Source organism: Stegodyphus dumicola, chromosome X1 (genome assembly GCF_044657685.1).
Source record: "Stegodyphus dumicola isolate Sdum_Otavi_A_Nest chromosome X1, ASM4465768v1".
In the NCBI taxonomy this organism is placed as follows: domain Eukaryota; kingdom Metazoa; phylum Arthropoda; class Arachnida; order Araneae; family Eresidae; genus Stegodyphus; species Stegodyphus dumicola.
The window spans coordinates 179352545-179413492 of record NC_140780.1 but is presented as its reverse complement, the minus strand read 5'-3'; the positions used below and the strand labels follow the sequence as shown (position 1 = coordinate 179413492).

General features: G+C 31.6%; 1 protein-coding gene across 6 annotated transcripts; it reads left to right on the top strand.

Annotated features, from left to right (window-relative positions):
* Window positions 1–234: 234 nt before the first annotated feature.
* LOC118183095 (protein spinster homolog 1-like) lies at window positions 235–58849 on the top strand. 6 transcript variants are annotated; one of them, XM_085807919.1, is made up of 11 exons: window positions 235–592; window positions 6046–6248; window positions 18283–18434; window positions 29225–29291; window positions 33206–33342; window positions 36704–36832; window positions 41934–42129; window positions 46076–46141; window positions 46606–46704; window positions 52359–52527; window positions 53059–53171. In XM_085807919.1, exons 1-11 carry the CDS (start codon window positions 316–318, stop codon window positions 53070–53072), a joined length of 1509 nt encoding a protein of 502 aa, XP_085664045.1. In that variant the 5' UTR covers window positions 235–315; the 3' UTR covers window positions 53073–53171. The 6 variants fall into 6 exon arrangements, with proteins under 6 accessions (XP_085664045.1, XP_035208410.1, XP_035208411.1 ...); XM_035352517.2 differs by lacking the exon at window positions 53059–53171 and adding an exon at window positions 56752–58849 and having other exon boundaries at window positions 237–592; XM_035352522.2 differs by lacking the exons at window positions 235–592; window positions 53059–53171 and adding exons at window positions 1273–3199; window positions 56752–58849.
* Window positions 58850–60948: the final 2099 nt, after the last annotated feature.

Sequence of the window (60948 nt, the reverse complement as noted above, 5' to 3'; positions counted from 1 at the left end):
GAATGAGTCCAGTCGTCTGAAACGCTTTCAGGACCTCCGAGGAAAGAAGAGAAGAAATGATTTCGTATGATATTAACTATCGGACCCTCAAACGCGTTTTCTGCATGAAATGTTGTTTTTCTTTCTATTGTACTGCATTTCAGTTTAATAGAAAAGATTGCAGAGAATGATGTAACTCTACGCTCAGTATTAATTAATTGAAGTTCTCTGTTTTAAACTGTAACCGTACTAGACGTTATTTGCATAATTTTATCTTGTTTACTTTGGTGTTGTCAAATTTGTTAGAATGTTTTCTCATTTAAAGAATTTTAGTTGATGTTAGAAATATTTGTCATGGAAGAAAGGAATTATTCTGATGAAAATGCTTTAGTTAATAATGATGTGACTGCCGAGATTAGGACCGCAGTCGTTAATGGAAACGATGGCAGTAGTCGTCAAGCAATAAATACAAGACAAAATGATTCTTCAAGTTCTCAACAAGTTGCTGCCATGGGTGTTCGGTACACGTATGGTCGTTCGCGGCCTTATATATCCGTGTCTATTTTATGCTTCATAAATCTGATTAACTATATGGACAGATATACACTAGCAGGTGCAGTAGAGATTTTATGTAAACTCAAACTGTGATATAATTTATCTCGATATGAAATCATATTAAATGAATTTTGAGGGTTCAAATCTTGATTTTTTTTCTCCCCTCTGATTTTTAAAATATAAAAATTATGTCCAAGCGTATGAAATGTGATATAGTGAACGTGAAATAAGGACCAAAAAAAAAAAAAAAAAATGATTGGATATATGCGTTTTCATGTTTTTAATGTGTGTGACTAAGCATGTTGCTGTTAAACGACATTTCTTCATCATTATGAGTGCTATACTTAAGTTTTGTCCATCGGAATTTTTTTTTTTTCTTATTTAAAAGGTTATTCAGAATTTAGGAGTATTTGGTCATATATACATGTTGAAATATGTAAAATGTAGATTCCATGGCTGCGATTTTTGAGCTTCAGGGTTTTCATGTTTTTGTGTGCATGTAATACTTATCAAAAACTATATACTGTTAAAAATATATTAATTAAAAACAGTTTTCATATACAGAAATGGTATTGCCTACAAAATGCAGAAGACTAACCTTAACTAACACTGGTGTTAAGAGAAGTATTTATTATTCTAGTATGGTAAATATTACTCTTGAGGTTCAAGTTGCAAAGATCTAGTATTATGTGACTAGATTTAAAAGAATTTGGGGAAAAAAGGCTATCATGCTGTTTCTAAAAATATCTGTAAAAGTGCTGGTTGATCTGTCTCAAAATTCTTAAATAGAACTTTTGGTGATTTTGATATTTATCTGTTGAGAGTAGTTACAGAGGAGTCATGTATTGTAATTGACTTGTTTTGGTTGTTAAAATATCATAATTTTAAGTAGCAAGAACAACTCCTCGGAAACAAGCTGTTTTAATTCATCTATGCAATGCAGGTTACTTGATTAACAAGTTGTGGCAGAATATGGGAGGTTAATTTTTTGTATAAAAAGTATATATTATAGTGGAATGACTATATTGATGCTAAAATAGAACTGTGGCCTGCATGTGGCCCATGGGTTATTTTCCTGCAGCTTGTGGCTAGGATGAGAAAATTTATTATTGATATAAATTTTTAATTATAACAATTTTAACCATCTTTATGCTTTATATAACAGCAATATCACTGAAGACACACTAGTGGCTAAGTTCTAAAGTTGCTGAGCACTGGTAGGTTGATCCGAGTTTGACTCCAGGTGAACAAGCTGGCTGCATGGACATTTTTATGATTTTTTCATGCGTAACATTCTTATGAGCCAGTGTCTCAAACGTGTATTCCAAGTATCTGATTTTTGATACTATCCCATGAATCGTGAAACAATTGGTATTTATTATTCTAGTATGGTAAATATTACTCTTGAGGTTCAAGTTGCAAAGATCACCAAATTATTGATATGTATTGAAAGCTGCCAAACATTATCTTAAAAACACACATTAGCAATTTAAAACTCAAATTTTAATAGTTAAATAAGGATTACATGGTACATTAAACATTACATACAGTTGAACCCTACTGTAAAAATCCCAACATATAACAAACCCCCCAGATATAAAGAACTTTTCGTTCTTGTCCAATTTCCTGCATTTAATGTCATTTTATACTGCCATAGCAAACCTCCAAAGGATTGAAAATAGTATATAATGAACTGTATGAATATTTTTGATTGAACATTTAAACAAACTTTTTTTCCAGAATTTCTAAAACTTTAAATTAAGAAATTATTATCCCTTAAAATGAACCACGTTTCGAATGTTATATACATTTCATCCATAAAAGGGGGATTTTCCTAATTCCTCTTTACTCCCACTTATCTCTATTCTAAATAAAGCTTTTGCAAGATAGGTGTGAACTTACTTGTAGGAGAATGAGGATACAGTCAAAAGTTGTTAATTCGGACACCCATAATCCGCAATGATCTATAATCTGGACCTCAAAGCTACAAACTTTCTGCGCATGCATCGCGTTTACACATGCGCGCAAGACCTTTACGGCTGCGCATAATATGTTTACACATGCACGTTTATTATATAACGGATGGTATAAGCTAAGATTATGTAATTATCTATTTCAGTTAATGTTGCAGATTGTGTTGTTCCTTAATCTTCAAATATTTTGGCTGATCTTTGGAATATGGTAACAGGTAGTTTGGCGACATTTTGGAGGCGATAAAGGTTACTACCTAGGACTTTGGGAATAATATGAGAAGTACTCAGTTCCGATTATGCATTATTTTGTGTGAGGGAAATGAGAGATCATGAGATGTCATGTGACATTAATGGACGAATCACTGTTCTTTAATCTGAAAAAGGGGTATATTTGTAAAAATATCTGCTGTACTTTATAGCAGTAGTTTCATTCTATGTTCTGTGAAACAGTGTTGTTTAATATTTGGATCCCATGGCCGTATAGAAAGTAAATCTGAAATTTTTATTACGTTTATGTGTAATTGAAAAGAATTGCTTAATTGTGGATAAGTATGAATGTCCAATATGTGGGAATGAAATGAGATTGTGTGAAAGGAAGGATATTACAGATAGTTTGAGTGGTGGTGCAAGAAACCTGGTGAAAATGGACATTTTGTGATCCGCCATGCACTCAAGATTCTGTAGAAGATTAGGTAAGTTAGTATTTTTAATTATTTGAGGATATTATTTTTATGCATTGTTCTAAATGTAAAGAGTAAATAAATTAATATGGTATTATTGGAAAATTGTTATTAGCAATGATTTAGTTTAAAGTAATTAGGATTGTAAGCTAATTTTTATTAATTTAATGTATGTGCTTATTTATATTTTAAGTAGTGTTTTTAATTTAATTATATTTTAATTTAATGATCGTGATTTTGAGAGTTATATGTTTGTAGTATTTTGGAATACGTTTGAATAGAAGTAATTGTGCATGGAAAGAATTTAAGTATTTGTAATCATTTTTAATGTTTTGTTATAAATTCGTTGGTGACGTTTATAATAGATAATTTAAAGGTAAAAGATTTTGGATATTTTATTTATTTTATACATGCAAATGTCCATCTTTGGAAAGGGTATATACTTTTTCGCGATTAGGTAATTTCATATACAGTCAAAAGTCGTTAATCCGGACTCGTCGGGACTTCGGCGATTCCGGATTATCGATTTTTCCGGATTATAGATCATCAGTTTAAATCTCGTAAGATGGCATGCAGAAATTCTAAAATTAAAAATATGAAACCGTAATTTATGAAATAAAGAACAATTATAATCTAAAGGATATCAAAATTTACAAAAAAAAAAAAAAAAAAAGCTTAATATTTATTTGTTTACTTTATTAAACATTTCTCTCGATGTAAGTTGTTTAAGTTGCTTCATTTTATGTGATAATACTTTCTCTTTAATTCTATAAAAAGACATAATTTCTTGTTCAGTTACAAAGTTTATTGTGTAAAATGATTAACATGAAAGAAAAAATGAACAACTGACAATTTTAATAATTGTGTGCAATAATAATTTTAATTAAATATTAATATATATTTTTTATAATTTGATTTTCTTCTTTTATTAGATGTAACAATGTTAAGCATTCTTTTATTAAGTATAGTGAACCAAACAACTGGTCCCTTGAAGTTTGTTATAGCGTGGTCAGCTGTGAATTATATAAAGTAATGCATTATTAATATTCTTCCCATGTATACAGTGATCTGTTTTCACTAAAAAATATCAGAACTTTATAAACTGGGCACTGTGTACAACTTCAGCATTGCCTGCATTAAACATTGTACATTACTGTTATTTCTTCCATTTATACAGTAGTGATTTTACTTAAAAGCACATCAGAGAATTGCAGAAAAGTTGGTATTTTCCCCACTCTTTTAGTAGTTTAATCGTGGGACATTTGTCTTACAACAAGTTTGAATTCTGCAGTTGTTATTGTATGAGGTTGCATTTATTATTTTTTCATCCAGAGTGTCTTTACCAGCTGCTATGAGAGGTATGACTAGATAGCTGTTTGTCCTAAAGCGTATCTGTGAACATAAAGTTGTGTAGAAAGATGAGAATTCTTTATTCAGATTGTGACTTTTCCTTATACCATTATTATATGAAGTTTGAAATGTAAAGTTCTGTATTCAAGTTTAGACTTTGCTTTTAATTTTCTTCTGAAGTTGATTGACATATTGATTTCAGAATCTCGTTATTTTTTACTTGGACATTTTTTAATAATGTACTCGTAAGCACAGGAAGCTTTAATTTTAACTAGGGACCTATAGCTTAGTTTGCTACTATAATTAGCTTTGTAGCAACCATAATATCTGCAACTTAGATCATTACCTTGCTATCCACTGAAGATCCATTTTTCAATAAGACACAATAAAATTATCTTTCACTTAGGAAGCTGTATGGTAGTATAAAATACAAAGAGAATTATATTAAAAGAAAAAAAAAATGCAGGACTTTTTTTTTTTTACAGTGTATGTATAATATCAAACTGGGCATAAGAACATAGTTTGTTGATTAAATGGGAGTTTTGGCAACTGACAAAGATTAAAGTGAAACAAATCACTAGCTCTCAAAAAGTGGATGGGATATATTTATATATAGCATGGTATATCCCTATTTTTGATTATTGAGAACATAGTGCTTGGAACCATTACGAACAGTGGCGTAGCTAGGGTGGGGCAAGGGGGGACATCCGTCCCCGGGCGCAGCATCCAAGGGGCGTCAAATTGATGCTACGAAATTTTTTAATGAAATGTTTTCCATTCTTGCCACACAGAAAGGGGCGCAAATTCTTCAGTTGTCACCGGGCGCTAGAAACTCTAGCTAGCCTCTGATTATGAAAGATAAAATATTAAAGGCATTTTTGTACATATGGTGATTTTGAAGCTAAAAATAATGTTAAAAATTTGTTTAGGAAGTATTTTTATATTCTGTTTTGAAGTATGTGTGATTGTTGTAGTGCAGGTGTGCTGGGTAAATTTTAATTATTAGAAGGTCCTTAAAAATGGATTACATGCAAATAATTGTTATGAAATTTATTATTATTCTGTAAAAAGTCATCGTTTTTTTGGCCTTTAAAATTTTGAAATATTGACTACCTATTATAACTGAAAGGTGAAGTAAAGTATCCAAAATTATAGTCCCAGATTTAAATTGCAGACTTACAAGTGAGCTGGCTGCTTAGTATTTTCTTAGTTTTCCCAGAATGTGGATACAAGGCAAAATTGTTTATAACAGCATTTATTATAACTGTCTGGGGCAGCTACGATATGTAATTGTAAGGAATGTAAATGTAAAATGTTTTGAGATATTATGGAATTGTAAGAAATTATGTAAACATCAAATGCTATGTCATAATAAATTGCATGTTATCTTATTTAAATGACCTGAAAACCTTGGGCTATCTCTGACATCTATTAGTAATGTTCTTATGACAGATGAAAAAATTTGTTGTTCTCATTATGTAAATTTTAAACTTTTTTTACTTTTTCAGGTGTCTTGAGAGATGTCAAAGATTATTATGGATTAGATGATTCTCAGGCTGGTCTTTTACAAACTTCCTTCATAATTAGTTACATGGTGATGGCACCTTTGTTTGGTTATCTTGGTGACAGGTATAGTAGACGTCTTATCATGGCCTGTGGTATAACATTTTGGAGTGCAACTACATTTTTAGGTTCTTGCATACCTTCAGAGGTGAGATTTTTGATAAAAGGTTCTTATTTTATGAAATTTTAAATTCATAAAGGAAAATGAAAAAACAATTTTTATCTTTTTGAAAAGAAATTTTATAAATGATTAAAAACCTGCAGTTTAGAAATACGAAGTTAATATTATTTTAATTAATGTGACAAACAAGTACATGCATTTTGTAAATCTATAATTACTGCATTATAGAATCGGAAGTATCATATAATTAATCGAATAATTTTCATTGCAAAAATTTTTGCTGAAAAAAAATGTTGGGTAAAAGTATATTTGCGGGTACCCCTTGACGATTTTTGGCAGTACATGGATACCGAGATGTGCAATTCTTTGACTTGTTATTTTGGCTTGTGTAGCAGCAATTTTTGCGCCAAAAATCAAACTGCCGCTACACAAAGCCAAAATGACAAGACAAAGAATTGCACAAACTTGGTATCCATGGACACATCAACCTATTTTCACTGAAATAAAAATCCCAGAATTGCACGAAAATGGCATTGTGCACTCCCTTGACTTTATCCATGTACATCAAAATATTTTCACTTTAAAAAACATCGGAGAATTGCACAGACTAGGCTTTGCACATTTCCTTTGTCCATGTACACATCGAACTATATTCACTTAAGAAGTCAAAGGAACAGCCAATGAAAAATATATATAATCTTAATAAACTATATTTTAAATCAAACAATGAAATAACATATAAAGAAAATTCATTTTTGCACTACACAAAGGAAATATCCACTTATTTACGACTTAACACGTCTTCAGTGAAACAAAATTCCTTAACAGCATTAAAAAACTTCCTAAAATTATTTGAACTAGAATCTGTATACTAGTGTCACCACATAAATTCACAAAATAAGAGTAAAAAATATCCTCCGAGACGACGTTCGACCGTACGTATTTTGGACGTTCAACCATACACATTTCCTTCCTACAAACAGGACACCCAATAATGGCTACTAAGTAAACCTTCATTTATACACCAGTCAAGTAATGCTCTTTTCCCCTCTCTTTCCAAGTCGTACAGAAACTTCAAATTAATCTTACCACATTCGGCCATTTTACTGTCTAAACCACAAAACAAGCAATATACTTCCTAACCAACATACACGCACACATCACAAGTCCTTATGAATCTACCGCTATCATGCAACCGATTATGTCATAATAGGGTTTTCATAACATTCAACTACTCAGGCTATCATAAATGAAATAACAACTTGGCGATAAATGAAACAACTTCATGATAATAGAAGGGATATCCTTCTCTCTGCTTTAACCAAATATTGACATTGCTCATTTTTATTTAACAATGTTTACCATATAATCAAAGTAACTGATTTGCATAGGATTTTTAAAACACAGCTGATAAAATTTATAATTTCAATTTCAGCTGCAAATTTTATAATATATTAATACTCGATATTGTAACAGATGACACTTCAATTAAGAGCCAGTACTTCTATTATATACAAAATCGGGAACTACTCTGATATGCGCCCTCAAGGTGGCAAATTTCTCGCCAAATACTTTTGGCGAGAAACTCCACGCTGCCATATTGCTATCTAAATTTTTTTGTTTACATTTCGAACTTTAAGCCTAAAATGTTTCCAAAAACACGGTTTTCGCATATGCAAAAACCACGTTTTGAACACACAATTTAAGCTAAAAATCAGAAACAAAAAATTTAGATAGCAAAACCGTGAAGTTTCTAACCAAAATTATTTGACAAGAGTCCATGTACACAGCGATATGTTTTAACTTAAAAAAAATCATTTACGAATGGCACCATCTAGGCAACGAACGAATTTACGAACTACGCACACCTTGCTTTAATAAATTAACATAACAACAATAAACTTCAAAGAATACCATGTACACAGCGTTCTGTTTCAACTTTAAAAAACATCTACGAAATGCACAATTTAGACGGTAAGCACTAATCAACAAAATAACTAAAATAAATTTCAAACAATTTCAAAAAACAACAATAACGACAGAAATTCATACTGAAAAACAATGAACATAACATTCTACAAAATAAGAACAAGAATAAAATAAAATGCACTTACCATTAATGCTTTTTCGAATAGCAGAAATACCAATTTCATACCGCCTATAACATGCCACCACGTAATCACTATCGTATTTATATGACAGCCAGACACACTATCCAAAAAATTCATACTATGGTTCACAAATAAATAAAATAACAAATAATCACAAATCCCTACTTCTATCACGCACAGCCACTAAAAATAATCTCCCATACCTTCTTTCCACACCTCCAAATACCCATTGCCCCTCAACAGGATGGCCACGACGATATTTCCTTATGCCGAACTTCAATTCAACAACTTTCACCATTAAATCTTTCCCTGCCTAGCTTCTCAGACACAAAGCATCACGGGAACCAACGAACTCCAGCGAAAGATTTTTCAACATCAACAGGTTTGCCATACAACATGAAATCATGCCAAAAACCAGTGCAGAACACATATCGCCACATTGGTGAAATTAGGGCGTATATCAGAGTTGTAACCAAAATCCAAACAGAGCTTTAAAAAAAAAGCTTAATTTTTTTAGTTTTTACTTTTTTAAATCTATGTATAATTTAACTGTGATTTGTGTTTATTGGTATGTCATACTTTGTGACTATAATACTTAAATTCAGTTTGGGTGTCTCTAATTTAACTGCAAGTAGTTTTAAATTTATTTTGAAGCATAAAATGATCTTCCGGTATTCCAGTTTGGTTTAAGCACTGAAATATTATGCACTTGTTTTTATAATTAGGAATGTATATTTGATATGTGATTTATATTTCTAATATCAGTTCAATGTTTTATGTTTCATTAGATAATAAAGGTACATGTTTAAAATTGGAATATTCTTCAGGTCTTTTTAAAACAGTGTAATATATATTATGTAGAAACATTTCTTCTGAACTGAATGCTTTTCATATTGCTTGCTGTACTTAGAAAATTGTTCATCACAGTCATCGTACTTTTGTAAGTACCAATATATAGGGTGTCCGAACAAATGTACCTAATTTGGAGAGGTTGCTCTACGTAACAGAGAGTTTAAAAGTATATATATATAAAAAAAAAAAAAAAAAAAAAAAGATGTAAAATTAGATACCAATACTCACAAAGTTTTTATTAAAGAATCAGTACAATTCCACATGAGCTCCCTTAGTAGCCCTGAGAATGTCTAGCCATGTCTGGTGTATCATTTCTGGAGTCATAGTAGCAATAGCCGCGGTTATAGAGGCTATCACGGATGTTTCCTGAGTAGACTTTGTCTTTCACGTAGTCCCAAAAGAAGGAATTGAGAGGAGTCATGTTGGGAGAGCTTGGTGGCCAGGCAATCAGGCCACTGCGTTCTATCCATTGGTTAGGGAAAGTTGTATCTAAAAATACGCAAACATACTTGCCATAGTGAGGAGGGCCCCCATCTTGTTGGAAGACAACAGTGGGTTGTAAATGCTTCATTTGGGGTATTGCATAAATTTGTAACATGTCCAGGTAATTGTTACACGTCTCAGCAAAGGAAAATGGGCCTATGACTGTATCATGTGATAGAGCGTACCACACATTGATTTTTGTGCTGCTCCGTTCCAAAACTGGGGATTTTCAAAGCCCCAAATTCTGCAGTTGAGCTTATTATTGCTAACATGAAATGTAGCTTCATCTTAAAAAAGATGTGGTTTAGAAAATTGTGTTTATTTTCGATGCGAGATAACATTTCCACAGCAAGTGCTGCATGCTGCGGCTCATCATTTGGTTACAGTATGTGCACAATCTGCATTTTATACGCATGTATCCTCAGTTTTTGATGCAGTTGGTCATGAAGAGTTGATTATGATATAGATAACTCGGAAGCTGCCAGCCTGATTAACTGAATGAAAGCTTGTCGAACATCTTCCACACTTGAATCAGAATGTGAACACCAGTCATCTCCGGATCTTTTCCATTCATCTCCTGTTTCGAGAAACGTTTTGTGCCACTTTTTCATGCTCTTAGCCTGGGGTGAATTTCTTTTATAAACTGTTTGGAACATTCTTTGCACTTTTACTACGGATTTGTGTTCTGCATACCAGAGAACAATTTGTGCCTTCTCTTGCGTTGACGCCATTTTTACGTTTGTCAGCTCAGCAAAAGCGAAGATGCGTCAGACATGAGAAAAAAATATTGTTGCCAAACTCTATGAATTCAGCACCCACATGTGGCTAATATTGCCCTCGCAGTGCTAAAACTTTATTTTCAATCGACTGTTCAAAATAGGTACGTTTGATTCAGACACTCTGTATTATAAAATGTCATTGGAGCTGAAACTGAAATTATAAATTTTATCAGCTGTGCTTTAAAATAAATGCTACTTTATTTAGAAGGTATTATCTATCTAGCAGGAGAACAGCTCTTGCTATGATGTCTGGTTAGTGGCAGTTGCTATAGCAACAGGGCATTTCAACTTGGGAGAGAGACAAGTGAATGCTTTCTTGTTATTTTGTTTTTGGCAAATGTTGGCTGCGAGAAACACAAAATTTACTACAGTACAAAGTCCGAGATCTGGACTGGTCGGGACTTTGGCGATTCCGGATTTGGGATTTTTCCGGATAATAGGTCATCAATTTAAATCTGGTAAGATGGCATGCAGAAATTATACAATTAAAAATAAGAAAGAATAATTTGTGAAATAAAGAACAATTACAATCTAAAGGGTATCAAAATTTACAAAAGAAAGCTTAACATTTATTTGTTTAGTTTATTAAACATTTCTTTCAATGTAAGTTGTTTAAGCTGCTTCCACAAAAAATTCAAAAAGTTCCCTTTTTCTTGTTTCTTGTGTCATATACAGTGGATTTTCCAATGCCATACTCCTCGCATAATTTTGAGACGGATATGCCTTTATCCATTTTTGCAGCAATTTCACTTTTTGTTTAATGAACATCGAAACGTGGTTTTGCTTTGTAGATCATTTGACAACTCCAGAATTGGGAACTCTTTTCAACATAATCGAAAGTTCAAGCTTAGTTTTTATAAAATTGCCGTAATAATAACAGTGTGAAAAAAAATAATAAGCTGAATCGAATTAGAAGATCAGGGAGCAGCGCAGTCTGTTAGCTTGCTTGAAATGCCTTAGAATCAGTAAAGATAATTTTAGCCTAACTTAATAGCATCTGTTATACATTATTGGCTGTGTGTCGCAAGATTGGCGACAAAAGCCAAGTTGTTTTGCTAAATTTTGTCTTGCTCATATTGTGTACTGAATTAAGGCTGGATTGTATTAGTTTAGTTATTTACTATACCTACGTTTATTTCTTGCACATGCTTCAAACTAATCCGAGTCCTAAATAAACAAACTCCCACATATACTTAAAGCTTTATCTAGGGCCTGTGCTCGATACTGCCTAGTGCAGTCTCTAAGGGTCCTAAATTCTGCTACAAAGCACTTTCCTAAGTTTTAAATTTTCACTGTGCCTAAACTGTGTATCCCAGTGCTTTCCCTAAATCATAAATACTTCTCATCTCTTAATTTTGCCACTCGGTGCTTCCCCAAATTCCAAAAATTTCGTCTTCCCTAAATTCTGCTGTTTGATGCCGACATGCTCTGCCACCGCTCCTGGGGTTTATGGTGAATAACATATCAGTCATTCTTAATTAAAATAGATCTAAATTTAGTCTTTTGGCCTATGAGTTTCATTAACAAAATCTATTTTTAGCATACGAAAAGAAATTTTTGTTGAATTTTTCCTCGTCAATAGTTCTTAGAGCATTTAAAAATCTATAATCATCGGCAAGCGTAATGTTAGCATAAAAGGTTGCCATACATTTACTAAGTTTATACATCACGGCATGAGTTATTACTGAAGCTGTCATGTATTGACAAACATGCGGTGATAAAAGCAAAATATAATAAATAATGACTAGCCAGGTTGGCGTCAGGGATATAAATAGGTGAATGTTTCGGTTTGAGATGTATGCCAAGTAGATAATTAGCTACGGAGCCAAATTATTAATCTCGCAAATTTATGCTTACATGATTGTTTTTCCATAATGAGGTATTTTATTTAGTGCCTAAGTGAAATTAAGAATCGGTATTTTTAAGTGAAACTCTCCACATGGTTTATTATCGAAGAAAAAATCAAATGTGCATGCATAAAGCATTAATTAAAAAAAAAAGTTTGTGGCTTTGAGGTCCGGATTTTTAATCATCCCGGATAAAGGACACCCAGATTTTGGACTTTGTACTGTGTTCGTCGTCTTGCTTTCATCTCAGTTGCATGCATCTTTTCTCTACAGTTTCATGTTACTTTTTTAATTTTTTTTGTCAGCGTTATTTCTTTTGTATTGATATATGTTAACATTTCTTTCTGCTTATCCTTGTTTTTGTAGTACTTTAATAACTGCCTCTTTAGTGGGCAGTAGTGAGCCTATAGCAGAGGTGAAAACTCCCTTTGTGGATAATAAGGAGCACTGTAATAGTTGTTTTATCCCCCCCCCCCATTATTGTGTTTTTGGGAATCCACAAGTCGTAACAGGCTTTGTGTAAAAATGAATTTTTAATCTTTAGTAAAAATTAAAAATCCTTCATTTTTTTTAATAATAATGCAAATTTTATGTTAATGCAACAATGCTAACTGTAGTTAGCTGTAGTTTCTTGTATAATTATATATCTCTAACACACACTTTAAATATAAAATAGGCAACTGATTAATTTTAAAACCTTAATTTTGTTCTGATTTAAATTTTTGTATATGTTACTTGCTATTACAGCTATAAAAACATACATAATACTTAGAATGAGAATCAAGCTTGGTAGTTCAGATAAAAGCAGTTTTGATTTTCCCTGCTCTTTTTCTGCTGCCCTTCCCCATTAAAATGACCAGCTTTTGAATTTGTCTGAAGGTATGGGAAAAGTATGAAAATAATATTCACACAAAGTATGGTCTTGAGCAAATAAACATTTTTACTTTCCATACCAATTATTAAGGAAATTTTTAGTCATTATTAAAGCATAAGCAATAAATTATAAGAAAATTATGAAATAAAGAAAACTGACCAAATGCTATTCAGAGAATGAAGAAATTTTTTTGAATATTCAGTTTTGGAAGTCTGGTGTAATGACAAAGGGTCAAAGAGCATTTTACTCAAAGCTAAAATTAAAAAAAAATTGCCATTTCGCCATTATCATCAAATTGCATGTAATTATTAAGTATGCTTGGGATAATAGTATCCATGTGTTCAGTGGGTCTGCTAACTTGGTTTTTCGAGAGCTATGATTTGCATTGAAGTGTTGAAAATTTAATGTTACTTGGTATGCATTAAATGTTCTTAAAATCTCTTGTTATAACATTGTAACAATAAACAATAATTAACAATGTCTAAATATGGATTATAAGAATTTTCATATTCATTATGGAGTAATATCAGGTATGATGCAAGTTCAGTAATACATCTAACACATCAAATTCTGTGCAAGATTTCTAAAGGGGATGATCCCTGTTTATTGATGAAGCTAGACAGGATATATAGTGCTAGGAACTTTTTTTTCACAGCTTCTGGAGCCACTGAAAGAAGTATTTCAAGGTAAATCATATACAGGAGGCTTGATAATATTTACTTTTGCACCAAAAGATATTTATTTGCATCTCAATAATATTTCTCTGGAGAGCTCAGTTTAATTTCTGTGGACAGAATATTTTGAGTCAGAATGGAATATATTCTCTTTGATGATGAACTTGAAATACAGTTTATATAGTGACTATCACTATTTGCATCTGGAGGAAGGAATGAATATGGTATTAATCTCATCAATTGGGTGAGAGTAAGTCTGCTGTGGAAGTAATGGTTTGTTAATATGGCGATTACATACTGATAAATGACCGCATACCTTTCCATATGTTAAGAGATATCTTTAAAATTTCTTAATATTATATTGTGAATATCCAATTACTCAGTCCTTGCTATGATAAAAGAAATCAAATAATATGCAATCTTATGTTTTCACTGCATATTTATATTTTGCTTGTACATAATTTTATTATTTTATCATTGGTTATTTAATGTTTGCAATTATCTTAGTTTCAATAGATTGCATAGTTAAACATAAGTTAGGATAAAAAGATTTTTTTAATGATTGTATTTGTACTTCAAACCGGTATTAAAACATGTATATAAAAGGGTCCATTTGCTCAAAATTGCATTCATGATTAAAAATGTTGCAAAAAGTTGGAGAGATATATTAATAAAATTGTTTATTATATTTATAATTGCAAAAAGATTTGGAACATTGATTTTAAATATAAAAAGTTAATATTTTTTATAAAAAGTAATTTAGTGTATACACCCTGCATATATAAAAAGATATAAATATTTATTTTATAATTAAAAATTTCATTTTGTAAATAATTGCCATACAAGTTGAACATATTAAGATTAAGTAAGATATTTACTTTTCATAGTAAGTAATAAAAAGATGATAAATACAGTACAAAGTCCAAAATCCGGACATCCATTATCCAGAATGATTTAAAATACGGACCTCAAAGCCACAAACATTTTTTTTAATTAATGCTTTACGTATGCACATTTGATTTATTCTTCGATAATAAAACATGTGGAGAGTTTCACTTAAAAATACCGATTCTTAATTTCACTTACGCACTAAATAAAATACCTCGTTGTGGAAAAACAATCATGTAAGCATAAATTTGCGAGATTAATAATTTAGCTCCGTAGCTAAGTATCTACTTGGCATACATCTCAAACCGAAACATTCACCTATTTTATATCCCTGACGCCGACCTGGCTAGTCATTATTTATTATATTTTGCTTTCAGCACCGCATGTTTATCACTACATGACAGCTTCAGTAATAACTCATGCAGTGATGTCTAAACTTTTTTTTATATTAGTAATTGAATAACAAGAGTAAGACAACCTTTTCTGCTAACATTATGCTTGATGATGATTATAGATTTTTTTGAATGCTCTAAGAAATGCTGTCGAGGAAAAATTCAACAAAAATTTCTTTTCATGTGCTAAAAATAGATTTTATTAAGGAAACTCATAGGCCAAAAAGATTATATTTTGTGCTATTTTAATTAAGAATAACTGATGTTATTCACCATAAACTCGGAAGTGGCAGCGGAATTTAGGGAAGACACAATTTTTGGAATTTGGGGAAGCACTGAGCGGCAAAATTAAGGGATGAAAAGTTTTTATATTTTAGGGAGGGGAAGCTCTGGGATACAAAGTTTAGGTTGCCGCAAAAATCTAGAACTTAGGAAGGTGCTTTGTAGTAGAATTTAGAGACTGTACCAGGCGGTATCTATCACCGGCCCTAGATAAAGCGTTAAGTATATGTGGGAGTTTGTTTATTTAGGACTCCGATTAGTTTGAAGCGCGTGAAAGAAGTAAACATAGGTATAGTAAATAACTAATACAATTCAGGCTTAATTCAGTACGCAATAGGAGCAAGACAAAATTTAGCGGAATAACTTGGCTTTTTTGGCCAGTAATGTATAACGGATGCTGTTAAGCTAGGCTAAAATTAACTTAACTGATTCTAAAGCATTTCAGTTAATGTAGCAGATAGATCTGCTCCTTAATCTTCTAATCTGATGCAGCTTATTATTTTTTGCAGACTGTTATTTTATAAAAAATTAAGCTTGAACTTTCGATTATATCGAAAAGAGTTTACAGTTCTGGAGCTGCAAAGGATTTACAAAGTGAAACCATGTTTCGATGTCCATTAAACAAAAAGTGGAATTGCTGCAAAAAATGGAGAAAGGCATATCGGTCTCAAAATTATGCGAGGAGTATGGCATTAGAAAGTCAACTGTATATAACATAAGAAAAAGGAACTTTTAGAATTTTTTATGGAAGCAACTTAAACAATTTACATTGAAAGAAATTTTTAATAAAGCAAACAAATAAATATTAAGCTTTTTTTTGTAAACTTTGATATCCTTTAGATCATTATTGTTCTTTATTTCATAAATTACGATTTCATATTTTTGATTGTATTATTTCTGCATGCCATCATACCGGATTTAAATTGATGATCTATTATCTGGAAAAATCCCAAATCTGGAATCGCCAAAGTCCCGACGATACATTATAATGTAGCCCTTTTTTTTAGTTTTGCTATTTTCTTTCATCTTTGTGCGTTCTGTCTACAGTTGTCTTTGTAATCTGCCATTAGAAATTAAAAAAAAAAAAAAAAGAGTTTTACTTAATGATAAATGCTTATCAATATATTAAGCACAGTTTTTTTTTTTAACCTGAAGTGGATTAAAGTAGAATTTTAATTTATAATGTCAGTGTCAGCTGGTTTGCTTTAGGAAGTTCTGTGTGAAAGCACTGTTTGCTGCCATAATTAAGTGAATTCCTAGTTATAACTGCATTATCAACTTGGTATGATATATATATATATATATATATATATATATATATATATGTATATGTAATAAAACTGCTCCATTATTGTGATAAGACTGCGTTATTATTGTAATAAGATGACTTGGTGAGTATTGTAAGGGATTGGCGTTGGAGAGGACTACATAGTTAGAGACTGTGTAGTTAGCAAGATGACACTTGGAAGAACACACACAACTGTAAATTCCACACATAATTTTATTTCTTGGATAATGCACATTATCACTGTGCACTCCCCATTTTTGTACAACTTGCATCTTAAACAATGGGTGAATTTATAAAAGTAAACTTTGCGTGGCTAGCAATGCAGTGGGAAACAGCAGAAGAAACGAGCAAAGAGAAGAAGAGGAATTTGCAACGTAATTTACCCTTTTATATTGAATTCCATTTCAGATCGCTTGATAGATTAATGTACAGGTGTTGGGTTCAGACTTCATCAATGAGTGCACAATACAGATTAGATAATGGATGAAGACAGGAGTTAAAGGGCTATTAATTTATTATTTGAAAGCTAGATTTTATATTTTACATATAGTATATATTAATAAGAAAAATAAAATTATCTTCAAGAAAGAAAAATTGTAATCTTAATTGTTAGTAAAGTAAAATCCTTTTAATTATTTTCTAAATTCATTAATAAAGGTAAAGAATATGTCAAAAATATAAAAATTGAATTAAACTGTAAAAGGCGATAAATTCAGTTATTATCATTGAACAGGAACTGATTGACTTTTCACGGGGAACAAACTTATTTCCATTCAAATAACAATAATTAGTTTAAGCGATTATTTTTCATCACCTCTATTTGCAAGAATCTTATATCAAAATGAGTGAAATTGTTTTTAAAGAAATCAGTTATTGAGCACTTGATCAATTACATACAAATAACAAAGTGACATTTAAAACTTTTAATCACATAATCAATTAGATCCATATTACAAGCCAAAAAATAATAAAGTTCAATAATTAAGCACATGTGCAATTAGATCCATAAACCAGTAAATATGGTCAGTTAGATCCATATTTACTTCAATAATACTTAAGATTGCAATTTTTCTTTCTCTTCCTTGGAGATAATTTTATTATTTTTCTTATTATAATTAATGTTTATTTTTAACTATACAGCTTCAGTCAAGTTTTAGGCTTTTTTAGTACATAATTCTTACCTTTTAATTCTTTGAATTAAAGTATTTAAATGGAAAAAAAGATGTTTATTACCTTTAAATCTTTCCTTTTTAACTTATAATTACATGCGGTATGTAATACATAAAACTACAATATATCAGGCTACTGTATTATTACAAAAATTAAAATAAGTAAAATCGTATAGAAGTTATTGTCTAAATCTGTTTTGGGAGTGTAATGAAGTATAAATTCTAATAATTAAATTTACAGTTGTTGCAGTTTTATGTGCAGTTTACATGGCTATGAATAAGATTTAGAATATTTTACTGTACTGTAACTGTTATATGTTGTACAGTAAAGCAAGCAGTTCTTTTTTGTGTTTACTTCTGTATAAATTGGAATTTAATTTTTTATTTAATTTTTTACATAGTACAGTAGCTGTGTGTAATAGTATTTCAGGTGGTTTATATTCAGTCGTGCATTGGTAGGAACAGGAGAAGCAAGTTATTCCACTATAGCTCCAACTGTTATTGCTGACTTGTTCACTGGTACTGCCAGGACGCGAATGTTGTCTTTGTTTTATTTTGCCATTCCTGTCGGAAGGTATGTTTTTATTATGTGTTTAATTTCAGTCTGTGTTTAATTTTAGATATACAGTACAAAGTTCGAAATCCGGACTCCATTATCCAGAATTATCTAAAATCCGGACCGGCCCACCAGCGGCCAAGCGGTAAAGTCGCTGATCGGCCAAGCAGTAAAGAAATAGATCCAGAAAATACCTCTCCTGATAGTGAAGAAAGTGACAGAGAAGTTACTGAAAACGAGAAAATTTTGATTGACTAGTTAGTCGGAATTCTCGAAATGGCAGTTACAGGATTTCAACAAGAGATTATGTCTGTCTACAGAATTAAAAAGAAAGTATTAGCACAAAAAATGAAGCAACTTAAACAACTTACATTGAAAGAACTATTTAATAAGGTAAACAAATAAATATTAAGCTTTTTTGGGTAATTTTGATACCCTTTAGATCATAAATACTTCATTATTTCATAAATTACGATTTCGTATTGTTAATTTTATAATTTCTACATGCCATCTTACTAGATTTAAACTGATGATCTAATATCTGGAAAAATCGCAAATCCGGAATCGCTGAAGTCCCGATGAGCCCAGATTTCGGACTTTGTACTGTATCTTCTTATTGAAAGTACTTCATTGCATGATGATATGTGATCTTTTTATTGTAATTAACCCACTAATCAAGAAAGCATTTTGAATCTGATCATAAAGAGCTACATTTAAATAGTATATATTAAGTGGATTTTCAGAATTACTGATCTTACTCTTAATTTTCTTAATCTTCCATTCATTAAAATGTTATTTCTATCATTACAGAAAATAAGGAAATGAAACATTGTATATTCAGAATTAATCATCCTTGTTAATATTGTGAACTTGAATTTATTTTATGTATTTGTTTTTATATCTTTTCCCTGAAATGTAATTTACCTTTTCTCTTACATCAATATTTGTTTGCATATGCTGTATCGAATTTTGTATAACTGATTTGGCAGCATCGTATTGTAGTAGAAATATAAGTCTAAAAATAAAATGCAGCATTATCTCTTGTTAGCACTTCACACATTGTAGATGGTAATAATTGCTTTTCTAATTACTTAATGTTAAATAAATTGATCTTAATATAGCTCACTGATTAGATACTTTAAGAATATTTTAATCAGCCAATCATGCTTGCATATTTTCAGTGTTCTCACTTACATATTTTTAGTAATATAATGAAATTTTACAACTTAAATCTCTGAAATTAGCCTTTAGGAAAATTTATGTATTATTCCAGGAGCAATATAAGGATTTAAAAACTTAATAGCTTAAGTCTTTCATTTCCATTTATTATGGTTGCTATTGAAACTTCTGTTATTTATATCAAAATTAGTATTGTATAGACAGTCTTGTGTTCTCCCATTTTATTTTTCTAACAGTTGATGCAGTAATTGTAAAATTTTCTTCAACTGCATTTCGGATTTCTCCACTGTTTTTGCCTAATCATCATTTAAACGCTAATAGCTAAACTGTAAAACAGTTCAAGTATACAGCTATTAATTGTCCGTTTGCCATTGATTCTTGTTGAAATAAGAGTTATATAAATAAAAACACTCTGTTTTGAGTGTGTTTTCATTTTGTGGAGCGGTAAAGTCACTGAACACTGGTAGTTCGGTCCGAGGTTCGAATCCTGCTAACGGGCTGGCTGCATGGGTGTTTTCGTGTTTTTCCCCATGTGTAACGTGTATACGAGCCAGTTTCCCTTAGAAAGTCCTCCACGAAGGCATCCCTCCCCTTAGGCAGATAGCACTAGTGTGCTCTGCCATAATTAAATACACACCATTTTGTGTGCTGAATTAATTTACAAAAACCAAATGAAATTGTTATTCCAATTAAACTGCTTAAAAGGTAAGTAAATTTTTGATAGTATTTTTCTGTTAATTATGGTATAATTTAATCCACTTTTCTGTTTTCTTTTTAACTGCTTTCCGATCAACCGTAGATTTTTAACCCTTTTGCCATCCTCTCCTGTCCGCGAAAAGTTCTCTTCAGTGGCCCTTTGTTTTCCGCAGGGTGTAATATTGTTTTCTCTCTACATGCATAACTTTTGTAGTGGATGAATTTAAATGAATATTAAGTAAAATTATAAGGAAATAAAGCATAATGGAAAAGTAGTAATATTTCTGCATATTTCTAACAGCAGGATTAATTTGATAATATCTCATCCAGGTGTCCACTCCTCCCAATTTGTTGTTGTATACTCATCAAACATATATCCTTCTTGTCTTTCCAATTCACTACCTCATTTTTTCTCTTTTTCTACTGAGAAGACGTTGAAGATCTCTCGCTGTCTCTTCTGTCTTATGTAAAATGGCACGAATATTCATAAAACCGAGGGGGGGGGAATTCAATTAGAAATAAAATGCCTGATTAGTACTGCCCTCTAGGAGGTATCAAAACAGACAAAAATAAAAACTCAAACAAGTAAACATTTAGAAAGCGTTTTGAACATTTAAATGTTTTAAGGTGTAGAAGAACGCTTGAAGCGCGTTACGGCCGCCCTGCAGAAGTTTCACTTGAACGCGCTAGACGCATTATGGACGACGAAGAGGTTAAGATTAATAATAGGGCTGATAACTAGGGTAATATTGGAGACAGTATTATTCTGGTTATGAGTATTCCAGTTAGGAGTTATCTGAAACTTGAGTATATTTATGCATGAAATGAAATATAGAGTTTTAGAACAAGAATACAAGTTAATTGTAATCTGATATTTAGGTTCCAGTTTAAACTAAAGAAAAGTTTTAAGCTAAGCTGTATGTAAGCTGATTTAAGCCTCAGAAATTCAAAATAACATCTTATCAAATCATATGTTTAAAATGAGCTGTTTAGAATGGCAGTGTCAACTTCTAAGAAAGATAAATATTAGATTGTCAGACTTCTTCCCTTCTTTAATAAAGAAGATATTAAATTATTCATTACAAAGCTGTGCATTTTTTCATTGGCCCATTCACACACAGGCCTGCAAATATTTCCTGCAACTAAAGTGGCAACAATTTCTGTTTTGCAAGGAGGAAAATGAAAACAATAACACTAGGTTTTATGTGTTGCAAATTGAATTTTTTCAAAGATCTCAAGTTTCATGGTAAATATTGAAATTATATATGATTTTTTTTTTTTTTTTCAGATGAGTGAATTGGCTACTTTATAAGTTTCACTTTAACATTCAGCTGCTTGTTGTGTATTTTCATTTATTTGATTAAAAAACATTACTTGGATGTTTTTTCATGCATTTAGCATTTAAAATTGTTGTTCTGAAGAAAATTGCGAAATTGAGAATTTTACTGTATTTTATCAACTTTTGCCTTTCACATGCAGCATTTTTTATTCAGTTGACTAACAATGAATTTAACTAATATATAGGCACGATTAAAGAAGTCTGGTTGTATATTCAGAGCACTTTCAGTTTCAAGCTACTTACTGTATTCTGAAATCAATTTATTACCGTTTTGGTTGCAAGTTATCACTTCAGACCAAAGCAACAGCTCTTTAATAAAAATAATAATTAAAATTTATTTAAATTAAGCTGTTATCTCTGCCATTTGCAGAATTCTTGAAATCCTAGTATATGTGTAAATCTCTTGTATCTAAAAAGGGTACTTTCAGACTAATGCAATTAAAATTTTGTTTAATTGAATTGAACTGATGCAGAGATCGACTTGTATCCATTAATGTTAACCTAAATGCACAGCAGTTGTTAAATTAAAATCCAAAACTAAACTGCAGGTATGATTTTGTTACATTTTTTAAACACATATTTAATTTCCAACCAAATATGATGAATTATCAAAGAAATTATTTCTATAATTGAGCAAATAACGTTAAGTGAAAATTCTACTTTTTCAATAATTTATCTGTTTGGTGGAACACTTCTACATCTGCGTTCATAGTTGCATTTTTTTCTGGTATCCCAAATTTAGTTACAAACACGTTTTTTGCAATTATTCAAAATAGTCTACATTAATATTTTAAAAAATTAGTGTCGTATGTAATTTGGGGACTGATAAATAAAGTGCAAGCAGCTAGTGTTTGTTAAAAAGTGTATTTAAAAATACATGAAAGCGAACGGTTTCTAACACTATGAAATTCAGCTACAGAATTTTATTTCTAGCGAGTCACAAGAATGACGGATTTCAGTTGTAATATGCTTTTACGATTGTTTAGAAGATGGATAGCAATACGAAGCCATCAGTAGGCATGCTATCATCTTAGCAATGTTTTCTTTAAAAAAAAAGATTAATTTGATAGAGGTGGAATCCTTGTATGAAAAGTTGTTGGACCACCACACACCAGTGTGTGCTTAGACACAAGTGCTGTGACTGAACTGCATTTTAGGGATGAGGTTCTTAAACTATATGTAAGACTTTTTCCAGTGAACTATTTTAGAGAAATTTATTTGTACGGCTATAAAATTAATGCCACATAGAGCTCAGTTAGTCAGATTTCTGGGGAAGAAAGATATTTCCCATTTGATACAGCAAGCCTTACTTGAATCCTTTTAGAGCATGTTTGGGATTCTCTAGGAACAGCCAGCGTACAATATCGACATTCTTCCAAGACTCTTGGTGTCAAAATCCTTACTTTTAAAAATGGGGTTTGTTGCCTGTGCTGTGATCAACAACCTTATTTAAAGTACGAGAGCATATTGTAATGTAAAGCTGTGGGAGCTTTATCAAGCAGACCAGTCTAGAAAAATAAGGTGACATGTTTTGGCAATTTTTAGTTTCATTTGCAAATTGTGAAGTATTTCTTCCCTAGTTTATTTTGTTGGTCTCCTATTGGATGCCTCATAGTATCGGGTATTTATGTACAAAATTTCATTACAATAAATAGTTTTCAGATGTTGTATGAACATTAATTTTAGACATGCTTTAATATATTTGGGCTGCCAGGATTTGTTTGGTGTTTAAAGAGTGCTGCCTTTCAAACCACATGAGCTTATGTTTTTAATCTTGGGCAAAGTATTCACTATAGTTGACTGTAAAATCTTTGCTGAACTTGAGCACATAATGTTGATATTGATAAATCTGGTACAGGAAAGATATGAGGTTTTAGATTTCATCCCTCCAGGTGTTCTGGATCAAAATAAGGATGATGCTTAGAGAGACAGTTCTAAGCCACTGTTAAATAATCTTATTAAATATTTTAATGTTGAAATGAATGCTAGATCATTATTTTTAAGGAAAATTTTATCTTTAAAGTGGAGATGTTATTTAGAAACAGTTTTCTGATATGTGTACAGAGCTGCCAACTCTCCCGATTTTTGACCGCTGTTCCGCCAACCCGATTTACAATATATTTCTCCCGACTTTTTCTTTTTCTTAAAATTTCTCACGATTTTTATGAGCTTTGCTTAATACTTCATTATATGAACAAAAAAAAGTGATTTTGGACATCTGAAAGCAATTGAATTTTCTCTAGATTATATCTAAAAAAAAACTTTGTAAATCAGATGAGAATTTCTGATTTGTGAGTGAGAACATACGTATCCAGAAACATCGTTATCCAGTTCTCCGATGGGCATGGAGCTCCACTGCATGTCATCTGGCATATATTAGCCAATGAGCACAAAGCAACCTCAAGGCTATTACTTGGATGTTCTTTAGTTATTTCATTCATCGTGTCCTGAGTTGTGCGAGTACACGTGCCTTTGGGAAATAGTTTTAGAAATTATCATCTTTTGTTATGTCTGCGAGATAGGTGAAATAATCGTGTACATTTCAAAAATCGTACATAGTTGACTTTCCTTCCATTATTTCCTCAAGGAAATGTAATAAATTTGCTCTGTGTACCATCTGTCCTTGCGATTTTTTGATTTCGTATGGTGGAAGGGCGGATGCTCTCAAACATGTGCGTACACAAAAACACAAGGACAACATGAGCTGTTTTGAAAAAAAAAAAAAAAAAAAAACGAAAAATTAAATTTTTCTTCGGAAACAAAGGACCAAAAAGTTATTAATTAAAGTTATTGATTATGTACTACATAAATGTCCAGTCAACGATAAAGTGATTTTGCATGTTAAAGTTGCTGATGTTTCTGCTTTAGCAAATGCATCTTTTCCTGATATAAGGTACTTTTTTAACAGATTTCCTGTGTTACTTCATTTAGTCATGAAAGATGATGATATTGATGTTGCCACTGATATATTGCAGTCGCAATTTTGCAGTTTATAATTAGAAAATTTGGATGAAGTTATAAAACCAGCTAGGATTGACACCTAGTGGAGTTTAATTGGAAAACTGAAAGGTGCTGATGGAATTTTAAAATATAGTGAACCGTCTAGAATTATGTTGGCCATCTTGACAGTTCCCCATAGTAATGCAAGAGTGCGAGAGGATTTTAAGTGTTGTTGCGAAAACGAGGACAAAATTTAGATCTAATATTAGTGATGACACATTAGAAAAACTTTCATTAGCAAAAGCAGGCCTACGTGGCAATTGCTATGAACAAAATTATGAAGTTTCTTTCTTAACAAAAGCAAAATATGCCACTGTTCATAACATTTGTACAAAAACTGATTAAAGTGGTTTTTTGTTTTTTGTTTTCTTAAACGATGCAAGTAATAAAATTTTTTTTTATGTGTAAAGTATTTTTGCGTTGCTTGCATTTAAGAATTAGTAACTATTTAAAGTTAATTCATTATTAAAAACTATATTTTTATCATTTAAAAAGTCTTTTTAACATTGTGAAAAATCTAATTTTTGAGTGTCATAGGTTGGCAAGTATGTGTGTAGTTAAGAGATTTTTAGCTTGATGAAATATTGTGGAGCAATTATGGAAAAGAGAAACAGTCACAAACATGTGACTGAATATTTATTACAGTCATTAAAGGAAGTAAAAATATGTCCTTTTTTTATAGACAGAAAGGAAGAGTAATTTATGCAGTGAATTTTCTTTGTGCATGCATAAAGATTGAAATGAAACGAAAATTAGCCTTCTCTTAGGACAAAATTATGTGCTTCTATTTAAAAAAATTGCTCTACAGAAATAAAGACCTTTTCTTATAGTGCATATACCTGGCAAATAATGACCATATAATAAATACCCTTGATGATTCTGGTAGAAAAAACACTTAAAAGTCTTTTTGTTTTTTCACTTGGACTTCATATTCCTGAAATACATGTTCAATTTGTTTGACACCGGTCATGGACACTTAGCTGACGGGACACTTAACCAACACCAGTTAGCCGACAAGGACACTTACCTGACAGGACGTTTAGCCGACAAGGACAGTTAGCCAACAGGACATTAAGCCGACAATGAGTCTTGCTCTTCCCAATGGTTTTAAATTTCTAATACTTTCACATTTCATTACTACTTTGCTCAACACATCACACTACATTCATTCCCGTATAAAGTCATTTCGCTCCTCCTACTAATGAAATTTCCTTTCCCTGTCAGGAAGTAGAGTGATTCGCCCTACTCCTCGCCACACTGGAACTACTTTTTTTTATCCAAAATGCTATTTACACCCTATACAATTACAGGTTATTCATTACATATTTATTACAAGTTACTACAATTACAGGTTAGGCATCTCATATTTATTAATATGGGATAGTATTCCGGCATGGGAATTCATACCTCGTGGTCTGCCGCCAGAAGTAGGTTTAGTTTATGTAATTACAGCAAAGCCAGAGGGCTATCTGCCTAATGGGAGGGATACCTTCGCGGAGGACTTTCTAAGGAAAACTGACTCGTATACATGTTACTCATGGGGAAAACACCCATGCAGCCTGTCTGTTCACGGGATTCGAAATTCGGACCGAACTGCCAGTGTTCAGTGACCTCACTGCTCGGCCACTACTGGGCCTAACTGAAATAGAGTGACCATTTTACTTAATATATAACCACTCTCTTCCAATAAAATTGCCTTTTTAGGCTAGAATTTTATAAATGCATTCAGGTAAATGGACACCAAAAATTTTCCTATTACCATGTACTTATAACAGAAACGAGAAAGAGAGGAAATGAAAGAGAAAAAAAAAGTTAGTTAATGAAAAGTGAAATGAAAATTTATGCATTTTTAACAGATATTGAGAAAGTTACATTTTATGAGAAAAACATGAAACAATATAACATATTATATTGAAAATTGCACATCGCGACTTTCAAAACAGAGTACGTAGTATTATCTAGCTACATGACTGATTAGTTAAATCTAGCTTTGATAGATGGCACCACATTACGGTGACTTTTCAGGATGTCTTGCTTTGCTCCGCCCTGCTTGGTGCTCTTTTTTCTGCAGATTCCTCAGAGTTCTCTTCGGAGATTTTCCAACGTCCGAAATTTCATATCAGCAACGTTTTCGATATATGAAGAGTGAAAAATGAAGTTTTTGAGAATAGAATTCAGTTATGACTGAAATAAAACCTTAAAGAATATTTTACTTCTAAGTTAAACATAATGCACCAATTTAGTGCTATAAACATTAACCTAAATATTTTAAGAGAGAGGCGAGGTCAATAAAATGTTACAGAATTTTTATCTCGAGTATGGTGGCATGAACAACTCATTATAGAGGTCAATAATTTATACCTTTGCTTGTCTTGATGCACTTTTTTTTAATTGTTTCTAATAACAAAATAATATATATTTCGAAACTAACCCTTCACCACCATATATTTCTATAAAAAGTGTAATTCAAGAATAACAATAATTTTTATTGCACAATTTAGATTTTTCACGACAGGGAAAGGAAATTTTATTTGTGGGAGGAGTGAAACGATTTTGTAAGAAAAAGAATGTGACATGGTGTATTGAGTAAAATAGTAATGAAACATAAAGGTATTAGAAATTTGAACGCATTTGGAAGAGCGAGATTGGAAAATTAATATCGCTAAGTAAACAAGAAAATAATTAATTAATAAAGTTATTAATGATATGAAAGTGTTCAAAAGAACTGAGTTGATTAAATGAAGGAGCTTTACAGATAATTTTTAAGATCCCAAATGTAATTAAGTGACCGCTGTACTTAGCTAAAAAAATTCGTTTTTCCTTTCGAAATTTAATTCATATTCCCTGACGAGAAATTTCAGTGCTTTTTCAGTTTAGCCAATATACACCAAACAGCACAATACATATCAATGCTAAATTAACACAACAATTAAAAGCACATATGAGATCTATAAGAATCGAAAAATGAATTTTACTGATAGGTGAAAAAATAACTTAAATATTGAACTTGTGGGGAAGTCGAGAAATTTTGTTTGACTAAATGTTTTGACAGTTAAGTGTCTCGTAGCTAAATGTCCTGACGGCTAATTCTCTGTGTCGGCCAAATGTCCGGTCGGATAAGTGTCCTTGTTGTCTAAATGTCCTGTTGGCTAACTGTTCGTGTCGGCTAAATGTCCTGTTGGCTAACTGTTCGTGTCGGCTAAATGTCCTGTCGGCTAACTGTCCGCGTCGGCTAAATGTCCTGTCAGCTAACTGTCTGTGTCAGCTATATGTCCTGTTCACTAAGTGTTCTTGTTGGCTAAGTGTCCTTGTCGGCTAAATGTCTGCGTCGGGTAAGTGTCCGTATAGGCTAAGTGTCCTGTCAGCTAACTGGTATCTGTTAAGTGTCCCATCGGCTAAGTGTCGGGGGACCTGTTGACACATTAAGTAATGCATATTCATAATTAAAAGTGCTGTAAATAGCTATATCACAAGCCCAAACCTCAGAATGATCAGTATCACTTTTAATATTAGCACATACTGCAACATAGCATGTTTTATGGTGGTTCGGTTATTAAGCTGCTAGATTATTTGTGGACTTAATGCTGTTAAATTGGACATTACTGTTTATATTCCCTTGCTTCTTTTGATGCTAAGACCTGGGATTTCTTTAATAGGAGATGTATGTGACAATACTCTTGAAATTGTATGGTATAATTTAAGTGCTTTACTGAAATATGAACTTATTTATTTATTACCGACATGAAGCTTGTAACTTATGTGATTGTATCCTTAGGATTTACTTGTCTGTGTATTTTGCATTATCTAACCTTGTTTTGATTTCATATGTCTGTTATTCACATTGATTTTCATCATAATCTGCATTGCTGCAAGTGATGCAATGAAACTTTTGGTGTATGCATGTTTGGAATATGATATCTTGTCATTGAGGAAATGTGCTGCATGAATGATATGGGCTGCCTGGAATAACTTAAGTATCATTGCTTTATGAATTTGAATGTTTGGAAAAGTCTGTTAGATGAGTGCATATAACGTTCTACAGAAATGTTCAGAGACCAAGTAAATTATGCTACTCAGGTAGACGAAACGGCTACAATGTTAATATAATACATTGCTTTCTCCCAAATGAAAAATCTGTATGGAGAAATACATAAAAGGCATCCTTAAATTGATAATATTTTTATGCTTACTTATTTAGATATGCTCTGTACATGGCCAGATAGCATTTTTGTCCAAGACCTTTTTGTTTCTGTACCTTGCACCATGAAGATTACTATCTCATAGCAAATTTCATTTTTTATGTAACATGGGCTGATCTTTAAAAATTTCTTTAAAATAATATAACACTAGGATACAAGTTTTATATCAGAATATTTTTTAGTAAGTATTTTATCTGATGTTTGTATCTGACGTTTTTAAGATTATTCTTTATATCAGGAAGATTGATATAATCTTTGGCAATTTAATTATAAATGTAGTTGTGCTATCATTTTTGAAATTTTTAATTCTTTATACTTGATTGTTATTTCCTTAGATGTAATTTTGAAACCTTTTATATAAGATTTCTAGAAAATGTATTTTTATTATTTTTTAGTGGCTTAGGCTACATTGTTGGACCAGAAGTAGCTAATTATATCGGTCATTGGTATTGGGCCCTAAGGGTAAATGTTTCTGTTTGAATCTTTCTCTGTTATTAGTCTTGGTGACTTTTAATGTTTAATTTGGAAAATGTCAACCTGAGCCTGTTTGTATTAAGTACTGAGGGACATTATTTAAATTATAAGCAATATATGTGTAAATGCAAGTTGCTTTCAATGTAAAATCTAATAACGTACTGAGGTGACTAGAGGTTAGTGACAAATTTAGATATAGATTGCATTTTAATGTATTTTATAAATTAAATGGAAAGTGTAGAATAGGTAGATAAATAACCAAAAGTTGAATGAAAGTAGTTTTGGTATTCATAAGATAATACTTAACAACCAAATAAAAGGCGATTGCATTCTCCGATGAAATATCCCCAGGGGGAGTTCGTCCCTGATAGAGAAGCTCTGGTATAGAACTTTTAGAACATTTTATTATAATGCAGTTCAAAGGAACTAGTAGTAACATTAATTCATTTACTTAAGCAAATAAGCTTAGAATAGTAATAGGAAAGAAAGAATATCCAGAAAAATTTCATATTAGCACTTTACCAACTGATCGCCTATTAATCAGCTTTTCATCAGCAACATCTACCGACCGATAGCCTATTAATTGGCTTTTTTCACCAACGCCTACCGACCTATAGCCTATTAATCGCTTTTCTCTCGGGGCTACCTAAAAATAGCCTATCAATTGGTAGCCATGGTGATAAACAATTGCCATTTACTATATCATTTGCATTTTATTATTAGTATTGAGGTACATTGCTCACTTGCGTTAGGTGCGTTGCTTCATAAACTCCCACATTTTCACACCATTTAAAAAAAAATTTACTGTTTACGATGAGTGGAAAAAAAATTATACTGGAGTTATGTTTGGACGATTTGTTTGGATGATTTATTAGATTGTCCTGACAGTTATTCAGGAGTGATGGTGGCGACAAAAGTGATGGCAGCAAGAATCTGCGACTGAGTGGCCGGTCGGACGTGCGTGTGCTGTTGAAAACGTGCGTAGGCTGTAGCAGTTTGTAAAGTGTTAAAATAATGTAAGTGGTTTCTATTGTTATAGATCTTTCAATGTACAGTTGTTGTAGTAACTTTAAAGCCTGTATTACAATCTATATAGGCAACTGTCTATCAAAAGTTCATTTGTTGAAATTTCAGTAATGTTTTTAATAAATACTTTTTTAAATAAAAGAACTTTTTATTATGACTATATAAATACTATTTTCAATCCTTTGAGGGGTGATATATAAAATAATTTAAATTGTGGTAAAAGTTTGCACAAATTGTAACTTGTGGAGCTTAAGAACACGAAATTGATACTTAAAAAAATCTAGAGTGAAATCCTGAATTTTGAGGGCTGGTATATATTTTTTACTGGTTCCCCTCTAAGACATTTTCCCCCCTTGGTAGCTGCCAGTTGCTAATTTTTGTTTTTAAAGCCAGTTGCTAATTTGTTAGTTTTGCATACTTTCAGTGTGTGTCTATAGAGATGGGTGCTTGAATATAGTTATATATGTCTGGAAGACAAAAATTTTTGTAATTTCACCTGAAAATTTTAATAGTAAAATTAATTTTTGTGCATTTTGATGATGCAAACCAATGGAACATACTTATCTAAAATATGGGTAAGAAGCTTTTGAAATTGATTTAAATAATTAATATTATTTTATGAAAAAATTTAGCAAATATAACACTGCATGTATAAACCGTATCATGCTGTAACTGAACTAGTATAATATTATGAGATGTAACTCAGCCGAAAAACAAAAAATTGAAAAATGCTTTGAGGCAGCTGAAAAAGTATGTTGCATTTTTGAAGTTATTATATTTTATGTTTTAGATAATATATAAAAAGAGCATGCTTCTCATGCTATGGTATCAAGAATTGACACCCCCTACACTTTCGATTTCGTGGCCTGTAAGGGCCCCTTTTTTATTTTTGTAACTATAGGTTGTATTATATGATTTTGTTGAAGAAGAAACATTGTTAAACAATTTTATTATTTATTATCTCTTCTTCAGCTGTGTCTATTTTGTGCTCTCTAATGGCAGTGTTTTTACAATGGCATCTATCAGTAGATTGCAGTATATTCCATACCATTTTTTTTTTTTTTTTTGCACCTCAATGCCATTTATACGGTGGAAAAAATGTACCCAAAAATGCTTTGCGATTTGACATCGATCAATAAGGCATGCTGTCTAGGATTATGCAGTTTCTTTAGTCTAAGTAAACAGAAAGAAATTTAATTCTGAATTGTGTGATGAAAAATCAGTAACTGTTATTGTAAATTAGTGCAATGATTAGATTATGAAAATTGACCAAGGTATTGTCTCAGGTTCTTGCTTGTGGTTGATCTGTAGAGCCCTTGAGGTGAAGTAATAATTATTCTTGCTTGTGGCCTGCTGTAGGTTTGATTCATTATGTCATTCTCCATCAGATTAAAGCTTTTACATTAGTGCTTGCTCTTGTCAGTTTGTCATTTGGCATCAGCAGTATTGAGCAAACATGCTGTTATGTTACTAGGCACTGTCTGCTGACCATTGCACTAAAGGCTGTGATGGCTGTTAGTTTATTGCAGTATGAAATCTTTCCTTACCATTGTATTCTTGGTTTAACCTTCCATTGATTGTTTCTTCTTGTTGCTTCTTAGCCCCTCACTCAAATATATTGGTTACAGAGAGGTCCAGCATGCAGCTTACTTCTTCCCATCGGACATCTACTTTTATTAAGAAATTCATTTATTGGCACAACAGTGGTAAAACTATAAATGCTAAGAGAGACTGATCAATCAGGTATTGTTTCATTTAGCAACTATAGGGGGCATGTGTCAATATTTCAACCACACTGATTGAATACTCACTTTGCTCAAAATGGGATATTTTTTCCAACTTGAGAATTGGGATTCATCTTAGTGTATGCTGTTAATTATGTGTGTGTATATATATATAATATGCACACATATATATGTGTGTGTGCAATGAAATAGAAAGAAGGTAATTGTAACAACTTAGCATCGTAGATGGATGCATAAATCAGAAACTTGCAGATATGTCTGAATTCAGTTATTTCCTTTTTATTCATGGTTTGCATACATTTCTGTTTAATCCAACATAAATCAAATCAGCATTTCAGTGCCTTGTTCTTAAAGAATATTTTACATCTGATAAACTTGAAAAATCAATTTTTTTGAAGGCAGAAAGCAGCAACATGTGGCTACAGCAAAGCAGAAGAGAGCAAAAAGAGGTGAACGAAAAAAAGGAGAGCTAGGTTGTGCACCAAAGATCTTTTTATACCAAAGCATGATTACATTTCAGGTCACATTACAAGATGATTTAAGCGAATTAATTTTTAGATACATAATAGATTAATATTCAGATACTGGGTTAAGATTTCATTGCATTCTAAGAGTAATTGCACCATAGCGAGTAGATGATGAATCACTTTTCAGAATTACATGAAGTAAGGAGATTCTATTAGAAAAGTTAGTGCTTTGCTATTTTTAGAATGAAGAGGGAAGCATTATTAGAGTGTTAGATATTTTATATTTTACGTGTATAAAAAAAACTCAGTGCCGCAACAGCCCTAGTGGGCCACGGCCTGCAGTGCTCTTTTTCTGCTTTCTTGAACTTTTGGGCTCTGGAATGCATCGCATGTGCCCTGGGCAAGTAGTCAGCTTGTCACAGGACCCCAGGTGTTTAGTCGTCAAGCGAACGTGGTACTCATTTTATTGACCCACTTAAGGGATGAAAGGCTGAGTCAACCTTGCCCACCCCGAGGATCGAACTCGGACCTGTAGTGCAGCAGCGCAATGCACGAGCCACTTCGCCACTGGGCGGTCATTTTACATATATATTTATTTAACATATGAATTTGTGTGATATGTCTAGTTACATCATTTATATATTTAAAAGAAATTTTGTTATAGGTAACTCCTGGTCTTGGAATACTGGCTGTCATATTATGTTTGATGATTTTAGTTGAACCACCTCGTGGTGAAGCTGAGGGTGAAGTTGAGCACAAAAATACAAGTTTCTTAGAAGATATTGTTGAAGTTTTAAAAATGTAAGTGTAGTAATTGGTATGTAAAATGACTTATTCATTGTTTTAATGGTTTAGTGTGTTTTAATGTGTTTTAAACTGATTCGAAGGGGAGCACATAGCTAATATTCCATTTATGAATTTCTGTATGCTACTATTGTTTGCAGATATTTAGAAGCAGATTTACAGGTTTATGAAAATCTTTTATATGTAGCCTGGGTCTGCTACAGTGGCACCATCAGTTTGCACATGTCACCCTTGCAGCCTGTAGCTCTGTATCCTATAAACATATATACCTACCAATAGCCGAGCAGTAAAATTGCTAAACACTGGTAGTTCTGACTTGGTTTTGATTCCAGGAGAATGTGCTGGCTGCAAGGGCACTTTCATGTTTTTCCTCATGTATTAAATGTATTCAAGTTTGCCTTAGAAAGCTGTCCTCAAAGGTATCCATCCCCTTAGCCAGATAGCCCTAGTGTGCTTTGCCGTAACCAACTAAGCTGGAAGCTGTAAACATAAATTTATTAAAAAGAATTCTTTTTTGGGAGGGGGAGAAGATTAAGGTTGCATGAAAATTCATTTTGTTCTTCAAACTTATTAATTATGAGAATCTAATGATAAGATATCCTGTTTAAAGGTATTTTGGATGGAATTCATGCATGCATATTTGGAAGATAACAGAAACAGATCCTTTTACTGCTTGTCTGTCAGTTCAGTGTTTGTGAGATGGACCTATATTTTGTCAGAAAAAGGTCTTATTTATCCTAATCCACCATCTTATCTGTTGTGTTTTCTCCAGCTGTGCAGTCATAAAATACAGCTTGATGGTATTTGCATCATTATCTAGACTTAGGCATTATAGCTCAGTAGATAACAAAAGTCATCATTGTAAAAGATTTCTTCTGCAAGGTGCCCACCATTACTCAAGTGGATTAGATTGCTGATTGGTAAGTTAATTTCCAAGTAGTGTAGTTCATTGCATGAAGTTTTTATGGTTTTTTCTGTATCTACTCTAAATATGGGCTAGTTTCCCGTAAAATGAAAATGTTGCCTATCAAAGGCCGAGTAGTAAAGTCGCTGAACACTGATAGTTCAGTCTTCAGCTTTAATCCTGGCAAACGGGCTGGCTGCACTGGCATTTTTGTGGTTTTTCCCATGTGTAACACGTATACAAGCCAGTTTTCCTTAGAATGTCCTCTACAGATGCATTTTCCCCCTTTAGTCAACAAATAAGTTTGATAAGCCATGAAACTGTCCTCCCAAAGCAGGTAGTTTGTACATATCTTTTTTTGTAGGCATTCAACCAACCAACCAACCAACTAACAATCCAGCAAGAATGCTTTGCTTATGTACCTTAGTTCATTTAAGATATTGCTTATGATGCCTTGCTATTCAATGGTCTTCATACTGTCTAATTGTGAAACACTAGATAATTCTGGATGCAGCACAATGTAATGTTACGTTATTTTTTTTTTCTTTTATGTTCGTACGGGGTTCGTGTAGATTTGGAGTGAATAACGACGACATTACTTGACGAAGTATCGAAACACACTTTATTGGCTAGTATTCTTCAAGACATCTCCAAAATCAAGTTTTACAGTAATCGAAGAAGTACTATAAACACACTGAAATGATCAGCGGCACAGCTTTCAGGTTATGACGCTATAACGGTGAATAACAGCTTCATGGCAAAACACCAAAGTACAGCTTTCGACTCTGCTTGGTCGTTTTCGAAATTCTATGTACTCTCGAGACTCTCCACGCTACAACTCGTGATGTGCTCGACGATACACCAGAGTGCAGCTCCCGATTCCTCGGTTCAGTCGTTCCTGCAGCTCAACACACTCTCTTGATGATGCACTAACCGCAATACTATCTTTTGGTGCACTCGACGACCAACTTGGCACACGTTGACTGACTATCAACTCGATCGACTCCGCACGGACTAACTCTTAGCTGACTCTGCACTAACTCCGCACTGACTTGCTAGATGAGACACTAACTGATGCTCCACGTACCAGCAGGGTTTATATAGCTTTTGACTTGTGTTTGAGAACATTCTGGGCTAAACCAGTAAGAATTCATTCGAGAAAATTCTCTGTCTATGGCATATCACCAATTTTGTCGTCAAATGTCTCCAAATGGGTGATTTCTTGCCAAATGTGACAACCCTGCCTTTCCTTGCCATTTTATGCAACCCTAAACCTGCTTTGCAGGGAAGTTATCGTACCATGCCTGGACATTTCGTAACAGTTTGTAGAATATATCAAACTGTTCTATTGCTATATTGGTATGCAAGATATGTTATTGCTGAGATATTAGTGATGAGACGTAATGCTGACTGTAAGAGTTAATCATTCATGGATGACTGATGTGAGCCTTTCTGTTGGATGTCTGTTGAAAGTCTTGCTCTGAATTCAGAAGAGCTGATTAAAAATGTAAAACTTAAAGCTTTCTAAAAAGTCAGCAGAAGACAATGCCATAATAGCAGACAAATTGTAAAATGTTATTTGTCAATAGTTTACATCTCAAGTATTTGAACTCGTATAATCTGACATCTGTGAATGTGATCAGTTTTACATTGTTCTGTACTCTGTCCTTTTTCAAAAAGGTATCCAATAATTAGTTTATTTGATATAAGGTTTTCTGACATGTTTGTTCTTAATACATATTTTAGTGTTGTAGGGTTTTGAAGCTGATAAATATTTTTATCAATAAATTAAGGTAAGCATTGTAATTTACTGATATAAAAGTACCCATTGTTATTTATCATTTCCCAAATAAATTTGAAAAGGGGAAAATGGCACTTGTCGATGTGTTTCTTAAGAATTCATGTTGACAGAATATTTACTGTATTTTTTTAATTCATGTAATTGTCGGGAATTAATTTGATTCCTTTGCATAAAACAGGACTGCTACACTTATACACATGCACATATTTAAGATAACGAATATTAATGCATTTTATTTCTAATCTTTGTGATGTTAGGTAATGAAGTATGGTGTTAGCTAATGAAGTAGAGATATAGTAAAGTATGATTAGTATTAAAAATGGTGTTTAGTTAAAAAATTAATTTTTAAACCTATGCCAAATTATTATTAAGCTTCTGTATGATTTTTTGACCAGTTTATATAGATGAATTAACATAATTTCGTGACTGTAAGTTTTGTTTATTATGTAAGCTATTGAACATAAGCTTGAGTTATCTTCAAGAAAAAAGTATTTTCAAGACTGAGTATTGAATTTCTAGGTATGAAATGTTATCGAAATGCATTTTTTGAAATATGTTTAAGTGTTTTATGGGCTTTTTGGATAACTTTTTTATGCATACAGCTTTTTTAACTAAAGGCTGCATTGCATTTACATTTAAGAAATATTTTGCAGCCCATCGTTTGTGTGGGTCTCTCTGGGATTTACTTGTGTCACTTTTTCTGTTGGAGCTTTGGCATGGTGGGTTCCTGATTTTATGACACATGCTCTTGAGGTACAAGGTGGGAAACCTGACAAAACACTGTAAGTATAACTTCTGTACTATGAAAAATTAGTAACTGTAGTATTCTTTTTTTAAGGAAAGATTTCATTGATTTATTTAAAATGATCTGTGATTAAAATGTAAATGAATGCTCATAATTGAAATGTTATAATAGTTCATTACTTGTCTTATGTGGATAGTTTGTTGATTTCTGAATAAGTATTAAAGCTAAGTTGTTCACAAATACGGGCACTTGCACATACAAACTAATAATTAAGGAAATCTTTCGTTCTCATCAGCTGCTTTAATTATTATTGTTTATAGTACTTAAGGGAAAATTTACTGTGTGAAGTGTTTATAATTAAAGTTGATGCTATTCAGAGCTTTATAGAATAAAATCTAGATAATTGCTTTACCTGAGCATCATGGGATATGTTGCAAGAACATGTGGAAGGATTTCGCTAATTATAAGCAGTTTAGGAATGTTACCATTAATTGGCATGTTTATTACATAATAAAGCTAAACAACTTATCAAGTTAGACCTTATGTTTTTAGAAAATCTATGTGCGAAGTTTTGTTTCAGAACAAAGGGATAACAGATCAGTTGTGTGTACAAGAGGACTCTTGCTTTACTTGTTGTTTGTAATATCTTAAAGATAAGCTGAATGCTTTTAATGTCAATTTAAAATGTAGTATTACATACACAGGTATTGCTAGTGTTAGAGATAAAGCAATGATGTACTACAGTATAAAGTTCAAGATCTGGATTCGTCATGACTTCGGTGATTCTGGATTTTATATCATCGGTTTAAATCTGCTAAGATGCCATGTAGACATGGCAACATTTGGGCTTATTGTTCAAGTCAATTAGGAAAATGCTACCTCCTTCTACAGCCACTCAAGCAGAGAGTGTATTCTTAGCCAACATTAGCAACTTCAATCAATGATTAGTCACTGGCCAACATGCAACTGCCTAGCCAGTAGGTGTTTGAAACTAATAAGCAGAAATATCAGTGAGCCGGGAGAGAAACCACATTTACTACACATCTGCTTCCTTTTATTGAGTATTATACAAATAATTCCCGGACTTTGTAAGCAGGAGAATTTTTTCCATATTTTTATTTTTGGCTGGTGGTTTAAAGGTTCGGATTTAAGACTCTGTACTTTATTATTGCTTTTATTAAATCTGAATGAGTTGTTTAAAATGTATGTTTTGAAGATTATTCCAAAAATTTTCAAATATCAAATTATTATATTTGAACAAAACCTACAGAAGGTTTTTGTTTCACTATGAAAATATTTCTTTGAGCCAGCAGTTGCCATAGGGTTTGAGATTGCTGAATGATCCCAAGTGAACAGGGTTGGTTCTCTCCATGTGTAATGTAAATAAAAGCCAGTTTTTATTAGAAAGTCCTCCTTAAGGATATCTCTTCCTCTAGGCAGATAGTCTTCATGTGCTTTGCCATATTCAAATAATCTAAATTAATCATCAGTAATAAGACATAAGATCACAATGATACTATACAATTGAAATGTGTGAATATTGAATATAAGCATCTTGACTTATAGCAAACTGAAAAATTTATGTTTGTTATCAGAATGTTATCTGCCATTTGGTCGATTTCCTTAAGAGAATGATAGTTTAACTGTATGCAGTGCAAACTGGAGGTGTTTTGATACTCCTTTGTTGTGGTATCTCTTTTAGTACCTTTATACTATTCAGCTAACATTTCATTTCAGTTGACAATGATTGGAGACATCTGATCTTTACTACTGGTTAATCGGTATTGCCCCATGTTCATCATTTACCAGGTTTATTTTAAATAATAATAACCAAATGAATTGTATTTTTCTTATTGCAGTGCATTTTTTGGAGATGAAATCCTTGGCAAGAATGCTCTAGTATAAAAATTACTCTTATGCAGCAGTTCCCAACCTTTTTGTCCCTAAAAACACATTCGAGAATATCTGTTGGATGGCGGGCACCATTTACTTTTCAAGGTGAATTTATAGTTAGAGTTAATAATACATGCACATAAAAAAAGATCAGTCGCATTTCATTTGGTGCTAGTATCTTTGTTGGATGCAATTTCTATTTCATTAAAAATGAGAAAACTTTCACACAGAATTTTATTAAAAACGTAACATTTTTATTGTGATCGCATAGCGGCGGGCACTCGTTAAACAACTGGTGAGCGCCATGGTGCCCTCGGGCATATGGTTGGGAACCCCTGCTCTTATGCATCTAAGTTTTTAACTTGAAAAAAAGCAGCATATGTAAAGGTTAATGACATTTTTATTGCAGTACACAACTGTGTCAGTAGGATTTTAATTTGCAACCAACCAATCTATTCTGCATATGCAGTCTCACACACACATAAACATACACATACTTAAAGAGGGAAAAAAAATTACCTACATTGTTGTGTCCTGGCATAAAGATATTCTGATGCTTTGAAGGTTTTTTTTTTTTTTTTTTTTTAAAGCTGTGACCATCTTTCTGTGAAGACATGTTTCTGAAAAATCATGATTGAAGTGCATGAGGGTTGTATTTTTATGGCAAGGCTCTGTTGTGTTTAAAAAAAATCATTATTTTGTATGGGAGGTGGGCAGTCTGCCATATGTATCTGATCTGGTTCAAGTGATTTTTTACCCCTTTCAGTTTTGGTCACCATATAATGGTTTGCTTGAAGAAATGAGGATATGCAATGAAACTGCATTCTGCTATGATTTATATTTGTGAGTTAGAATATTTTTATAAATGATAGGAAGTTGTGAATTTGTTCTATGCTTATAAAAAAGAGAGCTTGCCCCTTTTTTTATATGCATAATGTGCTAACTGTTTAATTAGTTAAATAAAGTGTACTTCAGTATTGCAATGGGCATCTGTTGAGAATTCTAACAGGATTCTTAATAAAATATGTAATCATTTTCATATAATGTGTATTTTGACACCTGAAGCATTTTTTTCCCTTAGAGGAACCATGAAACCTCTTTATTAAATCCAAACTAATGTGCGGTATCAATTTTACATGATTTTAAGCATTAACCTAAATTGCATCTAAGTATTTTTTAATGATTCTTTGAAAGTTTCCTTTTGGAATCTCTGTATGCATTCTTCCAAATGAAGGCAAGTCTTGGTGTAGTGTATGTTGTAATTTTAGGCATTCTTGTAACATTATTTTCATTTATTTTGCCATCAAACACTGTAATATATCATTAATGTACTTACAGAGTATTAGATAGGTCTGAATTGATGAATGCACCAAAGTAGATAATTATATTAATAACTCAATCTCCCTTTTTTAATTGTTTGGTAGTTTTAAATGTATGGTTTTACTTCTTATTTAAGCATTACAAATGTTCTTTTATTCCTTTTGTATGGTTCCATCATTATTTTATGTATGATGTCTATAAAGAAGCCTATTTTATCTCTGAACGGAATTGATATTTCTTAATGGTGCAGAAATGTATCTTCATATATAGAAAGAGGAATAAATATTTCGTTCATTGTTCGTTTATATTCAGTTTGCTTTGTGAACGTAAGTGACTGCGTTATGTAGTAGCTGTGTTGTACTCTCTTGGCCTCTCATATCATATCTTACTTCACCCCCCATGACAATTTTATTTGGAACTCGCCATAGCTGTGGTATGTGAGCATATTATGGTAACTTTGGCAGTGAATAGTTGTAATAGTGTATTTCACTTCTATACAGCTGGAAAGACTATGCCATGAAACTTATTACTGATGTATATCAGCCTACCAGTGATGCGTAATTATAAAATGTTCGAATTATTTGGCTTCAAAGCAAGAAATGCCTGTGAGGGCAATAATTACAGAATTCCCTCAAAGAAAATCCTCAGAAACAGTATGGAGATGTTTAAAAGCAAATCTTAAATAAAAAAAAAAAAAAATTACACTATTATTATAACAAATGTAATAGAAATTGTCATGGTATAAGGTATCTTATGTTAACTAACCAGTTATTGTGATTTAAATCTTGACTATAACTTCTATTTTCTCTATTCCTCACGAAAATGCAAATTAGGTTTGCATGTATTTAAGCTGATTTTTTTTAAATATTTAGATGAGAGCTTTTGGCAACCACATCTTGTTATTCTCACCAGATCTGCTAAAAGTTTATTCCAGCTTTAGTGTTTTGCTAGCCAATACTGTAAAATATACTAGTTTAATTCTTAGTGAGCTTAATTTAGTCTTTTCTGTGTGTAGTCTTGGACTATGTTATTGACGTTGGAATTTGTTAATTTAAATATCTGCAAATAATGAAAGTTTCTTTTTAGCATAAGTTGTGCATGCACTATTCAATGTAAGATTAAATGAAAAGGTTGTTTTAACTTTCTTAAGTATTTTGTGAACTTTTCAGGACATACTGATAATTCACTGTTAGTCTAGTAGTGTCTGTAGGATGTTAGTTTCCAATTAAAATACTACCTTTTAATATGTAGCAAAATTTGATTTCTGAAGGGTTTTGTAAATGGAACTTTGACATTATTGTAATAAATTCCTGTGGCCATCAGAATTATTTGAATTATTATTATTAATTCTTAGAATGGTCATCTAAGTAAAACATGAAGTGATTAAATGCTCTGGTTTTAATAGAACAATTCCAGTTACTGTCCCATATATTCAGATGGCAATATTAAGGTAAATGAATTTAAGATTTAATATTTTAATAAATAGTTAATTTATTATGTTTAAAAAAGTAATTTAATTTGTAATATTTGGTTTTTGATGTTTTAACTGTGCCAGTCAATAACCATCAAGATGGCATCTTATTTTCTCACCTGCAAAGAGCATATTGCTTCTGTGAAACAGCAGTTTTATTATGTTTTCTAATATTCAGAGCATAGAATTTTTCATAATTTTATTTAAATGCTATTAGACATCTTTATATATATATATATATATATATATATATATATGTGTGTGTGTGTGTATATAATTTTATTGCATGATGTATATTGGAAATTATTTTGCTCATGTTGAATTAACCTTCCTATGAGATGCAGCTTTTGTAGAATGACTTTTATTAGAATAATTAGATGCATGTTATTTGATAAATGCTACCATGTTGCCTTCAAGTAATTGTTTGATTTAAAAGTAAATAATATTTTTTCAGAGTCAACTTAATTTTTGGCATCATTACATGTTTTGCGGGAATAGCTGGTGTTATTCTGGGCTCCTTATGTTCACAGTATTTCCGTCAATTTAATCCCAGAGCAGATCCTTTGATCTGCGCTTACAGTATGCTAGCTGCTATACCTTTAGTTTTTGTTGCATGTATTACTGCATCATCAAATACTTCTCTGTCATATGTAAGTAAAAAAAAAAAAATGCTGCTTTTATATTGTAGTTGACAATTTTTACTAAGCCTTTTTGATGTTTATATTGTGATACTAGCTTCTTGTAAAATATGGGTATTACATTTTAAATATATTGCATTTATGGTTTCTCTAAATTATTATATTTCATATAATTATATTAATATAATTTATAGATATATTTCATATTATTTCATGTAATTAATTTCTATAATTTTTATATTCATTTTATTTCTAAAAAGTTGAATTTTTGATCTGGCCTTTAGTCTTAAAAAATGTGAAGTTATATCATGAATTAGTGTAAATTTAAAAAAATTTCCCTTTTGTTAAATGCATTCTGTAGGACATCTTTCTTTGAAAGAGCTCAGTTTTGTCAGAGTTGGAAATAGTGTGTGTGTGTGTGTAGATATATATATATATATATATATATAATGCAAAATAAGATAAAAATACATTAATACATTTAAAATTCATCCCATATTCAGTTCAGAATAAACCACATGCTAATATAATTAATCAAACAATAAATAAAAAATGTCTGTAATAACAACAATGATTTAACAAAGTAGCTTAATTTGTTAATTAAAATGCTAAAAGATAAGATTCCACACAATTTCATCAAAAAGCTATCTAAAATACAGTTTTCAGTCTAAAATTATTTACAACACCAAACTGCTGTTTTTTATAAGGCTATGCCTAAAACCACTGTGGCAGTGTAGTTTGGATGTTCTTAACACAGTTGAATTTGGCATTCTTTTCGGAATTCTAACATTAGTTTTAATGTAGATTTAGCCTGTCTAATAGTTTCTGATCTTTTTAATAACAAAGTGAGCTTACTTCAGCTTCCAGGTTTCAAGAAAGCATGCTTAAGCGTGTTCCATAGCTTGTAACATTTGACTTCTTTCATTTTCTGCCTTTGTCCTCTTTTAGGTTACCTATATTTTATAGCAATGTTTCTAAATTCGTGTTTATGCTTTCTCTAAGTTTGCTCACAGTTTAGTAGTAACAGCCCTTAGTATATCAAAATTGTAGTTTTTTAATTTATTTACTCTTCACTTTTTTACTTTTCAAAATATTTTTTTGATAATGCATTACAATTTTAAAAAAGTCATTTTTTTGGTACTAAATACTACAAATTTTTCCATTCGTTGAATTAAAGTGAATTAATAGCTGAACTCAAATTCATGGTTATTTTTGGATTCATTATCCAGGTTATTTGATGTTCTTTCCTTTCTCAAATTATTCATTTTTTATTACACATATTCTGTGTTATAAGTTTTTTCTAATTATTTTTTTTAGTCGGTTTAAAATTTGTAAAATTTATCTAAATTCATTACTTCACACATTTTAGGCTTAGCTATTACTATAAAGGTGTATATATGTTTTTACATTTCTAAACTTTTGTTGCTCTTGAGTTACAGATTTTAAGAAAAACAAAAGAAAATAAAGAAATGTACAAGGAAATTGTATTTTTTTCCATGAAGTTGTCATTTCTTTTATTTTGGTGTCTGTTGGATTACATGTGTTTTACATGTTTTTGGACTTGGTCCACTAATAGCAAAAAAAATTATTAGTTTTTGTTTTTTGCTTCTTTATGATTTATGCTATTTTTACCCAACATGTATGTTTTCAAAATTTTCTTGTAGTTATTTCCAGTTCTGCATGAAAAATTTGCATATTATTCTGTTCTTTTCAAGTGTTAGAATTTCAGGTATAGATTTGTAAGGTGTATGTTACAGTAACAGTACTTTTATAACAGTTATTTTTAATTTTGAAACACTTTCCATTCAATTCTTGTTTGCCATTTACAACTCCCTACCAGAATGAGTTTTTAGAATTGTGTTGAATACAAATGAGTTGGAAGTAGTATTTAAAGGAAATTCAACTTTCAAACGAAAGTGTTTAGGTGTCCTTAGGGCACATGTTTGCCTTCTTGCTACTTCATACTTGAATCTATTGTGCTCTGCAGTATTGTATGTGCCTGTTGATATTCGTTGGCTAGTTTAAATTAATAAATCTAGTTAGATATTTGTACCTAGCTTTGGCTAAGTCTATTTAGTATTAGATTAGATTCTTATTTTTTTATCCCAACTTAAAAGCCCAACTGGAGGCTTTCCTGTAAGCTCGAGAAGGGGCCATCTGTTATTATTTCCTTTGAGTGAATAAAAGGGTATTATAACCCTTCTCGAGTCTACATTGTAAGTACTTGAACTAAGCGATAAGTCACTACTTAGCTCACCAGGTTCCTCAACATTTTATCATGGAGAAAGTTGCGAGGTTACAGATTGTTTTGTGAGTATTCTTTGTGGACTCCATCTACTTGAATATTTTTCAAATTTGTCTATTCTGCAATTAAAAAAAATATTGTCTATGATTTTCATGCTATAATTTTATATTTTTGACACTACCTAACCTGTAGGGCTTGGACTGATAAAGACACGGAATACTTTTTCTAATATTTTTTAACCAATGTCACGCCCTCAGCTGACTTCAGCTTGGCTACTGCCAAGGACAAAACTGGTGGTAATTTATTATGAAGGCAACTAATAGGTGGGCCACCTTTGCCTCCTATGAGGGGATGGACAGTTACAACTATGCCTTTTCTGTGATTCAAACCTGATTCGTTTGGTATCGCATTCGGCTTCCCTAACCACTGTACTGCCTGGGTATCGCATTCAGCTTCCCAAACCACTATATTGCCTGGGTTTCACTTTTAAATTAAAAATGTGTTATTTTAATTTGTGTCTTTGTTGGTTCAGAAACTGGGTGTTTTATTTACATCTTTCGTTGCATGAACCCCCTGATGATGATGCAGCGAAAGATGTAAATTTATTTTTTTTTTTGGACAAGTTTTGTCCTCTTACTTCTTTCAGTTTGCCACTGTTTCTTTTTTTGGGGGGGGTATTCCAAATTTTAAGCATGTGGTTTATTCTAAATTGAACATATTATGAATTTTAACATTTTTCTTTTATTTTGCATTATTATTATTGCCACCTGCTGCTGCTCTCTCTCTCTCTCTCTCTCTCTCTCTATATATATATATATATATATGTTAGTAATTGAGAAATATCTAGAAAGATATGCAAATTGGTCTGAAATAAGCATGCATTGTAATGAAATGTTTGTTTGAAAGTGAGGCATTGAGGTGGTACTGGGCATTGTTGAGCAGCAGTTAAAAGCATTCTGCTGGTGTAAATCAGCCTTTCTTGTGTGCATAACTGCCAATTCTCCAAATTTTTTAACACAGCTCCTGGAGTTCCAGTATGTCAAGTCTCCTGGTTCAGTATGCTTCCCAGCAATAAATGAAATTTATTGAATCAACCTAAATTGTGCCTCAATCCTTAATGATTTTCAGCATACTTTTTCTCATTAAATTAGATTTAATTTGAATTTTGTCATAATCCAGAACTTTATGTGAAGATTTTAACAATGTTTAACTATCAAATATTTATACTGAACTTTGTTTTACATCACTATATGGGGTCTAACAGCAGCTGAGTAGTAAAATTACTGAACACTGGTAGTTCAGTACAGGGTTCGAATTCTTGGGCAATATTGTAGTTTTTCTTACGTGCAACATGTATGCAAGCCAGTTTTCCTTAGAAAGGTCTTCCGTGAAGGTATCACTTTCATTAGGCAGAGAGCCGTAAAGTGCTTTGTTCAAAACACATAAACCAAACCAAAACATGAGTATATGGCACATTACTGAGTTTATCTATACAATAGTACCTACACAAAAATTTCTTAACTATTAAATTGAAATAGCATGTTGTACTCAATATAACTTTCTAGATCTTTTTATGTCTTACGTACTTTCATCCAGTGGCTTAAATATTTTCCCGTTTAAAATGTTTTTTTTTTTTTTTTTTTTTTTTTTTTTTTTTTTTTTTTTTTTTAACATTCTGCTTGGTTTTTAAATGCATTTGATATTATTTCTTAGGCCTTAATCTTTTTTGGAGTAACATTATTATGTATGAATTGGGTGCTTGTTGCTGATATAGTGCTGGTAAGAAAATATTTTAGCATTTTTCTCTTTATTTTGTATTTAATTATCACTTTTATAAACTATCTACTTTTCCTTATAATTTCTTGTGGACAGTGTAATTTTGTAGACAAATGATTTCAATAAATTTTTTATAACATCCAGTGTGTGTATGTCTTTACCCATAATATTTTAGCCAGATATCATTTCAGTAGTATTTATTAAGTAATTTTGATTTTGCAGACCATTTGAATAAAACGTTATTGCTTTTTGAAAATTTTAAATTTGCATTTGGATTTTCGATATGGGGTGTGTGTAATAAGTATTATGTCAATAACAAATTAAATTTCCTGATAGTAATACAACTTCCAAATTAGTCCAAATTCAAGGCACTCTAGATGTTTACTGTTATGATTGATGATTTCAACTTTTAATGTTTTTGCCTTTTGAATTTATTATAACTTCACTTTTTGGAATTATATTTGTAGTATGTTGTTATACCAAGCCGAAGGTCCATGGCTCAGGCAATACAAATTACATTATCACATGCTCTTGGAGATGCATGTAGTCCTTACATTGTTGGGAAGGTAAGTTTTATTTGACATGAATAATTCTTTCCTTTTCTGAGGTGGGCTGCAAGCAGTAGCCAGGTGGTAATGTCGCTGAATGCTGTTTGTTTAACCTGGGTTCAGCTCCAGCTTCTTTCTTGTCAAAGGGATAGAATAAAGTTAGTTATTAGTTCATGTGTAAATGTTTGAAAAAAATATTTTTTATGCTGTATATTGTAAAAGAATCTTTTTTATTCATCAGTCGTGTGTTCATATAAGGAAATGTTCATAATTCTATTTTTCCCCTATCTCATACATTAACTAGGGATTATGAATATCCAGAGTCTTGAAGGAAACTATTAAAAAATTTTTATTTTATCCTAAAACAAAGTGAATGTTGTTTCACCTTCAGAGAAAAATCTTAAGTGAAAAATTTTGGAAAGCTAGTATACTGTGAACTCTTAGTGTCTGCGTATGCAATCTCTTCATTAATGTCTTCATTCAAGATGCTTCACAAGTTCTAAAAATCACGAATTTCAATTAATCATTATGAGCCCTCTCATCTTCTGAGTTACAAAACCTGTTTTGCTATATAGCCCCTAGATAGCAAGTTGATGGGATTTACTTCGCCAGCTACACGATTCCATGTGAAAGCAGTAGTTAGCTTTCTTATCTTTTATGCTCAATTTTGCACAAATGCTAACCAGTTCTCTTTTGTAACTATCTATACAAGTACAGTAGACTTAAATTTGCTAAGAAAATCTTGCATCTTTTTATAGGGAAATTTAAATTCAGAAAATATTTTACTTTTTTTTTGTTTTGATAGTTTATTGATGCTTAATATATGACAAAAATTAGCTAAATTTCTAAATGATTTAGAATTAATGTGCTGTAAATGCCAGTTATCTAAGGTTAATTTTTATTGAAATTATGTTGTATGGGGTTAAGAGGAAATTTTTTGTTGATAGTAATAAATAGTGAACTTAAATAAGGAATGAAAAGCAAGTTCAATTGAGTAGCAGATGCTTTTGAACAAAATCAATGCTTGATTTGCTAGTTGCTTGCTAGTTGAAGCTTAATGTAAGGATTATGGTATTCCTCCTTAATCTCTTATTTTACCAATAGCTGTTTAGAAGAATCACTTAAAATATTAATCATGAAAAAATGTCAGTCATTGTGTTATGGGCAGTCGTAAATATTTTTATTATTGTTTTTATGTGATTAGAGCAATATTTTTCAGATCATTATTGCAAGTAACAAGTCCTTAATTTTATCAGTTCTTTTTTAGTTTTCTCTCATAATAATTTAATTTTCATAGGTTTGAGGATATGTTATACTGCTTCTTTGACTATGAGGTGACAAAGGGTAAATGGATCTTTTGAGTTTTTCTCAAAGTAGAGATAATGAAGTTGCTAAGTAATTTTTTTTTATCATGCATTTATGGCTGATGGAGTATTCCTTAGTTATGTTAATCATTTTAAGGTTAAGAGAATTGCATGTGCCTATGACCAGCAACTGGAAGATCCCTTTCATATTCTACCTCTCTTTTTATGTTATGCTTTAAAATATATTCAAAAAGTATATTGTTCTATAATTAGTATTAAAGAATAATGAATTAGGTATATTTTGTCAGCTACAGGTTAAGGGCTGTAATAAATACTCTATTTCTACTCAGAATACTGATTTAAAATTGAGTTTGAGATAAGGGAGTTTTTTTCATTGCTATATCATATAATATTATGTGAAATTAGAAATTGGGATTTATAAAATTCCATGTACTTAAAATACCTGGAATATTGTTAATTTAAGGTCTTTCAAAAATACATTTTTAGTGAATAACTTATTTACGATCTTGCAAAATTGTAAAATTACCATTGGTCCTATAATTTTTTAGAAAGTAAAGGCCTTCTATGTTAATTAAAAAATCAATTTAGTGAAAAAAAGATTCCATGGGAAATGGAGGTTAATGATTTCAGGTGTGTTTTAAATGTGGATTACTTTTTGCAAAATCTCATTAAAGCACATAGATCTTCTAAATCAGTGGTCGCCATCCAGTGTACCATGAAAACCTTTTGATGGTCCACAAAAAAATTGGACACATTATTTATATTTTATGAAGATTCAGTTTAAAAAAAATCCTATTATGGAATATGGATTACACTTTTTTAAAATATTAGCTACTATTTTTAGTGAAATTCCTTCTGAATTTAGTGACTTTTTAGCTTTTGCAGGTGTATCTAGTGACATTTGAAAGTGAGAGTTGGCATCTATGGATATGCTGCTGTTATCAATATCGTGAACTGGAATTCTCTTTCCTTTTAAATTTCAAACATACGCTATTGTGGTCGTTAAAAACAGAGTTTTTCTCCATGTCAATAGGCATCTGGATAGATTTTTATGACAACCATCTGCATTCTTGTTTATAATTGCATCACTGGCAGTTTCTGTTTTTCTTTTGTCTAACTGTTGATCAATGGCACCACTGCTGAGTAAGCAATGATTATTATTAATTCAGAAGTCAAACAACAAAAATCAGCGTTATATTTTCAAAACTTTCACAGGACTAGTTGCGATGGTTTTTACCGAACCACCATCCTCAGCTGCAAAACCGCAAATGAGCAAGATAGGAAATAATAACTAGATAAGATAAGAAAGCCTGGACAGGAATAAGCAAGTGGCGCCATCTGTTGATGAATCCAGAACTAAAACATAATTTCTTTAAAGGCCGAAGGCAAAGATGGATTGGAATTAGGATCATTAACTAGAACAGAAAGAATTTTTTGAATATGAAATGCCTCTAGAAATCCAATTCTCTAATGGAAGATGTTTTTTGAATAATTTTGATAGCAGAAAAATTGAAAGTGTGATTTTCAGACTAACATTGTTGAGCAACAGAAGACTTCTGTGTTTCCTTTTTTCTAACATATGCCTCATGTTCCTTGACGCGAAATTTTAAGGCTCCTTATTTGGCCAATGTAAATTAAACCACACTGGCAAGGAATCCTATAAATACCCCAGGAATTCATATCCGGAATGGGATCCTTGAGTATGGAACTCGGAAATTTATTGATGGGAGAATAAACAACCCGAAAGTTAAATTTCTGCAAAATATGTGCAACTTTATAGCTCATTGATGGATAGAAGGGAATAACAACAGAATTTTTATAATCTCCTAAAACAAGAGTGTGCCCTTTAGTGTGTTGAGATGAGAATTTTTTAACTGCTTGATTAATAATGTTGGGTGAAAAGCCCCTGTCAATAGCTATTCCTTTTAAATAATTTAGTTTTTCATCAAGGGCTAGTTTGGAGGAGCAAACTTGAAGAGCACGGAAAACATAGGAATAAAATGAAGCCAACTTTTGTTTAGTCAGATGACATGATTTAAAGTGTGGTGGAAGGCAAAACAATGAAGGTTTACGGTAAACCATAGTACTGAAGTTGGATGTGTTATGTGTGACCGGAATGTCAAGAAACAAAAGAGAATTGCAAGTCTCAAGTTCAAAAGTGAACTGAATAGCAGGATCAATAGAATTCATTGTTGAAAGAACTTTATTTAAATTATCTTTATTACCTTCAAACAGGGTAAAAGTGTCTTCTAGGTAGCGGAACCATGCCGGGAAGTTTAAAGTTTCAAACAATTTTGATTCATAATAATGCATGTAGATATCAGTCAGGATGAGACTGAGGGGTCTTCCCATGGCTAATCCCTGAGTTTGCTTGTAATATTTATTTTGGAAAACAAAATGTGTTTGTTTCAAACAGAGTTGAGAGAGAAATTAGCTCATCAATTTCGATGCAAGAGAAATGAAATTCACGAAGTCTGGTTTCTAGACATCTTAATGCACCCCCTACTGGAACAGATGGGATAAGCGAATGTTTTAAGTTGCTTGAAATGATTTGTGAAGATTTGATCACAGTTTTTATTTTTGACAAGTACGAAGGTGAAGGATCTTTAGGGATCGGATTATATGGTCCTTCGTTTAAGAGTTTAGTGACACCATCGATGTAAGTGTTTTTATCCATGACGACTGACTATCTGGCCACCTTTGTCGGCCTTTGAAATGGTAATATCCGGGTTAGAATGAATTTCATGCATTGTAGCTCTTTCTCTCGCAGTTAGATTCGGTTTCAAAGGTTTATTATTGAATTTCACATTATGAGCTATAAGATGCCTAATAATTTCTTTCTGTGAATCTGAAACTTTACTGAACTTGAAAGCTTTTTCGATAGGATCCAAAATCTTTGGAATCGAGGGTTTACAGGTTTGTGAGAAGTTAAAATTATATTTTAGAATTCTCTCTTGTTCTTCTGAAAGACTAAAATTAGAAATATTAATTATTGGCTTGATGTTTACAATGGGAAGATTTTTTGAAGTACTTGAACTGGAAGACTGTAAAAGAAGTTTTTCGAATTTAACTGCAAGAGTGTTTTTTTGACGGTTAACTGCATTCTCCGTTCTAGACCAAGACTTTGTTCAAGGGCAGTGAATTTTGGATATGAATTGGAAATGGAGTTCCAGATGAAGCTTAGAGTTCATGTTCAATTTTGGACAATTGTTGACGTGTATTCTTTATGATGGACCGAAGTAAGGCAAGCTAGCAATTTAACAGAATTCTTGAAACGCGACTGGAAGGTTTTTGATTAGATTTGATTTGAATAAAATTGGGGATTAATTTTTTACTTTTACATTTAAGTAAAAAGTCAAGATGATTCATTTACATTTAAGTAAAAAGTCAAGATGATTCATTTACATTTAAGTAAAAAGTCAAGATGATTCATTTATGTTTAAGTAAAAATTAAAGATGATTCATTAATTTACATTGGCTAAACTAAAAGAGCCTTAAAATTTCGCGTCAAGGAACTTAAGGCATATTAAAAAAAAAAAAGGAAACGCAGAAGTCTTCTGTTTCTCAACATTGTTGGTACCAAAAATCACACTTTCAATTTTTCTGCTACCAAAATTATTCAAAAAACATCTTCCATTGGAGAATTGGATTTTCTAGAGGAATTTCATATTAAAAAAAAATCTTTCTGTTCTAGTTAATGATCCTAATTCTAATCCGTCTTTGCCTTCGGCCTTTAAAGAAATTATGTTTTAGTTCTGATTTCATCAACAGATGGTGCCACTTGCTTATTCCTGTCCAGGCTTTCTTATCTTATCTAGTCATTATTTCCTATATTGCTCATTTGCGGTTTTGCAGCTGAGGATGGTGGTTCGGTAAAAACCATCGAAACTAGTCCTGCGAAAATTTTGAAAATATAACGCAGATTTTTGTTGTTTTACTTCTGAATTAGTATCTATTTGGCATGTTATTGTGTCTTGATGATTATTTTGTTTACAATAATTAAGAATTGGCTGCAAACACTGTCAGTTTATCGATATTGCTTTTCATTTGCCTATTTGTTCTTGCTTTTTGTGAAGTTCTGTTTCAGTGATATGGAAATGTGAATCCCTTCTGTACGAGAAGGTAAGATTTTTGTACTTTTCATATAATTTTACAATGTGAATGAAATATGTGTAGTTTGCTGATTATTATTGCACAAATGTATTTACCTTTTTTTAAAATTCATATTAGTGGCCTGCCAAATATAAAATTATATATGTAGTGGTCCGTGAAGTTCCAAGAGTTGACGACCACTGTTCTAAATAATCTTTGTTAAAGAAATATCAGTTTCTCTCTTATCTTTTGCAGTTGTGCGATGCAATAGCTAATGGAGATCAAAGTCCTATGGCAAGTTTCAAAAGTCAACAATATGCATTATTTTTCCCAATTTTTATATTGGTTGTGGGTTCATCGTTTTTCTTCATCAATTCATTTTATGTGGCTGAGGATAAAGAGAGATGCATCAGACTTACACGTGGTAAGTATTTTTATTTTAACTCCTTACTTGTCACACAATTTGACAAAATTTGTTCAAAAATCATTGAATTTTTTATTCATCTTTTTTAATGTTTATAAAATTGAAAAACTGTTCATGTAAAAACACTACATTTTTCCTTAAATTTAATGATTTTTAAGTTTATGAAATGTTTTTGTTAACTTGCTTTTTCACTTTATATTTGGCTTTCCTTGCACACCCAAAGTTGGCAGAAAAGCTTTAATGCAGGCACTTAAGAAATATAAATTTTTGGAAAGAAAAATTATATATGCTTTAAATAACGTCAGAGCTAAATTGCGGCAGAGCCCAGCTCCCGTACTTCCCAGTTTTTTTAGATAATTCTAGTTGGAGCACACCAGAGCTGTTAAGTAAGAGGGGCTCTAGTGCACTTCTTAAATGAAGCTGAACCACAATTTCAGCAAATATTCTTTTGATCCCATATAATTTTATTTTAATTATAAGTAAGCCTCAAAAATTGATTCTAACTTCTGATACATGCATTTCTGTCCCTAGAAAGAAGCCCTTAGACAGTGGCTGAGCCTTAAATAGCTTTCATTCTACAGGAAGTGAAAGTAATTTATGAGAGCTCATCTTAAAATGAATAAATTTTTCATTCCTGTAAGTACTAGAAATGATCAAAATGTTTTTGCTGTCATATCAACTAATTCTCTGCCGGCAGTTTCAATCACTTGAGATGTACAGTAGAGCAGGGAAAGAGAACCATTGCTTATATTACCACTCTTAAGTTACATTGGGCTTAATATAATGAAGTATTAATGTGAATGACTCAAATATGTCTAGTACTTGCGACTTCCTTCAGAATAGAGCACATGCATAATTTTTTGGAACAGTGTAACCAAAAATAGGAGACTAAAGTGATCAGTTGTACAAAAATGTGTTTGTTCTCTGCTTATAGATCAATACTGTCCCTTGAATTTGAGTACAATTTTTATTTTGTCACTATCTGAATGGCAGCTGGAATTACATTAACAAAGGAATGTGGTCAAAAAGGTGTTGAATTCATCTTTTTCGTACCTACACTTGTCCTTTAAAATTTACTTCCATATTCTCGTACTCTTTCTAGCATTCTCCGTGTTCTCGCAAGTTACATTTTCACCATTTTACTTTTCTTCAATAGTGTGCTAGGAAAAGAGTGATCTTTGTTTCTATTATCCTCTGAAATAGTACATTCTGCTATACATTCGGGGTTTAAATTCAGTCTGAGCTCTGGATAAAAAGAAATCAGACTTGTGCAACAAAACCTTCCACCTTGTACAACAGGTGAACTGTGGCAGAGAAATGAAGCCATCTAGACCATCTAGACTATCAGCACATGTAACTGCCATCCAGAGTCTATTAGATTTTATGTTAGGCCATATAACAGCTGCTGTTATTGTGAGTGGCATATGCTTAGGGTACTGATTTCTGCATGTTCTGTATATTTCCAAAATAAATTTTTTATAATTTCATTTTCCTATTTTGATGTATTTGTAAAAATAAATATGGTTCTACTAACTACTTTACTTCGTGTTGTTGCAATGTTAATGGCCAGCAGTGTATTTAGCTAACCACACTTTATCTCTGGCAAGATTTTTGTAGAGCCATTTAAGACTATTCCTAAATTATACTTATCAAAGTCTCAAATTTGTTTACTACTGTGTGCAATTGTGCTGTTTCATCATTCACAGGAAGTAAACGAGTATGGAGCATGAATTATCTGTAGAGAACTTGATCTAATCTTTTAGCGAAAACCGCAAGTTATCAAACCATAAAACTTAATAGTAACAAGTACTACTAATATTATTTAGCATTCTTCAAAAATCAAATAATTTCCCACCAGTGGCTGAGTGCTTAATCAAAATAATAGTAATAATTGCATTTTAAAATTACTTTAAAAATAAGTTGTATTAAATATGTTTGTAATATATTCATTAGTGTTTAATATGTGCACTTTTATTGGGACATACAACTGAAGGAAATTACGCTAATGTGCCTACATTGTCTTGTAATGTGATACGTGTGCTTTGTTAAACAGTGACTAGCATTGTGGTATGTTATCTATAAGTGTACCCAACAAAGTGTGTTTATGCTGTTACTGTACATTCATATATTTATATATTGTTACAGATTTTGTATTTATTTAGATATTTTTAGTAGAATTTTTAATTAAAATTGTTTTATATTCCTGTGCAATGCAGCACAGACTTATTTGAAGAGAAAGCTTTGTCGGAAAAATTAAAATACAGGAGCACACGCATTTAACATTTTAATACATAGGTATCTCATAATTGTACTCTTTTGCTATCCATAAAAATTGAAAAAATACCAGAATGTTCTTGTACTTGTTCTTATAAAAGCCAAAGGAAAAAATCTCAGTTACTTTGTTTACTTGGTGCTGATATTGATTGTAGCGAATTCGCGGTGAGATCGGATTAGTTTTCTCTGTATTTTTGAATAGAGTTCTATTAAATGTTTTAGTAGTTTAAAATATAACTTAAAATATAACTACTGTGAGATATTACGATATTGTACGAATATCTCTGATTAAATTTCAGCATTTTGTTTTATTTCTTAATAAGAAGAATAAATAAATTTTATTAAGTTTTTATCGACTTGTGCATTCAATTCATTACGAACCCATATGCACTCAACAATGTAAACAATAGAAAACTTCATGAAAAGGAGAAAAACAAAAGTGATTTTAAATTAGAATGGCATAATGAAATAGTTTGAAACAGACAACAAATAGTAAAAATAAATTATGAATTTCATTACAGGAAATTTTTTATTGGATGAAGAATATGGAGTTCTTTGTATCTACTGTCATGATGGACATGGAAATAATTGTTTTGTTAGTGGAAAGAAATGGGCAGATAATTGGAAACTGGATTTTTTAAAAAAAAATGGCATTCAAATAGTAAAGCTCTTTTGGACAGTAGGCCCAAAGTTGCTGAACACTGGTAGTTCGGTCCGAGGTTCGAATCCCGCAAATGGGCTGGCTGCATGGGCGTTTTCGTGGTTTTCCCCATATGTAATGTGTATGCGAGCCAGTATCCCATAGAAAGTCCTCCACGAAGGCATCCCTCTCCTTAGGCAGATAGCCCTCGAGGCTTTGCCATAATCACACACTTTTGGACAGTATGACAAAATTCAGGCATAATAGTCCCTTGCTACCTGAAGCAGGATTTGTGTATTTATTAAGTGAGATCTCGAATGAATGTTCAAAGAAAAAAAAATCCATTCGTGAAGAAGTGAAAATATTGATAATTGCATGACTAGCATTTAAAATGAGCATTTTATTGTGCTCGGTTCAAGATTTAATGATCGTACAGCAAAATATGTGGAATTCCAGAAAAATTGTGAATTATGCTTATTAATTCTGTGGAAACAATGACATGATAAAAGAACTCGAGGCATCTAATTTTCACATTTTAACTGCTGATGAGATTACTGATATTTCTATCACTAAGTTTTTAATTTTGTACTTAAGATTTAGCTGTTAAAAGGAAGAAAACAGTGTAAAACTACTTTTAGTGGAATAATTCACTTAAAATTTTGTGCAGTTGTTTCTGCAATGAAATAATTTTGTGGAAAAAATAATATTGATTTGCCAAAAATGGGGTGTAATCTTCATAAGTGTTAGCATCCTTGTGCCTGGGTATTGCAATGGGAACCATACTGATTCTATTTATTACTCTCATTAACAAAGCAAATGGCAATCTTAATTGGATAATGGGCATCAGGAATATGCTGGCATTTTTATAAAGGTTGCTGGTAGCAAGTTAGAAACTGGTCATCACATTGATTTTAATACCTTTATATGGGGGAATCATTATGAAGGTTTCTGCAATGACACTCTGAATGGTACACATAAAGGTGCCAGCACCATTATGTGTCAGTCCCTGTAACTTGATATTTCCACTTTTTTGTGTGGTCTCTAAGCAACTTTTAATCTTTCACAAGTATCAATAGATATGAGTACATAAATTATTGGTGCCAGGCCTAATGAACAGTATCTACTACTGTAATTTTGTTTCTTATCTAAATGTTAAACTCAAAAATCATGCTTGCATTTCTTTAATAGAAGATTAAGGTTTGCTTTTGTACTTTTTGTTAAATCTGGTATGTTGTTATTTAGTAGATGAGCAAATTCATTAGTGTTACAATTTAAACTCATGCATGATTTTAAATATATTCCTCTTTTAGGAGAAACATTATCTACTGTTCTTGTACCAAACTGCTCTCAGGAAATCTGCAGAGAATTTCAAGAATCTGGAAACTCCTTGACAGATAAATATGGTATTAATTAAAAAGTCGAGAAGTATAGTTTGTAAAGTTCCATGTAATGTTTTGATATTTATAATAAGTAGACTGGATCTTAGCCTTCATATGTACAGGTGAATTTTTAAGTTATTTGAACAACATGTAAATAAAAGCAAAGGAAGAAAATTCCATACAAAAAATAATCATTGAGAAGTTTTGCTAGTAGATCTAATTGTTGCACAATATTTATCTCATGTTATGTTGCTGAGTATTTGATTTATAAATCTAGTTTCCTTCTAATAAGCATGTATTGAACTGTTTATGAACAGTTTTGTGGAATGAAACCTATGAGAAAAATTAAACTCCAATTTTTAATTTGCAACTGTAACTGCAAACAATTATTTTTCTCTATTTAATAATAGTATTATAAAGCGTTTGCAGTTGTATAAGGATTATTTTTAGAACAATTTGATGTCGCTATTTGAATCTCTTGAATGATGTGTTTTATATAAACATTTTCTGCTGAACAAGTTCTCTCCAACATTAAGTAACAAAGCCTGTGCTTTAAATTTTGTAATAAATCTTTTAAGAGTTTATTAATATTGGTTTTACAGTGTTCTGAAAAATTTTGTGGTATTGGAAGCTAGAATGTTAGAAAGCTTGTACATTTTTATATGGTTAATTTTTTATTTTGCTGAGCAAGAATGAAAAATTATTATTTGACTTTAATGCTACAATGCCATGAAGCTGTATTTTTATATTGTTTATACATAATCAGTCTAATCTGCTGTCATGTTTATGATAATTATGCAAATTAATTCCACATTTTAATACATTTGATCATAATTGTTATGGTAGGTAGCTGTTATTCATCAAGTGTATTGCATTGAAATTATTCGACCTTATATTTGTAATCAAATCTGTTAAAATATTTTTTCTAACTTAAATTAGATGTAGTAATCATTACCTGGTATGCTGTATTTATTAACTTATGTATTAAAATTTGCACTAACTGCAAAGTATACTTTATTCATAAAATGAAATTAAAATTTGTTCCTTTCTTCATAAATAATGTTGCTAAATTAAACCAAATTTAGTTATTTTGTACCACTTAAATTAATACCTCCTTTTTCTTTCTGGGAATGTTTGCTATCACTTACAATGAAATTTGCTCTTAAGTTTTAATATATTCCATTTTTACTTGAAAGTTATTGATTTGGCTCAGTTTTAAGTGCCTTCTTGAACTTTGAAGTAACTTACTAGTCTGTACTCAATTAATGTTAGTTAATATTTAAACTTTTGTAAATTCCATATGGGTATTCTTGAAAATACATTTTTAAGCTGAAGTGTGTGTCTTCCATGAACATTAATGTATATTTATAATTTTTGTTGATGAATATAGTATTTTATTTTTGTACATATAACTAAATGTTCTATGAGCAAAATAAAAGCCTAACAAAACTGTGATATATATTTCTTGCATAATATTTAGAAAAAAGTTAACAACTTTTATGTTAGTTTTCCATAAAATATTCATGCTTTTTAATTATGCTTTAAAATCTCATTTAAAGTTTTGAACATGTAACATAGTGAATCCTTGTTGTTTACAGATTGTTTTCTTGTGTTAGTATATGTATAATATATTGACTGAGTTGTTAAGACCATTGAATACTGGCAGTTCAGTGCCTGTTAAACTCTGACAAATGAGCTGGCTGTGTGGTGGTTTTTTTGTAGTGTTCTCCATGTGTAACATGAATATGAACCAGTTTCTCTTAATCAATTTTGCAATGGACAGCTAAATCACTAAACTGCTTTCTTGGGATGCGGCACTATCCGGATGCATTGTCTTGTGGGGACAGGCAATTCATGTTGCTAAGCCTCACTTTGGAAACAAAATTTATGTAAATCATATTTGTTGTTCAATTGTTCCATTTTTTAGTATGTTATGAGAGGAGCTCTGAGGTAGTTGTCAGAATTAATTTTAAAACTGTATATTTTCCATAAAAATTTATTAAAATAATAAAGATCTAGAGTATTGTAATTTTTGACTTACCTCAAATATACATATATAGCAAAAGTAGCTAGTCATGAATTTTATTTAATCGAACATAAAAATTATTAAAAATCTCTTTCATAAAAATGCAGCATGTATAATTTTTAACTTACTTCAATTAAATATATGTAAACAAATAAATATGACGATATTAGAATCGCTATAGCTATCGCTTTCCAATTCGGCAAAAATATTATCAGTATAAGAAACACTCATTTCTTCTCATTCGAATATACTCCTCTTCTGTTGAATACCGTGTTTGTTTTACCATTTAGGTGTAAAAATACTTCATTAAACCATACAAAATATCCTTCTTAATGCTAGAAAAAAATTCAGAGCAATATGTAAAACCTTTAAAAAAGATGGAACTTCCAGCCCATTATGTCTGTAGGGGGGGGAGGTAAAGAGGCAATACATCTTTTAATACCCATGAATCTTATTCTCATTCCAAAACAAAGTACAAAAAAAAAAAAAAAAAAAAAAAAAAACATAGCATAGGAATGAAGATCAACATGCTTTACTTTCTGTAAACTTCAGCATTACAGTCATACAGCTACATCTATTGTCAACAAAAAATACTAATTAAATATTTTATCTAAAAAGTCATAGATAGTATGCTCAGCCAGAGTGAATTAAACGGCAATTCAAATGGCAGACCCAATGTGAGATGCATATATGACGCCCATCCCAAACGGGTTAAACAGTCCTCCATGAAGGCATTCCTTTCTCTAGAGAAAAGCCTCGTTCTTTACCCTATTCAAATAATCATATTGTACATTACGTTGTTTGAAATTCATGCATTTAAATTTTTAAGTATAACATTGAGCACTGATTGTAGAATATGTCCATGGAAGTTATTCAAAATAATAAAATGTATTGAAAAACATTTACTATGGATACTTTTGGTTAAATTTTTAAGTAAAAGTGATTTTCTGACTATAATCACTTTGTTAGTGATTCTTCAATCTGGTGTCCCAAGAACAGATGATCTTCTATGCTAGAGGATGTCTTCTATATTGCATTCTAATTTTAATTTAATATTCCTCACAGTCCCTAAGGAAACAATCCCCACAGTCATTCTTTTTCAAAGTTCTGAATAAATTATGGACGTGAACATAACACATGCAGCTTCTATTCTCAACTTCATTTGCTCTGCTCATCTGTTGACACATGTTGGTGGAAGGGTTTTAGATGACAAATGCATGCAAGTAATGAATGTGAACATTTTGAAAAGCTCACTTTAATTCTAAATGTATATAATACACTTTCAAAAGTGTAGCTTTTTGCTTTTGATAACCTGTCATGCAATCTGTCAGTGCTGTGAATCATTTGAAGTAAATGCATTTATCTCACATTTCCCACTTTTCTTAAGTACTGAATTATTATAATAAATGAACTTTTATTCTGAGTCAGCAGCTTGTTTCAGGTGCTGAAAGTTTGCTACATGAAAATTAAAAAATGTATTTTATATTTCCCTTGTTTTCAGTTTGTTACTTTCACAAGAAAACTAAACAAATCTTATTGCAAAGAATGATCTATTTAAAAATAAGAATTTCTGGCTGTTTTATAGAACAAAAAGAATTAGAACTGAATAATACATCTAAAATGCTTTTTCAGGTTTTGGGAATTCTTTTAAAGCAAAAAGCACAAGAGCTATCCTCCAAAATTCAGTGTTAATTTTGATTGAGACCCCTTCCCCCCCCAATGATTTGAAACTGAGGGTCTCTTATCCCTCTTCCTTCACCACCAGTGTATACAGAGAATTTTAGAAATGGGAGAATTGTAAATGTACTTTTTCAAGAAGGTGCTGCAGTGTAAGAAATATGTATGGCTTATCTAGGATTCAAACCCAACAATGTGTGCTGTGTGTGTTATCACACACTATTGAGCTAACATTTTATGTACCAGCATTAAATATAAGCTTTAAATATAGTTTACAGCATGCTTAAGTACTGTAGAAGTTTATTTTATGTTTGGTAATTGTATGTATTGGGCCATATAAAAAGCCTCAGCGGTTTTTTGGTACATTTATGAAAAAAAAAATTTTCTCTATTGAAAATCAATTTTAATCAAGTACATATTGACCA

Excerpts from the sequence above, each read along its gene's own strand:
- LOC118183095 (XM_035352517.2), top strand. The coding sequence starts at position 316 with ATGTTAGAAATATTTGTCATGGAAGAAAGGAATTATTCTGATGAAAAT. Across the intron at positions 29,292-33,205 it reads ATTGGTATTGGGCCCTAAGG|GTAACTCCTGGTCTTGGAAT; the intron begins GTAAATGTTTCT and ends ATTTTGTTATAG. Across the intron at positions 42,130-46,075 it reads CAAATACTTCTCTGTCATAT|GCCTTAATCTTTTTTGGAGT; the intron begins GTAAGTAAAAAA and ends ATTATTTCTTAG.